Source organism: Mirounga angustirostris, unplaced genomic scaffold, assembly GCF_029215605.1.
Source record: "Mirounga angustirostris isolate CCGP_5_RB_7025 unplaced genomic scaffold, mMirAng1.0.hap1 SCAF_2, whole genome shotgun sequence".
NCBI classification, from domain to species: Eukaryota; Metazoa; Chordata; class Mammalia; order Carnivora; family Phocidae; genus Mirounga; species Mirounga angustirostris.
The window spans coordinates 43,651,694-43,714,021 of record NW_026991710.1 but is presented as its reverse complement, the minus strand read 5'-3'; the positions used below and the strand labels follow the sequence as shown (position 1 = coordinate 43,714,021).

Genomic DNA, 62,328 nt, shown 5'->3' with positions numbered 1-62,328 from the left:
CCCCTCACACAGCCTGATAACTTTGATTGCCTCAAACTGATGTCAGCCTTTTTTGTCAGATGGGGAGATGGTGGACCTCAAGGATTCCTTAATAATAGAAGCAAATGCATGAAAGATAAAGCCAATTTCCACATACTAAATAACCCTCTTTCTGTTTTCTTGTTTTTTGCTTTTTTTTCTGATGATGCACGATAGTTCTGAATTTAATTTCTGGACTCCTTTAAAGAGGTCTCTAGGAAATTGGTTAGGGGTGGGCAGTAAGAGGGGTTTTGTTGCGAGGAACATTTATATTATTTTGGATCTAAGATATTACCTGACACAAAAAATGGAGGGAAGTCAGGAATATGAGGAAAGTACTGCCTTTAGCTATGAATATATCTATCACTTTGGAAGATAAAAATTCTTAAGCAGCATACGTTAAAAAAATATGAACTTTGAATCCTTGGTAGAACAATGCATGGAATAAAGAAATAAATGATCAAATAAATTTTATAAAATTAAATATAACCCAGAAGCTTGCTTTGCTGCTGAACTCTGTGTGTACAAGTTTTATGAAGAGTGATTCTAGAACAGCATAATCATTCCTCCTTAGTTGCAGTTTTATCAGCTTCAAAGGTCATTCCACCTTCCTCTGGGGGAGAGATGAAGTCTTGTTTCCCCTGAGTGAGAGTTGACATCGTAGGAGGAAGTTAATGTCTGGTAAAATAACTCACTAAAAATCAAGTTTGACCAGTGTGCTTCTGAGTCAAGGGATTTAAAATGTTTCACAGAAGATAGCAATTTTAACCACTGTGGCCTAGAGTAATTTCAAGGAATAAAAATCAGCAATAAATGTTTCAGATTGGATTTGGCCCAATACTGAAGGTTTTTTCAGGTTTTTTTTTTTTTTTTTTTTTTTAATTTCTTGCAATGCATGAATATACAAAGAAAATAGTAATAGGGTTTTGGAAGTGATTGGATTATATATTGGAAGGACATGAAATATTTGATGTGAAACTCAATCTGCTCAGAAATAAAGACTAACATGAACTTTGCTCTTCTTTTTTGCTGTATATTTTAATAAGATGTGAGGATCAAGTATCTGACAGCTGAAGCTTTGACTATAGGATGCAAATGTTAATGTGGTCTAGTGGAGTCTTCAGCTTGGGACTCACTAAGGATGAAGAACAATGCAAGTTGGTGGAGCCAGTCAACAATATTGATATAGAGAGCTATTTCATTCCTCTTGGAGAGACAAGCTGATGGATTGTCACCAAGGAGTAGTGAGTGTATGAGAAATAGGGGCAGGTGTTGGGAGTTACTAAACTTCCATGAGCCTCAGTATCCTCACAAGAGGGTAGAGGTGATGACTGTGGGCTCTAGAGCCAAATGCTTGAGCTGAGTCCCAGTTTTGTAAGTGACTAACAGTCAGCCCTTGAGCCAGGTTACTTCCTTCTTGGCGCCTCAGTTTCCTCATCTGTAAAAGGAGATATCACATGAACCTTCTAGGGTTGTGAGGCTTAAATGAGTTAACACTTGCAAGGTGCTTAGAATGATGCCTGGGACAGACTAGACACCTAATAAATGCTTGCTACTATTACTGATAAATATCACACGTGTCTGGATTCTTCTTTAGAATCTGCTTGATTCCGGTTTTCTACCTAGAAAGTGCACAGGGTGATGAAATGTCATTTTAAACTAAAAGGTGCAGCACTTCCTGGATGTAAGGTACAAATGAAGCCAAAGACTGAGTTTATTATTAAATGACATTGTGTTACTTTGAAGAGCTCTCGTAATACCAGGGGTCTAGATATCCTAGCACTTTAATGTGACCTACCAAAACAAAAATAATAACACGCATGTCTTATAAAAATACTATACAGGAAGACCTCAGATCAAAGATACTATTTAAATATGAAGCATTAGTATTTTTATTTTGGTATTACTCAGACTTTCCTGCATAAAAAGAAAAAAAATATGATTTTGGTGAAAAATGCCCCTGCTTTTGTTTTGATATGAGCTAACTACAGAAATAAAGGAGTCAGATCAGCGTAATCAAAACCAAAATTACAATACTGTATTGTAAATATTTTGAATTTATTTGGAAAGTTTCAACCTCAGCATCTTTAGAGCTTTTTCCACCTCACATTGCTGACAAAAGTCATTAAAATTCATGATGCTGTGTATCATAACATTTTGACTTTATAAGTTTGAATTAAATTTTTTAAATTTTGGGCGCCTGGGTGGCTCAGTTGGTTGAGAGACTGCCTTCGGCTCAAGTCATGATCCTGGAGTCCCGGGATCGAGTCCCGCATCGGGCTCCCTGCTCAGCAGGGGGTCTGCTTCCCCCTCTGCCCTCTTCCCTCTTGTGCTCTCTGTCTCTCATTCTCTCTCTCTCAAATAAATAAATAAAATCTTTAAAAAAAAAAATTTTTTTTTTTAAATTTTGATTAATAATTGAAAACACTGCTAGAGATCACCTATACCACATTTCTCACTTCACAGAAGGAAACTGAGACCCAGAGAGAAACAGGACTTCACTCAGCTGGGTGATGGTGCAGCCTGGGCTAGAACCAGGGCAGGTCTCCTGATGCCTGGTCCTGGCCCTCCAGTCACTTTTCTTCTGCCTTCTAGAAAGCTGTGTATCTGTGACAGCATTCCTGCCTCCTTCATTCTTTTCCCCAACACTGCTTTCATGCCCTACTTTCATTTGCAATCTGTCTGAAATCCTCCACTCAGAAGCTTCTCTGAGCCTAAGCCTCCTCATCTGTAAAACAGGATTATAGCCGGGGCACCTGGGTGGCTCAGTTGGTTAAGCGACTGCCTTCAGCTCAGGTCATGATCCTGGAGTCCCAGGATCAAGTCCCACATCAGGCTCCCTGCTCAGCGCAGGGAGTCCTCTTCTCCCTATGATCCTCTTCCCTCTCACGCTCTCTGTCTCTCATTCTTTCTCTCTCAAATAAATAAATAAAATCTTAAAAAAAAAAAAAGACAGGATTATAGCCTAGTTTGAAGAGTTGTAAGGTCTGCCTAAAAAACATTTGGGAAGTGCCCGGCATAGGATGACTCTCAATAAATGTTGTTGAAGAAGCTATGGTCCTTAAAACACACTTTTTTGGGGGAAAATATTTATATCTTGCGACTGGCAAGAAATTGTTTAAAAACATGTTTTTGAAGTCTGGACTTGCTGCGAACATAGCAAGGCTGTCTCTCATTCAGAACTGGTGAACATTTTGTGCTTTTAGTTTATAGACTGGTCCTGCTGAGTGGTAGCTGAACCTAGACTCTGAAAGCACATTTGAATATAACCACTCATTCCTTCGTTCAGGGGTGGGAAGCATTTCTGAAGAAGGAGGAGGGGTAATAATACAGCCACCCTTCACTGGGGGCTTACTATGGGACAGGCACTTGCTAAGCTCTTCACAGAGGTTTTCCCTCTTGAATCTCGCAGCCACTTTGTGAAGCAAGTCCCCATTCTATCTCGGGAAGACTGAGGCTTAGAGTTCAGTAACCTGTACAAGGTCAATGAAGAGAGTTAAGACCCAACATACTTTTAACCCCATGCAATTCAAGTTCCTATCTCCAAGTTGTCATTGGTCAAATTCATCAAGTAACTGCTCAAATAGTTCCTCGGTTTTCTACTTTGCTGTTGTAGGGACAGTTGATTCCCATCACCTGGAAGGTTCTTGCTCTCTTCTGGTGCCACCATGGCTGTTGTTTCAACTTCCTGGCAATGCAGTAACACGGGCATTACAAACTGGATGGCTTAAAACCAGAGAAATTTATTCACTTACAGCTCTGGAGGTTAGAAGTCTGAAATCAAGGTGTTGGCAAGGTCGCTCTCCCTCTTCCCCTCTAGGGAAGAATCCGTCCTTGCCTCTCTTAGCTTCTGGTGGTTCCCAGCTTTCCTTCGTGTTCCTTGCTTTGTAGCCACATTGCTCCAATCCCTTCCTCCATCTTCACATGGCCTCCTTCCCTGTGTGTCTGTGTCTGTATCTGAATCTCCTCTCTATTTTCCTATAAAGACCCAGTCATTGGGTTTGGAACCCACCCTGATCCAGGATGACCTCATCTCAACTAATTATATCTGCAAAAACTCTATTTCCAAATAGGGTCACATTCTGAAGTTCTGGGTGCACACAAATTTTGGGGGGACACCATTCAACCCTCTATAGCTGTCTTCCCTGGGAAGAATATGACCTAGGTGAAAATCTATCCCCCAGAAATAACATATTCTTATTTTCTCTAGGACCCTGTAGCTAGACACAGGCAAAAGATAAAGTATTTTTCATTTTAAATCCCTATTATTTCTACAAACAGGTATTTTCTGTTGCACATTGCAATGGTACATAGTTAGTCTGGAATCCATTTCATAAGCCTTTTGAAATTTTAATGAGCTGCAAGCAAAATCTAATTTTTCAGAAGAAATAGTGCAGTGGCTCCTTCTGGCGCAGACTCAGAGGGCTCATGGCCATGAACCCTTCAAAGAGTCCGCCCTGAGAAATGTTCCAAGGCTCACGTCTCCTTCAAGTCTCCTTCCTTCAGAGCCCTGGGCTCTGGAAAGTGGGGCCATTTGTCAGGAAGCCATTTATCTGTCTTCATTGCTGGTGGGAGTGAAAAGTGACAAAACAGTGTTATCAGAGGCTGTGTTCACAGTTGTGACAGGCGTCAAGGAGACCCCAACTGGTCCTACATTTATTTACCAGAGCTGCCAGTAAGATTTGTACCCACACAAACATGTACAAGTATGCATCACATTTATGTTGCAATCCTGGTTGAACTGGGAAGAGAAATTGGCATACTCTTAAGCTGACTTTTTGAGCCCCCCTTTCATGTTTAAAGCAAATTATTTATTTGTTGATTATGGCTTTGTCTCTGGGCTCTAGCCCTGCTGGTCTTTTTTCCATCCCTGGAAGATGCCAAGATCATTCCTGTCCCAGGGACTTTATATCTGTTTTTTCCTCTCCTTAAACTCTTCTCCAAATCTTCCTGAGGCCAGCTCCTTCTTGTCACTCATAGCTCTCTTCAAGAGGTCTTCCCTGACTACCCTAGAGTCTGTCTATACCACCCTGTTTTATTTTTGTTATAGCACAAATCTAACCTGACTTGTAATTGTTATTATTTTGTCTACTTGTTTATATATCTGTCCTTTCCACCCTCTATTATCAACTCCATGAAATCAGAGACTTTGTTTTGTTCCCTGCTGTATCCCCAGCATCTAGAGTAATACCTGGCACGTAAGAGGTACTCAACTATTATTTGTCACTGAGTTCCTGACCCATCCTAGATTTAATCTTTATCTTAGACTAAATGGACTCCAGGAGCTCCATTCAAGAGAGAATTCAGTTTCCAGTCTCTCTTCTCAGACAAGTAAGGGGCCAGGCCATTGGACAAAGGCTACTCCTAGCTGAGCAGGAATCACTGTGGCTTGGTATGGGGAAGAGTAGGAAGGACTGGCCAAGGGCTGTAGAGCTTATTGTTAAAGGTCCAAAGTGGAGCGAAGTAAGCCAGGCAACCCAGTTATCAACCTAAAAGGAATAGGCAAAGAGGGAAAATCCAGATTCAAGGAAACAGGAAGGAACTAGGGAAACCAGACCAAAACAATAAGGTTCAAAGTAAAGAATGGGAGGTGGAACCTGGAGGAAATCCCTGAGCCATGGAATCGTAGACACAGCTGCTTATAGGGTTTTTGACCAAGTGCACAGGTGGAAAGGAAGTTATTAAGGGCATCGAGTTGTACTCATTCACTCAACATCAAATCAGACTTATATTGGACTAGTTATGATCTTGTACCCTAATCCTAATTACTAGATGTTGATCTTATTCCCCAAACCCAGCACCCTTCATATGTACCCAAGTCCTAGAATTGAACATTAATCTCATTACCAGGTGAGCAGAGGGTAGAACTACATATAGAATGACAGATGTTCTACTCTGAATATATTTGGCAAGCCTGATTTCTTAGTATTAAGTGTGAACTTTGAAATGTTAAAATACTTATGGAAAATAATTAATAAAGGAAGCACTTACTTAAAGTGGGCCTTAGGGATAAATGGACGTATGTTGCTAATTAGCTAGATATTCCTATGGATAAAGACTGTTTAATCTTTAGCCAGAGCAAAAATGAGGTGTTTATGAGCGATATATTAAAGTTTCAAGTGTGCTTCATTCACAGTGTAATCTTAAAAGTCTGAAAAATTATTGTTGGCTGGAGTTATATGGGATAGAGAGTCCTCAAGGCGCAGCAGAAATGCTGGAAGGAAAGAGGTAAGTCAGATTCCTGGGCTGGCCTTACTGCTATGAAATGGCAAGATGTTGGGTCCTCCTCACATTGCCTGACAAATGAGCCAATTTCTAACATAGTTGATTCTCTGTTCACCCATAATATGTATGAGATCAGAAGTTACATGGCAAAATATACATATAAGTAAGTATGCTTTCAAAATATACCTATAATTAGATTGATGTGAGTCTAAAAGTAAATTTGCCCGGTGATGTTCACATTCTCTGTGTACATTAAATACAGTGTCAAATGAAGCTCTTTTTTTTTTTTTGGATTAAGTTTCATACTTTGAAGCCAGAATTCCAACTTGTCTATCAGGCTTCTGTGCTTCTGCCATAAGGCTTTAGTGGACATCTCTGTTGTTTTACCATCTCAGCATCCATTTCTTGTTCTTTTGGCAGCAGGTTTATGATTTTGCTTGGGGAAAAGTTCTCCTCCACTCCCAGTCCCTGCTCAGCAAAGGCCTTGGGACCGAGGATTGGCCCCTCATAGCAGTATGTTCCTCAGGCCATGGTGAGTGGTTCGGGGATGCGCTCGTGGCCCTGTCAGAATCAACTGGACTTACTTCTTTTTTTCCTTTTTTTAAAAAACTATTGGAAAGACAGTATCTATATTTCTGCTTTGTGTTGTTGAGGACATTGGAAATAAGTCTGGATTTACTGACAGCCATCTTGACACTATCAGGAAAGCCTGGCTGAAAATGAGCAATCACAAAGAAAAGGAGGCTGCAGTTTCATGAGATACCAAGTTCTGAAGGTTCCAAATAATCTCATTATGCATGGGCTTCAGTTTTGTGAACTCCCAAATTTTCTTTTCTGCCAAAGCCTATTTGAACTGTATGTTGTTATTTGCAACCAAAGGAGTCTTGCTAGGAAGGTACTTATCTTCCCCACTTTAAATGACTGAGCAATAAAAATGAAATCTTCTAAATCACAAGTCTCATGAGAACAGGGATATTACCTGCTTTCCTATCACCTAGATCTACTGGCCCACAGTAGGTGCTCAACAAATATTTGTGACAATAATTTTAGTGCCGAGGCCCATTAACCAGTTCTGTTTTTAAAATACCTGTTTTTCTTATTATGTTAGTAAATGTTTGTTATAGAAACTTTACAAGAAAGATAAAAAAGGAATAATATCACCTATTACCTTACCCTTCAGAGATAAGCATCATTAACTTTAGCATATGGTATAGTTTTTCAATCTTATATATTTTTCAAGAATGGTGTTGTATTTTGGGGCCCCTGGGTGGCTCAGTTGGTTGAGCGTTGGACTCTTGATTTCAGCTCAGGTCATGATCTCAAAGTGATGGGATCGAGCCCGGTGTCTGGCTCTGTGCTCAGCAGGCAGTCTGCTTGTCTCTCTCCCTCTGCTCCTCTCTCTTCTCACTCTCTCTTTCTCTACCCCCAAAATACATAGATAAATAGAATCTTTTAAAAAAGGTATTGTATATCATATATTGTTTTGCTCGTATATGGTTTTTCCAATTAATATATAATGAACCAGTTTCCAAGTCACTACATAATGTTTTGCAGTATACTCTTAAATGGCTACATAGTATTTCATTGTATGGGTGAAACAAAAATTACTTAAGAAATCCCTAATTAGGGACTATTGGTTTATTTCCAATTTTCAGTAATATAAACAAACTCAATATCTGCAAGTATCAATGATGATTTTCTTAGCACCATGTCTAGAAATGGAATTATTGAGCCAAAGAGCATGAGCAAGTTTTAGACTTTTGTTATGTATTGCCAAATGGCTCTGCACTCTCCCTAACCTGAGTGTTAAAAAGTTTTAAAAATCTTTGAAAAACTGATAAGTAAGAAATGTTATCCTTTTTATTTGTTTTTTCTTTGTGGTTAGTGAGGTTTCAGTTTTTTAAAAATATTATAGTCCACTGATATTTCTCCTGTGAATTTTAGAACAGTTCTTTCGTATCATCATCTGTATCTTAATATATTTATCATATTTTATATTTGAAGTTGCTGTTCCAGACCTGTGGCTTTCAGAATGACTGTTTTCCTGGCAGCAGTGGGTCCTTGGCCCTTCCATTAATAGCCATGTCAACCTTTCAGGAAACCAATCACTGTGGACTTGGCCTTTTAGTCCCATGAGCTGCAAAAACATTTTGAGTCCCATAGCCGTATTTATTTCGGATGCTCATACTGATCATTCTGCTTGATTTAATCACCATTAAAGGCTTCTTTGCTTATTCCAGATGATCCCTGTAGGTAGTGGCATCGTCAGAGGTCTCTGTTCCTCTAGTTCAAGCCATCATTCCCTTTCACCAGATTATTGCAATAGTCTCCCAAATGGCCTTTCCTCCCACTCTCCTCCTTGGTCACATCTATCCCATGCCTTCTCACCTGAGAAATAAACAATCAACCAATCAAAAAAATCAGAGCTTGGATCACATTACTGCCCATAAACCTTCAATGGCCCCATATTGTTTACTGAGTCCAGACAGCTTTGTGCTCAAGGCCTTCAGGACTTGGTCCCAGCTCACCCTTCCATTCCAGTTTGGCCTTTCTCTGATAATGCGTGAATCTTACCCACAAACCAAACTGAATTGACTGAGTCTATTTACATTGTTCTCTTCTTCTTGAATGCCCTTCACTCTCATCTCTGCTTGTCGATATCCTTGAAGATGCAGTCCTTTTGCCCTCCCTCTCCCCCCATGAGGTCATCTCCACTCCCCCAGCCAGGAAGATCTCTCCCTCTTCTTGCATCAAACACATAGTACATATAAATCTTAGAGAACTTGCCTCCCCCTGTTGCCTCCTATGGTTATTTTTATCCATGACTTGTCTTCCTTAATTAGAGGGAGAACACTCATCTAAATATATAACTGTAGCTCTGAAAGATTCTGGAGGAAAATCAGTCAAAATATTTAAGAAGCTTATGTTTTTTACCCTTACATTGTGGGTCTTGTCCCTGGCATTTCCTGCACTTCGATGCCAGGATCCCTTAACCTAGTAACTCAATTGTTTCTATAGCTCTCATTGTCCCTGATTTTAATCCTGAATTTTGCATAAGGGTTTCTGAAATGCACTTCAGGATCCCACTTTGTTTTTCTTCTGTGTTTAGGAGGAAGAGAGGCAGGGAGTTGGTAAACACAACCTGGAGAGCTTCCCCAAACAGGCAGCCAGATACTTTGATCATTAGTTCTGTTAAGCATCTTCCTTTCTGCTACCTCATGAGGATCTATTTTCCAGGCCTGTTTTGAGAAAGCAGAAGTGGCCACTCCTTCATAATCAGGGAGCCATGAGGCTGTTCAATAAGGTGTTCATTTCTTGTTAATTCAATTACTTATAGCCAAAATTCTACAATCTAGAACAAAAGTTACTCTTTCCCTTTTACAGTCAGATTAGGTTAACTGGGCAGAAGGGCTAAGCTTTTTATCCATGGCGCCATATGGATGAGAATCCCCTGCCTATCTACATCTTAATATGGTGATGATTTCACTTGGCACTGTCCTGTTGGAAATCTTCTCTTACGTCACACCAATTTTAAGATTGCTAAACTAAAATATTGCTGAAAGTATTCACAATATGCTGGCATAACAAGGGAGGTAAAGGCATTCCATTTCTCTAGCTTTCCCTCAACCCCCTTTTTGCTCACCAACGCTCACACCACCAAGGTATGGTGGGTAGTTGAAAGCAAACTTAATTTCCCTATGGATCTGAATACTTTTGGTTCTAGCACCAGATGACTTGGCTTAAGCTAGGATTCAAGTCCTTGGCTTGCCAGGAGTCACCAGGGATCACAGGGAGTGTGCTCAGGAGCCAGGTACAGGAGTCAGTCTTTGAGTGGAATGCTTCCCAGCCCCTTAGCCCTTACAGAATAATCTCCGTTAGCCTCTACCATCTGCTGTCCGCCCACCCTGGTCTCCCTCCATGCTTTCTACCACCTTCCTGATTCCTTCATTTCTGTCCAGTATTTCTTCTGGGTCTGTTGCTGCTGCATTGGCACCTGGCACCGGGATCCTGGCCCGTTGTGGAGAACCCTGAACCCTACACACAGAAGCTCTTAGTCTGAGAGGCACTGCTGATTTGTCTTCAGGTCCAGGCAGGGGCTGGGGCACCTTGCATGTGCTGGGCACTGAGCAAACTGGGCCAAGGGCAACCACAGTACAAGGCTGGAAGCAAAAAAGGGCAAAAACAGCTTGCTTTCATTAAATATTTAATGGGCCCAGCCATCAGGATGAGCCATCCTCTTCACCAGGAGATACCGTCCCTTTATTTGGAGCAAAATGTGTATTTTCAGTTAAGTGCATCTATTTGCTGTCTTGGTTCTGAGGGGCTGAGCCAAGTGTTCCAATTCATAAACTTCAGCTGTCTCACTCCATTGATTAAGAAACTGCTGATGGTTCACTGACTACATTATGTCATGTATTCATCCATTTATTCTTTTCTTTTTCATTCCTTCATTCTTTATTTATCAGTCTCCTACTCTGTGCAAGACCCTGGGCTCACCCCCGTGAAGGAAACAAATATGAATAATAAATTTATGGGGCCTGCTTTTAGAGAACTTCTGGACAAGCAGCAAAGATACCATTATACAACCAACCATTACAGAAACATAGAATGTAAGTATTTGTTAGTAATGTGTGATAACAGTGGGAACACAGAAAAAGAATAGTTAATTCAATTTGGGGATCTCTGAGGTGGTTTTATAGAAGTGTAAAACTTAATGTGCATCTTGGAAGATGAGTTGGATTTTGGTAGATGGAAGATGGGGAGAAGGGCCATCTAGGGTGAAGAAATGGGATGAACACAATAGCAAGGCCTGAAAGTGTATGGCATATTCAGCTAATGGTCAGTTGAGCTTGGAATGTAGGTTGTGTGGATAGATTTAAGGTGTCCAGGTAAAAAAGGTAAGCTGGTGTTGAACTTGGGAAGGGCCTGGATACTCTACCAAGGATGCTGGAACTTCATTCTACAAGAGAGAGCCATTACGTTTTTCTGGGGGTGGGGGGTGTGGGGAGTGATCCGAACAAAGTTGTATTTTGAAAACATCATTCTGGCAGCAGTGGAAAAAATGAGTTGGAGGGAAGAAGCTGTGGACAGAGAAGCCAGGTAAGAAGCTTATCCAAACAAGAGATAAGGAGAGTCTAAACTAGAACATAAAAGGGACTTGAGGCTATTTTATCAACCTAATCTACTGATTCTTCGCTTTGGTTTAAATAAGGTTGATTTCCAGAAACACTTGACGAATGAGGGTGATAATTTAGTTTTTTTCAAAGACAGACTTCGAGAGGGCATTTCTAAATTCTGTGTTAGATTGTTAACATCAATGAAACATTTATTGAAAACCTAGAGTTTGAAGGTCTGTGGAGGGGGGATACATGGAAGGAAAAAGACCTAACAAGACACAGTTCATTTTGAAGAATCAGAGACTTTAGGATCACTGGAAAAAACCAAGGATACCAAGCACTACATAAGATAAGGGGTTTATATAATTAAATGCTCTGGTAGGGTTGTTTTCCTCTTTCCATTTCTTGCAAGAAGAACTCTATTAGCTTTAATAATCCCGATGGCATCAGCAACCTGTGGCAGAAAGCCAAAGGCAGGGGAGGAAGTTGAATATTTTCAGGGGTGCTCGATTGGAAGATGAGCATTTGCCTTATCCAAGGCCTTAAGCCTTTGTTCGTGGTTATAAAAAAAAATCGGACCTGAACATTCTTTAGTAATGTATCACCTCTTCAGGGAAATTCAGCTAGCTTTTGTGATATATCTATTATGGACAAGCCCCTCTTCTAGAAGACAATGATGAATAAGAAATGGTCCTTGTCTTTACCTGTGAGTGGGAGAGCGGAGGTCTTTGCTCCCACGACTGGACTTGATTAGAAACCTTCTCACTGTCATCCAGCTGATGAGATAAAGACCAGGAATGAGGGTCAAATGCAAGAATGGGAGTTAGTTAGTTCCGTGTCCTCTTTTTCCTTATGTTATCAGAGACTTGGCTGGATTTTTGTTGTAATCACCCTGTACAGTTTATTTAGTCACTGTTGATGTTCCTCACCCGCAATATAAGAGTCATGATCACAGGCCCAGCTCAGGGCCCCTCGTACCCCATGCTTTAATTTTCTTTCCCCTCCTTTCCCTGTTGGATCTGATTCCTCCGCATCAGAACTTCATCTCTTTCTTTTATGAATTTATTGTTTCTTCTGAGGCTCCATAGTGGTTTCTTGCTTCCTTTTTTCTCCTTGGCCTCTTTCTCTTCCCCCCTCCCCCAAATGGTTTCTCTTTTCCTCTCCTGCCTTCCTGTGGACTTGCTATTTGTCCTTTCCTCTGCTTCTTGATCCTAAATGTCTGTCTCTCTGGATTCTAGTAGGGACTGAAGTTTCCATTTTAAGACTCTGTTGTGTTTGTTACATAAACCCTCATGTTCCTGATACTAAACTTAAAGATAGACAAATGTAATATCTCATAAACAAAGAGGTGCCCCTTACTTTATTAACCTTGTCATCTCCCATTCTCCATGGGAAGGTGACCCAGAGTAGAAGGTCTGTGAAAGATAAGAACTGCCCTAGTAAACTTTAAAAAGGATTAATCTGTGTCTGATTATTGTTTCAGGTAATTGAAACAGGCCAGGTTTTGCCAAGGGACCTCACTGTTCATTTTTTTCACTGTGTCCAGGGCCGGCCATCATAGGCAGCCAGATTTCAGATCAGCTCTTCTGAGCAAAGCTGAGGTTTGGAATAAATTTTGGAAGGCAATTCCAATGAAGTTGCTGAGAACATGTGTTCTCTGGTTTGGAGAGGTGATTTAAAGTGAATCTCTGGAGGTGCCTGGATATCTCAGTTGGTTAAACATCAGACTCTTGATTTTGGCTCAGGTCAAGGGATTGAGGCCTGCATCTGGTTCCATGCTCAGCACAGTGTCTGCTTGAAATTCTCTCTCTCTCTCTAAAATGAATAAATAAATCTTTTTTTAAAAAGTGAATCTCTGGAAATCTATGTCAATTTCCCTTGCTGTCCACAGAGGATATTAGCATTGATTTATTCTCTCGATACGTGTGTCTACTTTGAGCCTGCTATGTGCCAGATTCTGTGCTAGGGGCTTTATGTCGAGCCCTACCTAACAGTATATCTCAATTTTACAGATGAGAAAAATGAGGTTCAGAGAGAGTAATGATGTCATGAGGAGCAATTCTCTGAGATTTAGACCCAACTCTGTATGACTTCCATGCCTCCTCCTATTTTCTCAATGTTTACTATGGGCGAGCCTCAATGCCTGATGTGTTCATGCTTAATTTATACAGAAACAGTTAGAAATAAAGATTATTAAGACATTTTACAGGTGAGGATCTTGGAATAATGGTTTGAACTTACGAGCACTGAAGGCAGTAGTTTTGAGGAGTGGAAAGTAAGATTACAAAGGCAGACCAGGGGTCAGATTATGGAAGGACTTGAATACTCAGTGAAAGAGTGTAGACTTTATCTGAGGGGTAGTTGTGAACTTTGTGGTTTTTGTTTTTCTTTTTCAGCTTTATCTCCATAAGAGAAATCATATTCTTCAGACTTCTAAAGCTTAAAGGTTATTATAAAAATAAATGAGTGTGTGAAAATGTTTTCAGTTTTTCACAGGAAAGAAATGTCTTAAATTAAAGACATCACTATATTTTATTACTTATAAAACATAGGGGAGCCTGTGTGGTTGAGTGTCCAACTCTTCGTTTCGGCTCAGGTCGTGATCTCAGGGTTGTGAGATTGATCTCTGTGTCCAGCTCTATGCTCAGCCCCACCCCCTCTAAAACAAGTAAAATAAATCTTTAAAAAACCCATGAAGTACATTATTCTTGTGGACTTTATACATGAAATAAATGAGAAGTTGGCTATATGGGTTGATGAAAATTAAAGTCACAGCAAAAAAAAAAAAAAAAAAATTAAAAGAAGTATTGACCCAAAATGAAAGGGAAATAAATCTGCTCCAAAGAAGGGCCTGACTTAGAAAGATTTCACTAGAACCATGGTCAAGGACACCTACAAAGTCAGAGTTGAGAAATGATTGGGAAACCTTGTGAAGGTTGGGAGTTTACTACAAACTGAAGACATTCTCATTGATTGGATACCATGGGTTCCAGATTCATGGAAGTTTATTTTTGATTATCAATGAAAAAAATTGCCAAATAATGTAATAGTTTAAACAAGAGGTCATGAAGATATTTAACATGCTTGAGGGAACTAATCATAATTAATCACATCCTAGTGTTTCAGAAAAACATTTTACATATAATTTACATACTACTTACAGATTATTTTTATTTTCAGCTAAAATAAATTTTTAAGGACATAAGCCTCATTTTATTAGTTTGATCTTAGTATATATTTGAAGGGAAATGGACATATGTAAGATTAAGAAAATTCTTAATTAGCAAGAAGTAGGTTTTTTGTTCTTCAAAAATATATGTGTCCTTTTAGCGTATTATACCAAATAGATCAGGTCAGCTTCAAAAACGCATGATGGTCTGTAGGAGGTAAGTACATTCATTTGAATAAATTGGCAGAGCCATTACTTAATTTTAGACTTGTAACCTACTTAATATATTTGCAATTAATATCCACTGATTAGAATTAGAAACTTTCTTTTGCTAATGGTATTCAAAATATTTTGGAAAACAAAGGGTCAGAATCTTATTTCATTAAATTCATTGCACACAATTACATATTACATATGCAAATAGTTATTTTTAATTTGACATAAGAACTAGGAGATTATGTGATCCAGGCTGAAAATATAATAAAGGAAGAGTGCAGTATTCACAGCTGACTTTGATCTTCATTTTTCTTCTCTACAGAACTTTATGTTTATATATGTAAGGTGGAAAGAGGATCTCAAGTCATTATCCTAAATAAATAGAAGAGCTACATTTTGCATTATCTTCAATTATCTTTGTATTCCAGGTAGTAGTTTTTATTTTTTGCCTATAACTTCCTGATAATAATGTGAGTTTTTGATTCACGTTTCATGGATACTTACTTCCCTTTCCGTTTTGAAGCTGTTCTCAGACTAGCTCTGGTATTCACAAGAACAAAGAACATGTGTTTTACATACTTTGTATTTCCCCCAAGTGCCTGGTACTGTGTTCCATACACACTAAAAGCTTAATGGAGGTTTTTAATGATGGTGGCTTTAGGGTTGATGGTGGTGATGATGATGACGATGATGGTGGTGGTAGGATGGTGGTAGGATTGGGCACATAGCAATCTCAAAATATCAGAAACATCATGGAATCCCATTGTAATATGAAGCCAGGCAGTGGACTATTTTAAGGTGGTTGTAGTTTAAATATATTTAGAAAGTATAGTCTTTTTTTTTAAGTGTAGCATATAGGGCGATAGTGTAGATTCTGAAGTTGGACTGCCTGAGTTAAAATCCCAGCTACTCTACTTATTAGCTTTGTAACTTTGTGCAAGTACCTTAATTGTACTGAGCCTCAGTTTCCTCATCTGCAAAATAGGCATAGTAATAGAATCTACTTTTGAGGGTTGTAATAAGGATTAAATGTTATAAGGTCGAGTATTATATGAAGCACTTAGAAGAGTTCCTGCTACATAGTAAACACTTGGTAAGTGGTAGCTATTATTATTATTAAAGTTTTAAAATAAAAAGATACATGTTCAGATTTTATTTATTTGACAGAGAGAGACACAGCGAGAGAAGGAACACAAGCAGGGGGAGTGGGAGAGGGAGAATCGGGCTTCCTGCTGAGCAGGGAGCCTGACGCGGGGCTCAGTCCCAGGACCCGGTGATCATGACCCGAGCTGAAGGCAGACGCTTAACGACTGAGCCACCCAGGTGCCCCAAGATACATGTCCATTATAGAAAATTTAGGGAGTACAAAGACAGAATAAAAATCACTCAATATCCCATGTACTAGGGCGAGTAATTATAAATAATTAGATATATTTAGTTTTATTGTGTATATCAAGTTGTGCAACTTAGGAGTGTAGTCTTAGAATTGATAGGCTATGGGTGGCTCAATCGGTTAAGCATATGCCTTTGGCTCAGGTCATGATCCCAGGGTCCTGGGTCCAGCCCCACCTAGGGCTCCCTGCTCAGCAGGGAGTCTGTTTTTCCCTCTCCCTCTCTCCTTTCCCCCCTGCCCTTGTGAATGCGTGCACGCTCTCTCTCTCAAATAAATAAATAAAATCTTTAGGAAAAAAAAAAGAATTGCTGGGCTATCCAGTTGACATTAGTGATGACAAGATTAGATGAATTTAGGTAAAAAACCTGGACAGTCATTATAAAATGAAATGTTAAGATTATGGGGGAAACATGGGAAAATGTTTAGCATAGTGTTAAATAGAAAAGCATAAAATTAACGTGTGCATGCAGTATATTCAATTACATAAAATCAAATATAAAAAATGGATATTGGTATTACTGGGGTAGGATTACATGTAATTGATTATAACTATCATTATTAGACTTAGTATTTTTATTGTTACTTTAATCTTCCTATGTCAAATTTATTTTTAAAATCATGGTGCCTAGTCAAATTGTAATTATTCCATGGCTGATGGGACGACAGTGTGAACTTGTTATCCCCTTGTACCATGGGCCTGGAAGGGACATGTAAAGAATAGTAAAGATGGTACTTGCTTGGTACTCGCAAAAGACCAATGTGTTGGGTTACTTGGAGCAATTATATATCATGAGGTTGTTCAGATCAACAATATCAGTTAGATGTGGTGTTACGGCGATGTGGGGACAAGCATGCCAAAGCAGGAAAGTGTGTGTGTGTTTGTGTGCATGTGTGTGTGTTGGGGGAAGGAGGGAGAGGAAAAGATAGAGGTGGGTACAAAAGAAAGAAGTGAGAGGAAATGAGATCTAAGATAAAAGGGATTAAAGAAGGGGAGATTCTTTGTGCTGAAAGTTGTGGGAAATATTCACATTACTACAAATTTTAAAAGATAATTAATGCATGCTGCAACCTACAAATATCTGTATTTCCTTTGCTACCACTTTTTGATATTTAAATACAAAGATGTACTTGAGTTGGAGATTATGTGCCATCTCTATTGGGAATCCTGAGGAGTGAGTGGCATAGTGACTTGGCAGGGGGAGATCGGGTGGGACATTTGTAAAGCTTATGAAAATGTCACAGGACAAATAAGTTCATTTAAACTGCCTGAGGTTTTCCTGAAGCCACAGCCAGATTATTACACTGTGCATCCATCCTATTCTGCCAATGGTAACTTGACCCCTGGCCCGGGATGAATGACAATGTTTGCCAGGTTTCAGTGAATTCCAACAGCAGTCATTTTACTAACTGTGATTATGAGAGTGGGAGGTGGGAGCTACAGGCTGGTGAAAAGCTGGAGGGTGTTCAGAAATACTTATTTTGTTGGACTCATTTCAGAAGCATCTCTTAAGATGGAAAAATGAGGTGCCTCTATTTCACAGAATGGCTGCCTACTGCCAGATCAGAATTTTCCCCATAAAACTCTCCTGTTGAATAGGGTAGCAACAGCAACCATCTGGCTCACTCAGACACGTGAGCTTCTCTCATTTGAAAGAAAAAAATCCTTACTTAAAACCAAAAGGACATTTTAACTTTACCTCTTGGAATAAAAGAAAATAATGGCAATATATATTTTCCATTTTGCATAGTTTTTTATAAAACTTTATCTCTAGGAGTTTCCTTTTACTTCTAGTTCAGGGAGGGCTAAGGTTTCAAGGTTGTGGAGAGCTTCTTTTGGATGTGGTTGCAGAAGCTGTCTAGAGCCAATGTTTTATTAAAAGCAACATGAAAAAGCAGAAAACAGTCTCTGCAAAAAGGAGCAGAAAGTGGTTTGTGCCATGGCACTCACCGAAATATAAGAGCGGTGAAAAATTTAAGACTCAGAAGCAAAAACAGGAAGAACAAGAAATTCACTTTCAGGGAGAGCTGGAGGACTTTGGAGGACTTCCTCCGTAATCCTATCTTCTCTCCATGTGTTTGTGTAACTAATACCCTCCATCTGCACAAACAGATCAAGGGACATGCATCTTTTGGGGTGTTTCTCTGGGAGGCATTTTCTATCTCCGGGTTGAGGTGGAGGGCTTCAGCACTAATTGATTCCACGTTAGAACACAGGTTGGATAGTTAATGAGCACACTTTCCTTAGCACTTTTCGTAATGAATGTGCACAAAGTTACAGGGAAAACAAGAGTTGAACTTTGGAGGTTTTCTAGCCTATTAAGGTTTCCAGCAGCTTAATAAGGGACTGAATACATACCAGCAAGTTTAAAACCCGGTAATACCAGACAGATGGATGCAACTGAGCTTTTGGCACTCAGTGGGGGACCAAGAAATGTTGGGAACTGATTTGAATATTCCACCTCTTTTTGGGTGACTGAGGTGTTGACAGGGCTAGGATAGGCATGTGTCACCTCTGGGGTGGGTCCAGAGAGAGGTAAATGTGAGATTCCTAAGCCCTTCTACCATGCCATGCTCTATCATGTATTTCATCTGTGACTTGTATGTAATATAAATATCTAACTGTGATCATAATCTATATATTGGGTATATGGGATAAGGTAACATAGGAATCTGTGTTCAAAGAGCTCAAATGTGGTCAGAGAAGAAACACATAAAAAACTAACATTAAAATAGCATAACTATTGGAATAATTCAGAGATCTAGGAAGTGGTAAATACAACTACTTTGGAAAACTGTTTAGCAGTATATGCTAAACACAAGTAAAACACACACACACACACACACACACACACTATGTGACCTAGCAATTCTACATCTGGGTATATACCAAACAGAAATGAGTGCATATGTCCACAAAAGAAGGTAGGTACAAGAATGTTCATGGCAGCTTTATTCATAATAGCTCCCAAACTGAAGCAGCCCAAATGTGTCCATTCACAGAGTAGATAAATAAGTTGTGGTATATTCATAAAGTAGAACACACACAATAAAGTACATACTGTACGATTTCATTTATATAAAGCTTGAAGACAGGTAAATTAATCTATTGTGGTAGAAGTTAGAATGGTAGTGACCTTTAGGTGGCAAAGTATTGACTGGGAGGAGCTAAGTGAAAGTTTGCTGAGCTGCTGGAGTATTTGATATGCGGATGTGGTGCTGGTTACTGGTGTACATATATGTAAAAGTTAATCACACAGATTTGTGTCCTTGATTGTATATAAGTTATATCTCAAGAAAATAATTTTACACAATGATTACATTAAAAGTAAAAGAGACGTGGTAACATTGATGAAGGAACCATGGAAATTTCCTGGGGGGGTTGAGATATACATGAGGACATTTGGCTAACTGCGTTGAAGGTGTCTGGGCCTTCAGGTCAATGCTTCAAGGATTTGGACATGAGTCAAGAGGCAGTGTTGGTAGCAGAGAGAGAGAGAGAGCGAGAGAGAGAGAGAGAGATTGAGAGAGTTGATGGGGCTCAAAAGAAGGGCTGTGGGGATTGAGGGAGGCAGAGGTGAGGGCGTTTCAGAGGTAGAATGAGTAAGGGTCTCAAGTGACTGAAACCATATGTGTATGGAGGGAGTGGGGAGGAAAAAGGAGAGGATAAAGACAAGAATGACTGTAAAGGTTTTCCTCTGGGTGAATGGACTGCTGATGCCATTGCTAAAGGAGAGGTTTGAAGGGAGAACACGTTTGGGATCATGTTAAGTCATATGATCAGTGGGCTTGACCTGGCAGCAATCAGAACCTGTATTTAAGTTAATTAACAGCACCTGATACATGACTTGAATTCTTTTTGTTCTGCAAATAATGATCTCAAAGTACAGATCCCTTATACTGTGTCTGTATAATGTAGGTCCTAGGTAGATCCTTTTTGGTGCCCCGAAGAGAAGTTTTAGAATGTTTGATTGTGATGATATTTATATATTGATATATTCTGGCACATTCAACACTTGACTCTTCTATTTCTAAGCTCAGATTCATTCCAGAGTATTGTTAAATCTTGTGAAGAACATTAACGAAAGATATGTTCCAAGCTGTGGGTACACTTTTATATCCAGGAAGCTAGGTACAGCAATAAATATGGAAGCATCTTAGTATTGTTATATTTACTAGGAGGTGCTGTACTTCATCATACTGCTTATTCTCATTTTGAGTTCTTACAGTTGAGTGCTACGGTATGGTGTGGTTTAGGATGCGGTTCACCCAGAGGAGTTTTGGGCCCAACAAAAGACTTTCGGAGACAGAGGGTAGCTTGTTTACGGCTTTTGACAAAACTGTTATCTCCCCTTCTGTTTAAAGCCTAATTAATGTGTTTTGAGTATACATTCCTTTTCATTTCCTCAGTATTCACACTGAATGGATGTTATCTGGCTGTCAGGGCGAGTTACTGGGTTATAGCAGCTGTCTGCTCTCCTACCCTCCCAGGTCTACACACTGAATAAGCCATCTTATTTCCTGGGCTGGGTCAAAGTAACTGATATGGCTCCTCCTACTGCTCTTCCTGCTCTGGGGGCAGGGTAAGAATGGCTGACAGAGAGCTTCCTGTTTCCTGTTTGCCTCCAGGAGAGCACAATTCTAAATGGCCCCATTTCTCTGCCTTGGGAAAGGCAATTGTCCTCTGCTCTTAATCAAGCCTCCTGGGAAGTCACCTGCGATTCTTCAGAAGGTCTAGGCTTCCAGAGATAACAACAGTGTTGTTAAAAATTCCTCACTGTGCTGCTTGTTCAAGGAAAAAATGAAAATGGTAAAATTGCTGATGAATTACAGCTATTGTTATGACTAATTCGAGGAAGACTTTATGAAATTAAAATATTCAGTAATCTTTTGAATATTTTCTTTATTTTGATAAAAAATTGTGTCTTTAACCTAGAAATCCTCATAATAAATTTTTGATTTGAATTTTTTAAAGTAAGAGAAATGATTTTTTCTAGGTCAGTCCGTTAAATTTGTGAGTTTGAACAGATTACTTTTATGCCTCATGACATCAATGAGCCTTTTCAGTTAAGTAATTTATTTTGTGAAATGTGTAAGAAGGCCACTCAATTCACATTTGGAGCCAGAAATTTACTTGTGCTGTGCCCCTTCACTGGAGAGTCCATGCTCTGGTTCCATCCATGTAGTCTCAGTGTTTGTATGCTCTAGGAATCCTCCACCCCTGTGAAATTCAACTGCTCCCAGCCCTCTGAACCTGTTTTGCTTTTTTCCAGACTCTAGGGCAGCAGCTCTCAGAGTGGTTTAGTGTGTATCAGAATGACCTGGAAGGCTTGGGACCATACAGGTTGCTGGGATTCACCAGAGTTTCTGATTCAGCAGGTCTGAGGTAAGGCCTGAGAATGTGTATTTCTAACAATCGTGAGGATGCTACTGCTGTTGGCTCAGGGACCACACTTTAGGGCCGCGACGTTAGACCTTTGCTTAAAACATCCGTTGTAGACAAAATACTGGCCCTCTAAACATGTCTGCATTTCCAGTCCCCAAATTCTATGACTCTGTTAATTTACATGACAAAAGGGACTTTGCAGATGTGGTTAAGTTAGGGATTTTGAGATGAGAAGATTACTCTAGATTATCTGGGTGGGCCCAGCGTAATTACAGTGACCCTTATAAGAGGGAAGCAAAGGACCAGAGGCAGAAAAGGGAGATGTGAGAGGTTCACTGATGCACCCCCCAAGATGGAGGCAGTGGCCATAAACCAGGGAATTCAGGTGGTCTTAAGAAGATAGAAAGGGCAAGGAAACAGATTCTCTCTTAGAGCCTCTAGAAAGGACAACATTCTGTTAAATTGATTTGATAAGACTCATTTCAGACTTCTGACCTCCAGAACTATAAGATAATAAATTAGTGCTGTTTTAAGTCACTGGGTTTGTGGTAATTTGTAGCAGCAATAGGAAACAAATACAATAACCCACCTCATATTGCAGTCTACCTAATCCTATCCATGTTAGCCCAAATGTTAACAGAAATCTACCTCCTCCAGCATCTTCATGATTTTTTTTTTTAAAGATTTTATTTTATTTTTTTATTTTGACAGAAAGAGACACAGCAAGAGAGGAAACACAAGCAGGGGGAGTGGGAGAGAGAGAAGCAGGCTTTCTGTGGAGCAGGGAGCCCTATTTGGGGCTTGATCCCAGGACGCCGGGATCATGACCTGAGCCGAAAGCAGAAGCTTAACGACTGAACCACCCAGGCACCCCTCTTCATGATGTTTTTACTCAATGATTTCAGTTCAGAATTTTCTAACCTCCTTTGAATTCCTAGAATATTTATTGTCTTGACCAGTTACATAGATTTGAAGAATCTCACTTATTTAACAGTTTGCTATATTGCAGACCCCAAGCTGAAGCTGACAATGAAAAGCTAGAATTCTTGCTTTTGAGGAGCTCCTAATCTATCACAGGAGGCAGACATAAGATGACCACCTTATTCATATATACCATATACGTGAATATGTTACATAAATGCATGTGATTTATGTGTGTATCATATATCATATATAGATAGAACATATACTTCCTTAGAGGATAATCATTCATTTGTATATCTTTCTACATAGAGGGGGCAATTTCATATCCTGTTAACTTCTTGAAGATAGTAGTGGGTCTTCTTTTGAGCTATGTTCATTATTTTAAAAAAATTGGTAGAAAAATTATACTTTATATAAGGATTACATGAATTGTCATTTCAGAAATACATTTTATTTAGTAAAGTTTTTCAAAAGTTTAAGTCCATAGTGGAGGAAGAAAGACAGATAAATAGAAATCACTTTTTCACCAACAACTAGCACTTCATCATGAAAAAAGCCTTGAGCAGGAGTTAAGAAGACAAAGTTTTTGTTTTATAGCAAATAATTCTTCTGTAAAATGAGTGAGTCTAATTAGATGATCTCTAAGTTTCTTTCAGATCTGAAGTTCTGTGGTTCTGTTGTCTTTTCTCACAATCCAAAGCACAATGCCTTGCATGTGAGAAGGACTAGGTAAATGAAGGAATCTGAGTACTATTTTGGAAGTACCAGACTATTTTCTATTCTACACATTGCTAAAGTATAAGTATCTCTGTTTCTGGAACAAAATGGGGTTCTTAGACTGAAAGTAAAAATAAAAGTTCAGACTCAGGAAAAACTATTTATTTGAAAATGAGTTATGTAACAACTTTTATTCCCTATTAACTAAAAAGAAAAAAAAAATCTCAATGTCCTAAATACCTTGCTGAGGAACAGGCTGTTTAAATAGCACAAAGTGAAGTGGAGATTTGGCAATTAGTGGGTAAATTTGATAAATTCAGATTATGAGAGATTATGATTCATTCTAGGGCAGTTCTTCAAAAATCATCAATCAGAACACTTCTGGCAATGCTGAACTGCAGATGAATTCTTCAACTGACAATAATTAGAAATGAATAAAACTTAAAAGTATTTTTCTTTGAAAGCATCTGAAAGATACCAAGACAGAGAGAAGTGAGAGGCCAAAATGCTAGAAAGAAGAGACACACACAGGTAAACATAACTTTTGTTGCCTTTCTCTTTCAAGGTATTGGGTGATTCACAAGTGGTAGATTAAGAAGCTGAACAGAAAATGGAGGTGGAGAGGCTGAGTTTCTATCAGTGTTATATAGGTGAAGGAACAATACTGGAATCCAGAGCCCACCAAGAAAGAAGGGCTCTAGTTAACATTTCAGTCTGTCATTTGGGATCCCCAAAAGATTGCATCCTAGGAGTAAGGAAGAAATAGAAATAGACAACTATTACAAAAAATGAAATCCTTTTTCTTACCAGCTAGCTCTTGATTGGGTTAAAGTGATCTGCTCTTACTCTGAATACTTGCCAGAAGCAAAAGTAAAAAATCTCTGGAGGACTATAATATCACACAGAGCCTTGGATTATCTCCATACCTTTTCATCTTCAATGTCTGGTGTGCAATAAAACTTTACTAGGCATACTAGCAGACAAACCAAATGATCAAAAATCAAGCAGAAAACCAGAAAATGGCTATAGAACAACAAAAATATCCAATATTTGAGGTAGCCCACACAGGCTTTAAAATAATATGTTTAAGAGATTCGATGACAGTGGAAAATTTCAGCAGAGAACTAGAAACAATGAAAGCAGTAGTTTTATAACTGAAAATTTCAATACTTGAAGTTAGGAATTCAGCAGATGGGTTTAAGAGCACATTAGACAGAGCAAAGGAAATGTTAATAAACTGGAAGATAGATCAGAAAATAATATCATGACTGAAGAATCGAGAGAATAAAGTATGGAAAATACAAAAGAGAATATAAGAGACATAGGAACATAATGAATGAAAAGATCTAAGATGTGTGTGATTGGAGAACCAGGAGAGAAAATAAAGAATAGAACAGAAACAATACTTGAATAATGGTGAGAGTTCCCTGAAACTTATAGAATGTATCAAGTCACAAATCCAAAGGGTGATATGGAACCCAAGCAGGATAAATACAAAGATTCACTCTAGGGCCTGGATTATCAGAATTAGTTACTTTGGCAGACTACTAGTTTTACCCAACTAAGCTATTACAATTTCCAAACTATTTTGCAATGAAGATTAGTCACTGAGATGTAAGCAGAATTTGTTGATTAAGATTTCCAGGAAAATCTCTTAAGAGAAATAGACACTGTCACACACCCTTTGCCCTTGCCCACTACCTCCTTCCTGCTTCTTGAAATGAAGCATGATAGCTAAGCTAGATTGCTTCATTAGGCCATGATAATTGTTAACTTTATGTGTCAATCTGGCTAAGCCTTGGTTCCCAAATATGTGGTTAAACATTAGTTTAGAATTTTTTGTGAAGGTTTTTTTTTAAAGATTTTATTTATCCATTTGACAGAGAGAGGGAGAGCACAAGCAGTGGGAGTGGCAGGCAGAGGGAGAAGCAGGCTCCCCGCTGAGCAGGGCGCCCGCGGTGGGGCTCGATCCCAGGACCCTGGGATCATGACCCGAGCCAAAGGCAGACGCCGAACTGACTGAGCCACCCAGGTGCCCCTGTTGTGAAGGTATTTTTAAAAGAAAGATGAATACTGAAGTCAGAAGACTGAATAAAGCAATTTACCCTCTATCATGTGGGTGGACCTCATAAAGTCAGTTGAAGGTCATAAGAGAAATAAAACATATATCCCTTGAGGAAAAGGAGATTCTGCCTATAGTTTGCCTTTGGACTTGAGCTGAAACATCGAATCTTTCCTGTGTCTCCAGCCTATTGGCCTACTCTACAGATTTTGGACTTGCCAGCTTCCATAGTCACATGAGTCAATTCCTTAAAATTGTCTTCTGTGTGACTATAGACAGACACATCCTATTGGTTTTGTTTCTCTGGAGAACCGTAACTAATGTATCTGTGAACGTCATGTGCAAAGAAGAGTGGAGCAGAAAGATAAAAATGAATCTGGGTCTCTGGTATCTGTGGAACTTCCAGCTCTAAACTGTTTACTTCTGGACTTCTTTTATGTTGGAGACGAGTAAATCTATACATGTTTGTGGGATTTTCACTGGATTTTAAAAACAGATAGCCCAAAATAACACTATGAGAGAAAAGTGATGTTTTACAAATCGCCTGAATCATGGTCAACTTTTCTTTTCACTCATACAATATCCACGCAGGGCAAAAGTCCAAGTTGCTTCCATTTTCTTGGCTTGTTTAATAGTCTCTACTTATTTTAAAATATGTGAAAAGACAAGGAACATGGATTCTCTATTATGGCTTATTAATAATAAATGGCCATGAATCAGGCCACCTAAATCTTCAGGCCACCTAAATCTTTATCTGATCCTATCACATGAAGAAAAATTTCTTCTGATTGATATTAAACAAGGAAAGATTGGCTAAAATTATTTGCTTCATTCAGAAGCCAAATTAAGGCTAGAAATTAAACTGTTGTACACTAGACTGTCTCATCTCTGTAGAATCAAAGTCATGACTGAATATAAATTTTCATCTTCCATTTACCTTGTTCTCCTACTGTGGCTGAGTTCTTAATTGTACCATTTGTGACAGTGATTCATTTCTTGCTTTTAAGGAAATATTTGCTTTTCCTTTAAGTATAATTTTTCATGAAGTCTGTTGGAAGGAATTTACAGATGCTCTTGTGATAGTTTTTGTCTGGATTCTGAAAGAAAATTCCACCACATGAATTGTGGTGTATGAGTGCTGCACCACCGACCTAAGAGAAATCAAGTTAAACTTTAGTAAGGTCTCAAGTAAAGGAGATGCTTTGTGACTAATGATTAATGCAGTACTTAAGCTAAGCTTTATTAGATGCATATCTATAAATGGTATGGCTGGGGAAGAGTTGTTGATATTTTTTTTTACAGACTAATCATAATAATTTTTTTCTTATGTTAACTATAAAATTTTAAAAACTACTTTTTGATAGCAACACATTTTCTGAGCCCGGGGACCTATTTTACTTTTGTCTGCCATAATCTTGAGAATTAACTGGGATGTTCAAATTGCAAAACTACAATGGTCAAAAAGCGTGAAGGCTAAGAATAGAAAGGACTTTGAAAATCAAATACCAATTTGAAATTGGGCTTCTCTACTTTCTCTCCATTTAAATCTATTTACCTAAAATATTTGTTTTCTCTTCTTTTGTCTGTGATGACTCTTTCAGGCCTTGTAGGCTCACAGGCCATATAGAACAGGTTGAGTGAGATTTTTCCACTTCCACTGGCTCCACAGTGTATTTCCTCACGTTTTTGTGCACCCTACTTTACTATAACTTTCAACTCTTTTCATGTTACAATTAACCAACTGGTATGCAATCCCCTTCAAAAATTTTTCTCTTACTTTGTCTTGTTTTATCCTGAAAAAAAGGGGGGTTTCGATAGTTTGAAAATAAAACTGGATGTAGAAACTATATATTATAGTTAGCAGATTACATTTAATCTATTATGTTAACTTCATCTGTGTTTCCCTTCAACATGGTATCTTTTATTTATTTTATTAAAAAAATTTTAACTAAACTTTTTAGTTTGAGATAACTATGGATTCACATGCAGTTGTAAGAAATAATACAGAGAAATGCTGTATATTTCTTACACAGTTTTCCCCAATGGTAACATCTTGCAAAACTATAGTGCAGTACCGTAATCAAGATATTGACATTGATGGAGTCAAGACACAAGACACAGAAAATTCCTATCATGGTAAGAATCCCTCATGTTAGCCTTTTATAGCCACACTGCTTCCCTCCTCCCCCCGTTCCCTGTGTACCCCCTGGCAATCACTAATCATTCTACATTTCCACATAATTTTGTGACTTCCGGAATGTTATGTAAATGGAAACACATAGTAGTAATGATTTGTGTTTGGTTTTTTTCACTCAGCGTAATTCTCTGGAGTTGAGCATCATTTCATGTTCTTAATTTGCCATTTGTACATCTTCTTCAGTGAAATATCTCTCCAAGTGTTTTACCTATTTTCTAATTTCTAATTTACCCATTTTTTTTTCTCTTGAGTTTTGAGAGTTCTTTATATAGTTAAGATACCAGTCTTTTTTTTTTTTTTTTAATTTGTGGCTTGCAAACAGTTTTTTCTAGTCAGTAGCTTGTCTTTCCATCCTTTTAACAGGGTCTTTCACAAAGCAGAAGTTTTAAATTTTAATGAACTCTGATTTATCAATTTTTCTTTTTATGGGTTGTGTTTTTGGCATTAAGTCTACAAACCTTTTGTAGTCCTAGATTCCACAGATTTCCCTTTTATTTCCCTAAGTTATATGTTTTACATTAAATTTGTGATTCATTTTAAGTTAATTTTTATATAAGGTATGAGACTTAGGTCAAGGTTTTTTTCTTTTTTTTTTTCTTCTTTTTTTGCTTATGACTGTTCAATTTCTGCAGCATCATTTCTTTTTTTTCCTTTTTTTTTTTTTAAGATTTTATTTATTTATTTGAGAGAGAGAGAGAGAGAGAAACAGCATGAGAGGGGATAGGGTCAGAGGGAGAAGCAGGCTCCCCGCTGAGCCGGGAGCCCGATGTGGGACTCAATCCCAGGACTCCGGGATCATGACCTGAGCCGAAGGCAGTCGCTTAACCAACTGAGCCACCCAGGCGCCCTGCAGCATCATTTCTTGAAAAGGCTTTCCTCCATTGAATTTTTTTCCATCTTTATCAAAAACCAATTGGGCATATTTGTGTGACTCTATTTGTGGGGACTTTGTTCTGTTTCATTGATCTGTATGTCTATCCCTCCACCAATACTTCACAGTCTTTATTACTGTAGCTATAACACTTTCTGAAATTAAGGAGACTTAACCTTCCATTTTATTTTTCTTTTCCAAAATTGTTTTAGCTATTCTAGTTCCTTGGCCTTTCCATATAAATTTAAAAATAATCTTGTACCTACAAGACAATCTTGCTGGGGGTTTGCTAGGAATTTTAGTAAGCCAGTAAATCAATATGGGGAAAACTGATTTCTTGACTATATTGGGTCTTTCAATCCATGGGCATGGTATCCCTTTCTATTCATTTATATCTTCTTTGATTTCTTTCATCATTGTTCTGTGGTTTTCATCATATAAGTTCTGTACATGTTCTGTTAGATTTATACCTAAGCATTTCATTTTATTTGAGTGATTGTAAATGGAATGGAAATTTTTAATTTAAATGTTCATGTGTTCATTGCTAGTATATAGAAATATGATTAAGTTTAGTTTGCTTAATTGTATTCTGTGACCTTGCTGAACTCAACTATTAGGTCTGGATTTTTTTTTTTTTTTTGTAGACTCCTTGGGATTTTTCTCTGTTGATAATTATGACATTTGAAAATGAGGACAGTTTTGGGGCGCCTGGGTGGCTCAGTTGGTTAAGCGACTGCCTTCAGCTCAGGTCATGATCCTGGAGTCCCTGAATCGAGTCCCGCATCGGGCTCCCTGCTCGGCAGGGAGCCTGCTTCTCCCTCTGACCCTTCCCCCCTCATGTACTCACTCTCTCTCATTCTCTCTCTCTCAAATAAATAAATAAAATCTTTAAAAAAAAAAAAAAGAAAATGAGGACAGTTTTATTTTCTCCTTTATGACCTATATGCCTTCTATTTCCTTTTCTTGGGTTATTGCCCTGGGTAGAACTTCCCAAACTATGTTGAATAACAGTGGTAAGAGTAGACATCCCACTTTATTCCTGATCTTAGAGGGAAAACACTTTCTTCACTGTTAAGTAAAATGTTAGTTGCAAGTTTTTGGTAGACACTCTTTATCAAGCTGAGGAAGTTCCTTTCTGTTACTATTTTTCTGGGAGTGGTTAACATGCGTGTGTTGAATTTGTCAATGCCTTTTCTGCATTGATTGATATATTATTATATGGCTATTCATAATATCTCTTTCATATTGTGTGAATTGTGGTAGTTTGTGTTTTTTGAGGAGTTGGTCTATTTTGTCTCAATTGTTAAACATGTGTGCAGTATTTCCCTAGTCTCCTTTTGATGTCTGCAGGGTCTATAGAGATATCCCTTTATTTTTTCTGATCCTTACATTGGCAATTGGTGTCTTCTCTCTTTTTCCTTTCAATTTTGCTAGAGGTTTGTCAGTTTTATTGATCTTTTCAAGGCACCAGCTCTTTGTTATGTTAATTTTCTGTTTTTAATATTTTCATTTTCATCGATTTTTACTCTATCTTTATTATTCCTTCCTTCTTTTTGATCTGCCTTCTTCTCTCCACCTTTCAGAGCCTTTTTTTTTTTTTTAAAGATTTTATTTATTTATTTGAGACAGAGAGAATGAGAGAGAGAGAACACATGAGAGGGGGGAGGGTCAGAGGGAGAAGCAGACCCCCCCGCTGGGCAGGGAGCCCGATGTGGGACTCGATCCAGGGACTCCAGGATCATGACCTGAGCCGAAAGCAGTCGCTTAACCAACTGAGCCACCCAGGAGCCCCACCTTTCAGAGTCTTTTAATGTTTGTTTTACATATCATGGGTTTTTTGTTCTTGTCACAATGTTCAGCAAGTAATTATTGAAAGTGGACAAGCAATAGTACTTAGGGTAGGGGTGCTTAATTTAGTGAATATTTACAGTAGATCTAGAACCCCCCCGCACTTCTGTTAGATGGCCACTGTCACCAGGACTGCCTCTGATTAGCTGATTTCTTGGTGGGGAGAGAAAAGAGCAGTAGGCTCAGAAAACTTGTCAACTTCCCTTCTCCCTTTTTATTCTTCTCTCTTCTTTTGCTTCAAAACGATCTCAAATCTGGAAAGAGGAAAAGTAGCACCCTTTCATCATAGAGATAACAAAAATCAATCTTTACCTTTATTTACCATATATATATGCATCAACAAACAGTTCAATTGTACTCATTTAAGGTTTTACACTAATGATGGGTCAGTTTGGTGCCGCAATGGTTCTTATTTTTCTGTTACCCTTTATCATTCTGACGTGAAAATCATGTTGAAGGGGAAATTGTTTGAGCATATAATGAGTATAACTTGCATCCTAGGGGCCTTGAAATGCAGTTTACTAAACCAAATACAAAAGACAACAGTCTAAACATAGATTTCTCCATAGTCAAGCTCTTCCTGAGAAGGTTTAAAAAAAAAAACAAAAACAAAAAACTAGGGAATTGTCACACTTCCCATTGTTATTCACACGCTTGTTTGGGATCTGACTGGTAGCGGCCAGAGGCTTGACATTTTAGCAGGGGCGAGAAGCAGGGCAGGAGGTGGAAGTCTCTGGATCGGAATAGCACCTTCAAATTCACTGTCCTCTTTGGGCTTTCTTGAAAATATAACGGTTGTAGAATTTGGAGAGATGATTCCGGTAGAAAAACAAATTCAATTAGCTAAGAACATGTAGGAACAATTACAGAATACAGAATTAAAATACTACCAAACCTATAAGTTGCTTTAAACTCTGTTTTTAAGTGGCTTGACATTCAAGTTAACAAATGTTTATCAAGAAACAACCATGTAGTAGGCACTACACCAAGAGCTGTTGGGGATACAAAGATGAACAAGTCCCAGTCCCCGAATTAAAGGAATAAACAATCTAGAGGGAAAATAAAAATGCATACAAAGAATTCCTGTACAATGTGCTTGAAATTTGGCTTTATGAAGGAGTTGTCACTTGAACTCAATCTTGAAGGATGATTTAGTGACTGCAGATAGCAGAAATGGACTCTTGGCTAACTGAAGGCAGGGAGAAAAAGGAAAATGGGGGAATCTATTGGGTATTGTGGGAATCACTTCTGAATTGAAATAAAAGGGAATAGGCAGGGACACCTGGGTAGCTCATTCGTTAAGTGTCTGCCTTCGGTTCAGGTCATGACCCCAGGGTCCTGGGATCAAGCCCCACATCGGGCTCCCTGCTTGGCAGGAAGCCTGCTTCTCCCTCTCCCACTCCCCTGGCTTTTGTTCCTGCTCTTGCTCTCTCTCTCTCTGTCAAATAAATAAATAAAATTAAAAAAAGGGAATAGACATTGTGAATTGATGTATCAGGATTGGTTTCAGATTTTTTTTTTCAGAGTATGGTCTATAAGGATGGGTCAACTCCAATACTGTTGGGTCAGGTCACCTCTCTCAAGGTACAAATTTCAAGGTGAGAAGGCCTGACTTGGATCATGTGCCCACCTGTTGGCCAGTACAATGCCAGGGGAGTCATTCTTGAAAGGAAGATCAGGGGCTCTAATCAAAGGTCAATGGCTCGGAATGTTGGGCACCATGAACCACAGACAGGTGGAGGGAATGACTGAATAGAGACACAGAGGTGGGGAAATAAGGAAACTGTCTGAGCATAGCAAATAATCTAGTGTAGCTAGGGCATAAGGTGAAGGAGGGGACTGAGTTGGGAGAGATGAGGAAGAAGAGGCATATTGAAAGTGGGCAATGTGAGGCCTTCACCACCATGTTTAGAATTGGTGATAGAGTCAATGGCTGGGAGTGAGAGCAGATATGGTAAGATTTATGCTTTAAGAACAGTTTTCTGGAAACAGACTTAGGTTGTAAAAAGGAAAGGCGGGGGGCAGGGAGGTCAAAGAGGAGATTGCTTAGGTGAAAAGGGGAAAAGAAGGTTTATATGATATATGCTTTACTTATCATTAAACAATAACAGTGAACACTTGGACATGTTTTATTTTTACCCCATAAAGAGGACAGGGCATAAATTATTTACCCCTTTAAACAGATACAATACGAGAAGCTCGAGAATTTAAGGACCTGCTCTAGACCCCCTGATGGGTATGGAGGACTCAGGGCACCCCCCGCCCCCAGGTCATCTGCTGGGGGCTCTCTCTAGCATGTGAGACATGGCAGCCAGAGCCAGCCAACTTAGCTTCCCTGCACCACAGGCTGTGACCCATTTTTTCACCACCAGGATGGTGTTCTTTTGAGGTTGTGCCCTTGAGTAAATAGCTTCAGTAAACCTAAGTCTTGGCTTGTGCCTGACATGTTTATGTGGCCTGAATGGGGTTTTTCTTTCTCCCCCTTGAGAGAAGATTTTGCAAAAGGAGTTACTGAGCCTGTGCCCAGCAGCTAAGCGCAAAGATGAAGAAAGCATAGGAGGAAACACAACAGTGGAGTGGCTAAGAACTAGGTTGGGGAGCGCCAGCTTAGCTAGGTTAAAATCCTTGCTCTGCCTCTTCCCAAGTCGGGTTTCCTTGGCCATGATTCTCACCTCCCTCTGGCTCAGCTTCTTTATCTGTAAAATGGAGATAGTGAGACATCTGCTCTGTAGAGTTGTTGTGAGGGTTAGATGAGATGATGCTTGCAGAGACCCTGGGCGAGTACCTGGCACCCAGGAAGTGCTTAATAATGCCGCCACTGTTGTACTGATGTTATGATCTAAATGAAAACATGGCGGGAGCAATGTTCTGGACTTGGGACATTTGAGCTTCGGTGCCATCTAGTGGCCAGGACGTTTCAGAATGTGCTGTCCGCCCAGGTGTTACCCCCACAGGTGATAAAAGGGCCCGTTATTTTGTAGCTGAATGAATTTCCACGGACTTCAACGGTGAGTCTTCCATGCAGGCCAGGGCCAGGAATGTTGCGTGACCTCATTCCTGGCTTGAGTTGCATGGAGAGCATAACTTTGTCTCTATAGACAGAAAGGGAAACCAGACTATGGAGCTTCTAGTGCCTTCTCTTTCCTGAGCTGGCCACACAAGGGAACAACTCCTCTTGTTTGTAGTAGGTGTGGCAGCTTCCCAGAGCAATGCAGACTATAGACTGACTTGCTATTGTAATGGGTAGGAACGTGATGATGGTGGTCATGTGGTTTGTGACTCAACCCGCAGGATAACCTTGGAAAGTTACTTAACCTCTTTGAGCCTCTGGGGCCATGGAGGGTCATGGTAACTACTTCATAGGGTTCTCATGAGAATGCGCATATGTGCCTAGAATAGGACCTGATGCACAGAAGGTGCTCGGTAAACATTAGCCATGCTTTCCCCCCCCACTTTTGCAGTAGATGCTTGTGTTAAAGGAGGGCCATTCACTCATTCATTCATTTAATCATTCAGCCATTCCACTGATATCTATTGAGAACATACTCTGTTCCAGGAACTGAGCTGAAGCCAGGTGTAAAGCAGACACAACTGCTCATGGTCAGTGTGATGGGCATGAAACAAGTCATTCCCAGGGGAGCTGTGCATCATTGAGCTCGAGTTGTAGACTAAACAAGGGACCTTCTATGGAGCATCATTCATATCCTAGATGTCCTGGCTTTGTACAAATTTACATGATACTTTTAAAGCACAGGGGAGTTAAGTTTCTTGTTCTTAAAAAAAGTCAGTATATTACAGTGACTTTTAGAAGATGAAAGTAAAGTGCCTTGAAGGGGTGTCCTTTTTGAATTTGTCTAAAAGCACCATGTGGGCTGGTGGTGGACCTAGTGATTGTATTTGAGTGCGTGTATTTGGATTCCCTGGGTGTTACAAGTCTGGTGGCGCAGGGCAGGGCTTTCAGTCTGTGGATGGGCTAAAGAGCATCCTATGTATTTTTCACCAGTATAATCAATCTATTCCTCTTCCTCTTTTAGTTTTTCTCCGTAGTGACTGTATGTTCCTGAATGCTTTCTTGTTTCAGTTCATGGGAATTCAGCGAGCTCCTGATGTCCCGCTTCTTTCGAAGACCACCCTTCAACCTGCATCGGAGATGGAATACTTCCCCTAAACTAAGTCCTAAAACAGTGATTTTCATGAATGGCTCAGTGAGGGGTGTTGGGGAGAGGAGAAAGTGGCTTATGTATGCTTGGGGAAAGAATATTGAATCTGATACTATATGAAATAATGTAATAAGGCAATATACTACTATATACATGAAACATTCTGTATTATACTGAACAATTGAAAATATGGACTCCTTTCATATTATAATCAACAAAAGTGAAGCACAACAAATTCTTCCTGACTGGAGAGCCTACATAAAAAGACAGATTCTTTAGGGATTCCCAGGGATATTCCCACACAGGGAACATACTGTGCTCTAATTGAGACAGCAGAGTAAGACTTTTCCACTTAGCAAAATGGGACATAGCCTAAAACAAAATTGACCGAGAAACCTAAAGGCTGAAAGATGTCTGTTTATCTGTTTCAAATACCCTAAATGGACACCGCCTGGGAACTCCCAAATAATAGCAACAATGATGATTGCAATGACGTTGACTTTGTGCCGGGTTCTGTGCCTGAAACATACCACGTGGTACCTCCTTTACTCTTCACTGTATTAAGGATGTCACGAAGAGAAGTTTTGGGGGTGCGGCTGCTGCGGTTGCTGCTTCAGCAAAGCTCGGTGACTTTCTTGGGGTTGGATGACTTTTCTTCCTGGGCCCTACATTCTTGCTTTGGAGCTGTTTCTTCCCGAACAGCAAGCACCTTCCTGATCCCGCTTGGTAGCCTGATTCATAAATTAGTTTCCTTCCATTTAGATGTGTTCTGCAGCCCCTGGAGGATAATCAAAAAGTTAATTTTATAATAATATTCACGTAGGGCTTCAGGGTCAGGGTCTTTTACCAAAATCCTGTCTTTTGTATTTCCTTTTCAGCCTCTGTTGTGGAGAGGCTCTGCAAAAGAGATTTCTGTTTACATACTGCTGGTAGGAAGAGAACAGAATCTTTGCTACATAGCTGTTTTTTGACTTTAAAAGAATCTGGCTTAAAAATGTGTCTTTGGTTAATAGCTTAAATTGGTTAAAATAGGATTGGTTTATTGCTACTGAGCAAGTTTTGCCTAAAAGTTACTATTATTGAATACATTTCCAGGAGATCCTAGACTGAAATGGCTTAAACTTAAAAAAATACGTATCTTTTCAGGCAGTTACATTGGGGGAAGAAATATCTCTGTGATGAGAATAAAACTGTTTAAATCTTAGCCCTTAGTTTGTGTTCCCAGAAGCATAGAAACTGTCTAAAATCTCACTCCTTTTATGGTCTAAATGGGCACCTTTCCTGCATCATATGCTAGGGTGTATCTATCCCTCTTGAACTACAACTCTTGTTTGTTGCTTCTGTGATCTATCTTTGTTCTGTGAAGCCTGGCATTTTAAAGGATTGTATTTGGATCTATTTTTTGGTGGTGGTGGTGGTGGTGGTGGTGGAGAGTTAATGTCCCCACTTTCCCTGATGGCTTACACAGGAAGCTTAAGGCGTAATCAGACTATAAAATCCTGACCAGAGAGGCGATCGTAATTTCAGCTACAGACTAAGCAGATAACAGACGACCGGTTATTCACTAGGCAGAAAGATAAGGGAATGAGTTTGATTCCTCATTAAAAGCTTCATGGTTTAAGTCTTTAAAAAAAAAAATGTGCTGGGTCTTTGCTTATTAAGTTACATAAACAGACTGAAGTGCCACGGGGGAGAATGGAAACTCTTGGTGTGACCTATAATTAGAAAATTTCCACACAGAGAATAAAAACAGAGTGTGTGTGCCACTTCCTGACCCCACTCACCCACAGAGGCTAAGCCATTGGTGAGACGCAGATAAGAAAACACCAAGGAAAAGAAACCCGAGCCAGGCGGCCTGTTTGCTCGGACGGGATCCAGCCTGAGAGCGATGGATGGATGGAACGTGCCCTTGTAGTTTAAATCACCTCCGAGGCACCGGTGAGAAGGAAAGGCATCACTTTCCCAAATGGCAGTTACCCAGATAACATGAGAGTGTTCCATGCTGGCTAATGAAATAGACAGGGATCGCCTACTGATTCACGTAGAATGAAAGGTCCCGGGTTGGTATACGGGCTCTCGCCCACCACTTCTGGCATTTTCGGCGAGCTGCTCCCCGCCCCGCACCTCCCCAGTCTGTCTGTAGGATTAGGGTCACGAAGCCTGCCGTCCTCCCTCCTCGTAAGGTTCTTGTGAGGATTCAGTGTGAGGATGTACACCAGAGCACTTAGAAAGCTGCAGAGACCCTCTCAAATGCTGGTTGTTGTTGTGTTAACTGCGTCTCTCTACAGCATGTTATAAAAAATTGTATCTGGAGTCTAAAGTAGACTTTAAAAAAATATAAATTCTGATTTTTCTCACCATTAGACAAGCCCTGGGTAAGGAGTGTCGTCAGTGGTATCGAGTCTGACAGAGGTCACCCCTACCTCTGCTGTGGATCACAGACACTGTGCACTGATCAGGGTCAATCCTGAGCCTTCTCTGCCCCCTGGCCCCAGGCCTCCCGATGCCAGACTCTATGCCAGGGTTTGAGGAGGCTGTGGTGTGAGTCCTGGGTGGAAGGCGGGGGGTCAGAATCTTGCTCTCCCGCTTATTCAGTATGTGACTTTGGGAAAATATATTCACTTTTCTGGGCCTCCATGTCTTCCCACATACGTGTCACTCTCCTATGTATCTTCACATATCCTAAAATGGGATAAGAATACGGACTCTGGTGGTTTGTTGGTAGGTGTCATGAGTCAATAGATGCGTAAACTGTTTGAGGACAGGGAAGGCATCCCAAGCACATAAAACAGTGGCTGGCATGTAGTAGATGCTCAATTAATATTAACTGAATAAAAATATATTTAAAAAATCCTAGCATGGTGACTGATCCATAATAGGCACTGGTTAGAATTTTTATTCCTTTTTCCCAAAAAAGGAATTCCCAAAAGGAAATCCCTTTTTCCTTAAAAAAGATGTTACCAATTAACTGAATAATAAACTTAATAAATCCCTTAGCTCCTCTGGGCTTCATTCTTCATCTATAAAAGAAATTAGAATAGTTTATTTCTTATGTCTGCTCTATCTGACAAAGATTTGCTTTTTTCAAAAACCAAATCTACCCCCAATGGAGACAAGTTTGTCTGCAATGCATGTCCTATAGCTTCGGCACTTGGCTTAAAGTCAGTTGGTATAAAAAAGGGAAAGCCTTACAATTTTAACCGATTTCAACTTTCACACGAAAAGCTCTCGATTTTGCTTTAGACCGTTCTGGTTTTTCCACATCCCATCCAGTTGGTGTATTTTCCACTCTCAAAAGTGTTTGGGTTTAGAAGATAAATTGTGTTGTCGCGAACTGTGAATGATGAGGGAAACTGGCTGCCTGGCCAATGAGCGGCCTCCCAAGCTCTCCAGCAGGAAGGCAGGCCTGGCCTCCTGAGCTTGGTACCGATGGGGCAGCTGTCCTGGCTGTGCTGTTGAGTTCTAGGGACCCAGAGAAGCTCTGGCACATTTGGGGGAACCTAGAACTATGTCATATGAGGAACAACATTAGGAAGGAGGGATGTTCAGCTTAGAGAAAGCTCCCACATGGTAGCTAGCAGGCTGATTGGAAATGTTTTAAAACCATCAAGACTCTTTCAAGTGGCAGCAAAAGGCCAAATGAGGGCCCGTGAGAGGCCCGCCAAGGAGAAACATGTTACATTCATCATGGACCGGCCTGGCAGTGATATCAGTCCTTGTGTCAGGATATGGGACTAAGTCCATGATGCACTATTTGATTTTTAAAAAGCTGGTAGCAGAAGTGTACATAGAGTCTGGTCCCATTTATGTAAAAATGCACGTGTCCATAACTTTGTGTATAAACAGAAAATGTTTGAATAAATAGGATGGGAACACGACCACTGAGAGGAGTTTTCTCTGGAGAGTAGAATTTTGTTGAGCACGGTAGGCAAACTTTAATGTTTCACTTTGCAAACTTTTATAATAGTTCACCTTACAAACTGCTGTGTTGTTTGAATTATTATGGATTTTTAAAGATAGTAAATAAGAAAAAGTTGTAAAGACAGAAAGTAATACATAAGGTGAAGGAGAGAATTAGAACCATCAGAACTCAGAAAAAAAGAAGAAAAAAGAAAAGAAAACCCAGTTGCCTTTGGAAGCAGAGTCCCCCTCCTGTGGAGACATCCAAGGATGGAACAAGTGTCTCCCTGGTGTCAGAGATCCTAATGTCTGAGGGGGTGTTGAGCCTGTGGTCTGTAAGGATCTGACATCCCTGGGATTCTACTACAGTTGGAGATTCTATGAGATAAACTCATGTAATGGTTATACTTGTAGCCATTTTAAACCATAATCCTGGGCTGAAAAGCAAGAGTAGGCTATTACTATTATTCTCTGCTCTAAGATTTCTCTGTTTAATGTTGTTACTCTTTTCAGTCATCACATTGTCATGGGACGTTTCCCAAGTGGCTACTGTGTTGCAGACTTTGTGCTTTACATTCTCAATTTCATTTCTTTTTTTTTTTTTTTTTGAGAGAGAGAGAATGAGAGACAGAGAGCATGAGAGGGAGGAGGGTCAGAGGGAGAAGCAGACTCCCTGCCGAGCAGGGAGCCCGATGCGGGACTCGATCCCGGGACTACAGGATCATGACCTGAGCCGAAGGCAGTCGCCCAACCAACTGAGCCACCCAGGCGCCCTTCATTTCATTTTCTTGATAGTGCATGATAGCATCATTATTATTTCCATTTTATGGATGAGGAAACAGGTGAAGGGTGGTAAAGCCATTTGCTCAGTGTCACAGAGCTAGTGGTGTGGTGACTCTGGATGTCAGTCTTTAACATCCATCTGATGCCGGCCCAATTACAGATAAAAAGGTGACCTTGGCAATTACCTCCTCTCTAAAGATAGTTTCTGATTAGTTTAACCCAACCATTATAACGAAAAAAAAAATTAATTTTTGTCCTCCTTATTGTAACTGGTAGGATGATTTGGAACTCGCTCGTGTGCTTTTTGGGGTTAATTTTCTGAGGAAATGACCTAAGCCCTGGTGGGACCAGGGCATCCATCTGCCTGAGTGGGTGGCGTGGGAAAACATAAGGGAGCAGTTTGGACATTGGAAATCTTACATATAGAATGCAAAGACAAACGTGCAAGTAATAATCCCTCCCTAATGTTGAAAATGAAATTGCATTCTGCCGGAAGACAGTTATTGTTTTGAGGAGGGATTTTCTGAATTCCTTAATTTCCCCTTAAAACACACAGAGGAAAAGACCTTGCTTTTTCAACTAGAGATGAGATAGCTTGATTACTAAGCTTGTTGCTTTGCCATAGAACACTGGGTAGTAAACGAATATCCCACCCATTTCCAGCCCCAAGACTCAATGGAAAGAAGAGAAGTGGGCAGGAGAGGGAAGGAGAGAAGGGAGAGGTGAGAAGCAGGCACCTGGGCCTGTCCCCCTCTGGGCTGGAACTTCTCAGGGAGGATTTCTGTTAAAAGCAGTCAGAGACGTTTCGGGGAGTCTGAGGGCTGGAGCCTTGTCGCAACTTCTTGGGTACAGCCTGGGATAGTTGTAGCCTCTCTGGAGAGGTCGTTGATATATCAGACTCTAGGAAACTGGGTGGCCTGCAGACTTAATCAGACACGGCTGAGGGAGGCTTCTGTTGGAAGAGTTTCCAATTTCCCAAGGGGCTGGGGCCAGAGGGACAGGCAGTTCAGGGAATCCCGTGGGCCCACCCTGCAGAATGGGTCACAGAAAGTGGTCCAGTGAGGAAGCTGGCTGGCTTGCCCCTGACCCCACTCAGGCCTGCTTGTGGACTGGGGGACCATGTGAGGAGACAGAGCCTGGGCCTCGGTAAAAACCCTGAAGTCAGGAAGTTGAATGAGGGATGTTTGTATGGGTACCTAAAAACTGCTCAAGGGCCCCCCAGGGTTGAAGCAGCCTGAGCTCACAAAGACCAGCACTAAGCCAAAGGGCTCCTGTCCACCAAGCTTCACTATTTTCTCACACATCCAGACCCCTCCAGGCCTCACCCAGACGCAGCAGCCAGGGAGGGGCCAGATGGCCCAGAAATCCGAGATGGCGCTTTATTTGGAATGGCACTCTCTGAGAGAACATTCTGCGACGAGGCAGACATTCTAAATGTCCAGTAGGGTAGCCAGGAGCCACCTGTGGTTGTTAAACACTGGCACTGTGGCTAGTACCTTGAGGAATTGAATTTCTTTTCAATTTTAACTTTTTTTGTTGTTGTAAAAAAGAAGTAACAACATTGAGAGAGAATTTAAAATAGAAAACAGTAGCACTCATAATCTTTGCACTATAACATAAAGTTTTTTGTTTATTCTCTCTTAGTCTTTATTCTCTTAGAGATCTATTTTTCCATTCTGAAATCATAGAACACGTACAAGATGAAAATTAGCTTTTAATTTCTTTACCTCTAAGGATAACTAGGAAGAGAGCTAAAATATTTCTGAGTAAAGGGCAGGGAAAGTAAAGATTTGTTTTGTATTTTTTTTTTGAAAATAATTTGAAAGAATCAAAAGGAAAATCAAATAGATGCGTGTGGAATTGAAATTTAAATGTTAATTAATTAACATACCGGACAATGCATATTTAGAGGGACCATTTAATGCACTAGATTGAACCAGGTTAAGGAGATAGGATGAAAAGTTAAGGTTTCCCTTTTAACAAATGGGTATTGTAAAGAAGAATGAGTTAGTTACAGATCCAATAAGGAAACTACCTTTTCTCTGTATATCCGAGATATACACCCCCATATTATTGCTGATGAATATGTGCTCACTGTCCAAAAAGCTGGAAAATACAAGTGAGCAAAAGGAAAGATTGACAAACATCTATAGTCCCACCACTTCCCTTTTTATTTTAATAAATGTCTGCCCAGTCATGTGTGTGGGTGTGTATGTGTGTGCATGTGATTACTTTTAGGAGTGGAGTGATCATGTCCTATTATTTTATAATTTGCTTTTTCCTCTGAATTATATCACAGATAACCCCCTACTGAAGACACTGGGGCTGTCTTCAGTGTTTCCAGGTTATGAACGATGCCTTGCACCATATCCCGGTGGCTAAATCTTTGTGCACAGCCACACCACTCTTCTTGGCTACTACTCTTCACCACCCTGCGTCTCTCTGACTTCTGTGACGTCTCCCTGGAACATTCGGTGTCGCCTTCCCTTCAAGCAACCAATCTACTCTGCCTCTTCTCTCCCCACAAGAAGCCCACCTTGCCCCACAGTGAAGGAATTAGAGGAAGATACATTGACCTCACCTGAGTTGAATATCTGCCAGGATTAAGCCGGAAGGATGGGAGAAGGTAGGTCCTCTCTCCTGGTTGGGAGTGGGGTTCTCTGCTTGTCTCCACATAAGATTTAAGAGGTAAAGAAGCCATACGGTTGTTTCCTGTTTATGGAAATCTCATCTTTCTTCACCTGTCCTTCCTGTTCCTGTCTTCCTGTCCTTGCCTTCATGTGCCCCCCACAATTTCCTGCTCTGTTGATCTGCCATGAGTTTATGGTGGGAATGTTTGAGAAGATTCCCCACCAGGTAGGATCATTGTATATTCCACTCCCTTGGCTATAAACGGGTTACAAAACCCCATTTCTAATTTGACTGATTTCCACAGTTCAGGAATATTCCCCTCGCCTGACTATTCTCTCAGAGCAAATCATTGCTCTACCGTCACTTCTCTGAGACAGATTCTTTAAATTACTAAACAATGACAAGAGTAAGAGGAATAGGAAAGAGTTATTCATTGCTGATAATTGTCTTCATGCTGCATGAATCATCAGTCCCTATTTCTATCTAGAGTGAATAAGAAGTTACCATAAAGAAGTGCTGTAAAAATTACTCATTTTATTCTGAAAAGGCAAGACATGCACAGGCATAAAATTAAGAGAGCACAAAAAGGTAGAGAGTCAAAAGTAATTCTCCCTTCTACCTCCATCCCCAGAGAGGTTCTTCACTAGGCAACCGTTATGAACAGTTTCTTGTGGAGCTAACTATACCCACCACATGTCCAGTAAGGTGACTGCCTCCCACATGTGCCGGTGTGTGTCCAGTTGCACCGAGCACTCAAAGAGTGGCCAGTCCAGACTGAGGTGTGCTGTAAGTGTAAAATACACACCATATTTCAAAGACTTATGAAAGAAAGCACGTAAATATCTCATAAATAATTTTTGTATTGATTGTATATTGATCATATTTTGGATAGTCGTAAATGAATTTTATCTATTTCTTTTTTAAAAGATAATATTTATTAATTGTCAGAGAGAGAGAGAGAGCACAAGCAGGGGGAGTGGGAGAGAGAGAAGCAGGCTTCCCACAGAGCAGGGAGCCCGATGCGGGGCTTGATCCCAGGAGCCTGAGACCATGACCTGAGCCGAAGGCAGACGCTGAACCGACTGCGCCATCCAGGTGCTCCTACCTATTTCTTTCTACTTTCTTTGTAGCTACTAGAAAATTTAAAGTTACCTATGTGGCTCATGTCTGCGGCTTGCATTGTATTTCTACGGGATGGTGCCGGTCTATATAGAACTGAGTATGCATATATACATATTTGTATGTCATGGTCATATAGGCTTATTTAAAATGTATCTGAGAATAATAATAATAAATTTTATGTCACAAACTATGGTTTCCAAAGCTCGTTCATTGTTTTCTCATTCGATTCTTACAATAACCCAGTGACATAAGCATTTTACCTAGAAGCAAACCAAAGCTGAGGAAAGGAGGAGAAAATGAACCTTTGTGTGGGGTACTTTATATGCATAAATTCATTTAATTCTCAACACAATATGGAGACAGGTTTTATAGGTTTTTTTATTTTTATTTTTTAATTTTTTTAAGAGAGAGAGTGTACATGCACAAGAGTGTTGGGGAGGGGGAAGGGCAGAGTGTGAGGGAGAGGCAGAGAGAGAATCTTAAGCAGTCTCCATGCTCAGCATGGAGCCCAACTTGGGGCTCGATCTCACGACCCTGAGATCATGACCTGAGCCAAAATCAAGAGTCATATGCTTAGCTGATTAAGCCACCCAGGCGCCCCTTCTAGGTTTTACTATTCCCATTTTACAAATGAGGACAATGAGGTTCAGCATGATTAAGTGACTCACAGGAATCCCATAGTCAATGGAGGGTTAAGCGTCAGTGAGCTGTGGCTCAGCCACTTTACTAGCTGTGTGAACTTGGACAGGTTAATTTAATATGAAAAATGGCGAGAATAAAAGAAACTGTGTCATGGGGTTGTCAAAATTAATGGAGATAGCATATATAAATGCTTAGCCCAGTGCTGAGCACAAAGCAAGCCCTTAAAACACTCGCTCGTGTGTGTGTGTGGTGGGGGGGGAGGTGGTGCTTGCGTGCATGTGTGTGCCAAGAGTCAAACCCAGATTCCTTGTTTCCTGAGCTCCAACCTCTTCATTTTCCCCCTCCTGCTGACTCAGTCCCTTCTGGACAGCAAGACTTAGTTTGTCTGGCCCAGTTATGATCATTCCCCTTAGTCAGCTGTAAACTGGGGGGAAAGGCAGGAACAGAGAGGAGCCATTTCCAGGTCGTCCCGTGCCTGCCACCTCCTCTCCAGTTAAGGAAGATGTTGACCCTCACTGTATCTGAGCATCTTCTTCATCAAATGTGTCATGGGTAGTATGGATGGGCTTTCTTTGATGTCTTGGAGCAAAATAAGTTGCAAGCCACGGGAACTTGTGAATGAAAACGAGGGGACCCTCATACTGGGGGTGGATGTGGAATCTGCCCACAGCTTTGGGACACTGGTGACTAGGTTAGGCAAGTGGTGGTGTCTTTAGATGGCCCCCAAATCAAGCAAATAATTATAATACAATAAACTACAGTTGTGACATTGAGCAGAACCCTTTGTGATTTTCAAACGGTCTTTATTCTTTCCCTTTTGAAAAAAAATGACAGGAAGTAAGTGATCAGGAAATGCAGGAACAATGGCCTTTTCCTGGAAGAGTGGCTCCGAAGGATGACTAAACGGTCAGCCACGCCGCCGGGCTCCGCTGGGGAGGATGAGGCCAGGGGTCCGCGCAGAGAGAGGGGCCAGAGGTGACCTACAGCGGTGGGCAGAGCCACCCATGTAGCTGGTATATTATTTACGACTCCCTATCTCGTGAAAAGAAGTGAGAGACTGTGGCAAGGTCAGGTCGGACCTGGAGACCATCAAGTTGTTAATTGGCAAAAACTGCCACCTGACTTGAGGCCTTTAAAAAGTTCTTCGTATCAGGCAGGAACAGCCAAGAGAGACTGCTTTCACTTATGAAGCCCAGTGTTGTTTTCTCTGTGTGAAAACAATCAATCATAATTTGTAAAAAATAAAACTACCCCTCGGAATGTCTCCCCGGCCTGAGGTAATCAGCGTTATACTGAATTAATGTAACTCTAGCGCTGGTCCGGACATGGGTTCTTCAGCTATGCTAAGCAGCCGTATTACCAGCGAATGCACCATTTCTCCTAGGCTTCGAGAGATGTTCCAAAGCCCCTCTGGAGTCCCCCTTTGTTTCTCCTCAGATCCTTTAAAGGACCAGGAGCCTCAGTGTCTGTGTTGCAGGGATTCCTAGGAAAGGAGGAGGTCCCTTTCCAGTGGAGCATCGGATAAAGGTAACATTAATGTTTTGATTTCTTTGAAAAAAGTTTGAAGTTGAGAAGGAAAAAATTGTAAATAATCCCATCACTTGGACTAATTATATAAGTAGAGGGTCGTTAGTCCTCTCATTCCATGCCTCAGAGGTAACACTGTAAAAAAAAAAAGCTTCCTCCCATTTCTTTTCTGAACTGTGCAATGATATATATATAAAATAGGCAATTTTAATACATACACAAATACATACATTTGTAATATAAATATAAAATATTATACATGTAAGTATACAATATAATATATTATGATGTAAATATATTATACATACATTTATAAATATATTATTTATATAAGTAAAATACTTATTCATTTAGAAATACATGTATTTATATAAATATAACAAAATTATATAATAATTACATATATATACCTACTTTCTTAAAGCGGGATGCAATTTGCTACTTTTTACTCAGATTTTCCACATGAACACCTAAGATTTTTCCTTTTTAAAAATGGTTACAAAATAGTTGACATTTAGCAAAGTTTATGATGTGCTCCATATTCTTCTGAGCACTTTACAAGTATTAACTCACTTTAGTCTCACAACGACCTATGAGGCAACCACTCTTGTCATGCCCATTTTACAGAGGAAAGAGAGGGATACCTCGCGAGGCTAAGTCATTTGCCCAGGATCATACAACATTAACGCACCCAAGGTCCCAGCTCAGGCAGCTTGGCTCTAGACCCACATACCTCTGCTCTGTCACCTGCATTCAAAGCCGCTGGGCCATGGATGGGCCAGTTTCGTTGCCATCCTAATTTCTTTCTTCTTTGCTATTTCCATGCTTAATGAACATCTCTGTACATACATCTTCGTGTCCTTTTGTTTTTCTTTCTGACGTATAGTTATGTCCTAGAGGTGTTAACATCCCAGTGGGGGCCACTGATTCAAAGAAGTGTTACTTAAAATTTCAATTTCAATGGGTGATTTAAATTTCCTTTTTAAGCACGTGCTAGGTACCAAACATATTTTGCCGTTCACTATCATGGCAATCTTGTGCATATGTATTATGATCGTTCTCATAACCTGTAGAAGTTAAGAGATTTGTCCTTTATCCCATAGCTAATCAGTACCTGAAATTCCAACCCCAGACTCCTGGCTCTACATTTTAGTGTGAATTCCACCGTATGCTGGCATTTAATGCTGTAATTGCAATGGGGGGTTTTTAGGATTTATTCTTGGGAGCCAGAATTTAAGCCCAAACCACCAAGCCTGTCAATGCCATAGGATCTCAGTTCTTTCCCAGTTAAGGGAGGGACTTAAGCTCCTAGAAAAAAACCTCGAATATTTCTTTGGAGCTCATTGTTACTAGAATATGTTGATCCTGAAAAATGATTATTATTTTTTAATTCTTCCTAATGTCTTAACATGATTTATATGAAAGGAGAGTCTCTGCATTTATCAAGTGTTTGTTTACCGGAAATTCAAAAGAAGAATTGTAGCTTTACTTAAAAAATATAAACAGAGTCTGGTCATGGAACAACTGATCAGGCCCCAGGTGGATTTTGTCCACTTCTTCTTTCTCCTCTCCATTTTTGTGTCATTTCACTGTTCCGCTACTTACAAATGGGTTCACCTTGGGCAAGTTACTTTATCATTTTTAAACCTAATTTGCTCATCTGAAAATGGGGATAATAAAAGTATTCCATTTTGTGGAATTCTTGGGAGGAGAGAGCCCAATAATCCATGCCCAGGGTTTGGCACTGTGCCTGACACACAGGAGGCCTGAAGAAATGTCCGCAGGTTGTCACATCAGCAGCACAAACCTCCCTCCAGAATGGACAGTTGGGGAGGGGTGGGGGGATGGGCAAATTGGTGAAGGGGAGCGGGGGTACAGGCTTCCAGTGGTGGAGTGAATAAGTCATGGGAAGAAGAGGCACGGACTCAGGAATACAGTCAATGCTATTGTAATAGCACTGTGTGGTGACAGATGGGAGCTACATTTGTGGTGAGCAGGGTGTAACTTACAGACTTGTCGCATCACCATGTTGTACACCTGAAACTAATGGAACACCGTGTGTCAACTCTAATTCAAAAAAAAAAAAAAAAGACTGGACAGTTAGCCATCAGACTGGGTACAATATGCAGTCCATATGACAATTTCCAAATGAGAGGATGGAGAAGGCTTCTAGTGAATAGGACGAGATTACTTGGCAGTTGGAGTAAATGAGGTGAGGGCGTCTACCATGAAATAGAACTGCCAGCTAGTAGAACTTCAACCTTTTTGGTTTCTCATCTACAGTCTCTCCCTGGTGATCTGTTTATGCTTAGGTAGCAATAATTAAGGGTAGATGAGAAAGAAGTCATTTTATACGATGGGGATGGTAGGAAAGATGGTTGGGAGTGTTGGCTAAGCCGGAGATAGGGGGTAGGGCAGGAAGGAATTCAGTTTAAAATATCAGGTTTTGTACTTGCTTTTCACCATTGGCTTTTTGAGTTCTCGGTTAATTGAGTCTTATTGCCAAAATGATAAAATGCTCCCCTTTTGCATTTGGGGTAAGTTGATATGAATTAATCAGGCTCTGTGAAGTGTGTTGAGGAGTTATGATCTATCTAGGTATGTGTGGGAGCAGTTCTACCAGATGTGAAAGTCAAATTAGTCAGTGTGGCTCCTCCCTGCAGCTGGGGTGAAGGTTTATCTGGGAAAGAGGCTGAATCTGTTGGCTAAAAACAAGACTTTGGGTTTTATCCCTGGTTGTCCATATTCTACGTTCTTCAATAATTAAAAGTTGGCTCTATGCCAGTATTGTGGGAGCCTTAGAAGATGTAGGAGTTTGGATGAATAACGTTTTGATGCTTAATATTACCTGGAGGTAACTATTGGGTCTGTAGGACTAGCCAGGAAATCTCATGAAAAGAGTTCCTTTGTTGATGTATTGGCTCCTGTTTTATTGTATTTGATACAGTGATCCAATGAAAATAATAATTTTTACTTTTCTGGTTTATTTGTGGGTTAGAGCGAGAAGCTAAGGAACTCAGTACTGAAAAAGGACCAGGAGAAAAATGAATTAATCGAAGCCTCCCAAACTCTGAGTGAAGAATGCTGTAGTGACCATCTTGTGGTTGGCCAGTGCAGTGCCCTTCTTCCGCACACAGAATCCCTCTCTTTCTTTTGGAAATTCACACCTCCCTGATACTGATCTTATGCTTTGGATAGGGATGGCACTACCCCCTAACTCTAGTGGGGACTCAGCTCCAACCCATGAAAATACCACATCCCTCTGGCTACAGTAACTAACTCTGGGGTGGGCCTTTGACCAACGCCAGGTCAAACAGAGGCAATCCTGATCCTCTTGCTCAAATTTTTGGGAGAGAGAGAATTTCTTTCTGCTGGGATTGCCACGCTGGCAGAATGAGCACCTAGATCTGCTGGAGGCCATCTTGCCACCACAGAAGGGGAGTCTTCCAGAGAAGGAAGCCAACATAGAGGAAAGCAGAGCCAGGGATGGATACCAATTCCTGATAACACCATATGAGTATCTGGATCCAGACATACTTGAAGCCAGAACCGCTTGGATACTTGTTATATAAATAAATAAAAGGAATTTTTTTTGTTCAAGTTGATTTGAGACTTTTAAAAAAAATCTCCAATACTTAGTAATCTAAATATTCTATACTCAGTAAGGAAGAATCTATCAACATACAAATTTACAGCCTCAAGAAATTAACTGTCAGAATATTGTTAATTTTCATGGTGTTAAAAAAAAGAAAAATATCTCAATGATGAGACTGTATTCCTGTTGGCTGCCTTCCAAAATATGTTAGGATGAACAGCCATATTATTCTTTTTCTTGCCCCAGATGTGTTTCTGACAACCACATGGTATTCAGATAGCCATCGTTCTGTACAAATGCCCTCCCTGTCCGTCCAACCTTATTGTGTTCATTTGTATCTGTTTTGTAAAGACTAGGGGTCCCTTCTCCCTCTTTTGTCTTTGCTCTTCACATCCAGATTCTTATCTGGAGCTCTGTGGAAGCCAAGTTTCTCTCTTCAGAGGAGCATCTCGCCACATTAACGCATGAATCACACTGATATTACAGATTGTCATTACCCTCCAGGTCCCGAGGAAAAGAGGAGGCTCAGAAGGCTAAAGCAGACGTGTGGTGGCAATCTACAGAGAGAGAAATGAGACTGCTGAGACCACAAATGGCAAACGGAGGTTGACGTTAGCCCGATGCCAGAGGGGTTGTGTTCCCCAGAGAGCAGACTTAGCACCACTCATCCCTCACCAGCAGCCATATCTTAGACCCTTGATGTGGGATTGTAAAATTGAGTTGGCTTAATACCAAGAGGGCATTGAGACTGGAACTTTCCAACTCTAAATGTCTAGCTTTACACTGTAGGAAAACCATACTCAATTGGCAAGAATTTATTTCATATTCTGCACCAGTTTACAATGGTTAGATGAAACCCAGCACTGGCCAGAGCATCCCTAGGTTGGAATTAAAAATGCAAATGCCCGAGGCAGGCCAGGCAGCTAGCAGAGTTAGGTGATGTGGACTGGGGGGAGGTGTTGAGCACCTGCATGATTAAGGGAAGCTGTCACAGTTCAATCCTATCCAAGGGGCATGTGCACGTGCAGCGTGAGCCCTGAGCTGCCAGATCTTCAGTGCTTCACAGAGGGGCTGGAAACCCAGACGTCATCAGTTTGTAATCTCTGACTTGATAATAACATCAGTGATTATGCCAGGTGGCTGGATGTTGGGTTGGGTTTAAACCTAACTTAGTTCACTTTAAACAGAACCCAAAGTGGCATGGTTTAGACCACAGACTCTGGTATCAAGCTGACCTGGTTTTATGGCCTGGCTTTGCCACTCGCTAATGTCATGACCTTGGCCGAGAAACTTGTCTTGGAGATGCTTTCACATCTGCTTTGTGGGAGGGGTTTTGGGGGGTGGCAGAAGTTGAGGTTAAAAGGCACGATGCTCTTAAAGTTCTCACAGAGTGGTCATGTTAAAGTGTAAAGCTTTAATTAATTCCAGGCAATTCTAGAGCTGACAGAAATCCATGTAAGGTATTGTTTTTGTAGTCTCCAGAAACATAAAGTCCGAGAGGAAATATTGTGAGGTGGTTAAAAGTATTACAAACCCTGGAGTCAAATTCTGCTCCTTTTGGCCTCAGTTTTCTCTTCTGTGAAATGGGAATTTCAGGTTGCCTATTCCAAAAGATTCTGAGGAGGATGAAATGAGTTAACACATATAACATTTCTAAAACTTTTAGAACAGAGCCTGACACATTAAGAACTATGGGAGTGAAAGGTTATAATTCTATTATTGAAATAAAGTTTTAATAGGTCTCATAACTTTGTCACTTGAGTAAGGCTGTATACACACCCTGGAACTTGTGGTTTACATTATACTAACTTTAATAACACCTGCTGCAATTATTTTTTCCCTTAAAAAGTTGGAAAGGTTTACTTACTATTATAAGAGCCACTTCAAATCCACAGTGAGGAGTATAAAAATGAATGCAATTACATCAAGTTCTTTAAAAGTGGCTTTTACAAAACTGCCCCAGAAGAGGGTCAGGTAGATTAGGAAACAAGAATTTTGCCGAGAGCCTGTTTTGTGCAATGCACATTGCTGCACCTAGAAACAAAGCTAAAATAAATCGGGAAGGGAAGCACCGCTCCACCAAGGCGACGTTCACGCGCACAGACGCCAGCTTGTGGTTGGCGTGGGGGCGTTTCCTGAGATCTTTTGCTTTTCTCAGAGGTTACCTGGTGGTGCTGGCGTACAGGGGTAAAGATCGGCACTGAACTCGGAAGTAATGCAGAAGTGAATTGCCTCCAGGGCGGGCTGGCGGCACAGGGACCAGGGCCGGTGCGGGGAGAGCAGCCAGGACGCGTCCCGGGTCCGGCGCGCGGTGGCCCGGGGGCCTCGGCTAGGGAGCGGCGCGTTCGCTACTTCCTCTTCCCAAAGCTTAGGGAGTGAGAGCGAGTCTCCAAAAGATTTCGATCTGAACTTCGTGGGTGTCCGAAAGGAGGCAAGACTGACATCTTCTGCCCCGGCTGATAGCCCGCGTAGACGCGCAGCTCCGCGAGCGCCGGCAAGAGCCCAGGGAGAAGCGGCGTGAAGGGGCGGCCGGGGGAGAGGCTGGGCAGAAGCGCCCGTCCCCGGCCCGGGGCCGCAGAGCCGGGCGCTGGGACGCGGAGGAGCCGGGGCTGCGGCTTGCTGGGCATTGCAGGAGCCCGGCGGAGAGGCGCGCCTCCCGGCCCGCAGTGGCACTCTCCGCCGAGGCCAGACGAGGCCCCGGGGACACCCGTCCACGGACGCTCGGGCGCGGCGTGTGGCGGCCTCCACAGTCCCAGCACCCCGCAGCCCCGGTGGTCCCGGAGAGGGGACCGCCTCCTCACCTTGCGGGGCAGACATGCCCACCTCGCCCCCACTCTGCGCCCCAACTCTAAGCCCAGGGCCGCCCTCGACTGCGCGCTCCGGGAAGGGCGCTGCCTGAAATGAGTCTGCTTCCTTAACCAAGAAGTGATGGGAAGTTATGAAATCAGGCTGAGAGGTCATTCAGGGAGGTGCTTTCCAGCTGGAAAAGGGGGAGGAAGGTTGTCCTCCGTTAGTAGCATTTATTTGAAAGAGTAAAAACATTTTATGTATATGCGCCTCTGATGACTTGAGAGGCTTCCCTCAACAATTTCGCACATGTACAAGTTGTGAAACTGGGGGCTGTTTTCGCAACTCGGCCAGAGTGAGTGGTAGCGTCAGAGAGCGGGGTTCACTTGTAGAGGTGACCTCTGGTGAGTATGGTCATTTAACCTGAGACTCCGTTCTTTAACGTGAGGATGACAGTGACCCCTTAGCTACCTCCCAGGATCCTGGTTAGGGGCAAACGAGGCAGTTTCTGTGAGTTGGAAGTTCTTTATGAACGAGCAAGTAGTGTATAAACATTGGCTATTATTACATGAGTTTCAAATTCATTGCTCCATCTGCTGCCTGATTCATCTAATCATTTAGGGTACAACTGCTCCAAGTGGGGATATTTAGCTCAATATGATAAGCATTTTTTGAGGGACTCCTGTTGTAAGTAGCTGTCTATATGATCTGATCAGTGTGGACAGGGGGTCTGAGGCACATGAGCCTCCTACGTCATGTTGTCAGTGGTTTTGCGGAGTTTTTGGGCTGAGTTATTTGCACCATCGTCTGCAACCGTTCATTTTCTCTGTGATTGCTTGTTGAACTTCCATTTTTTATTATGGAAAATGTCTATGTTATGAGTAATAATTGGCTTTGTTTCCATGTTATTTCCTATACCTACTTCATTCTTTTTTAAGAATTTCATTCATTCTTATTTAGAATTGTAATTAAATACTCTTAAGTGGTTTAATGTGAGATTTCATAGTTGAAGCTAAGACTAGATTTATTCAGGGAGGAAAATACAAGGTTATTATTTACTTTATTTCAGGTCAAATATATTAAATACGTATATAAACTTGAGAACTCTAATGAGAGAAAAATCCTCTCTACACAACTACATACTAGAATTTAGAGGAGGAAAAAGCCCGAAGTTGTCTTTCAAGAAAAAGAAGTATACTTTAACTAGAAAAAAATTGTGTATTTAAAGAACTGAGCCTGTAGCTTGAGTCCTACATTATCATCTCATTATAATTAAGTCAAAAGGACTATTTTCTCCCTTATTAGAAGTTTAAATGCATGTATGGTCTCTGCACAGTTTAAAAAGTGTAATCATATACTGCCCCACATTACTGAAATTCATTGCCTAGGTATTATTCTCATAAGAAAGAGGGTCGTTGGAGGGGTGAGGTTGTGTGGCTCATTCTTATGCCTCTCCAGCCAGCCTCTTTCACAGAACTGGCTCACAGTCATTGCATAATATATATTATTGACTTGATTAATTGTCCAGATGCTTTTGCTGTACTGTAGTTTGTTTCTACTGAGCCAGATACTGTTATCCCTAATTTAATAAATATCTCATTGTCAACTTTAACTTTCTGCAAATTTAAGCCTCTTATAAATTACCTTGGGCTGTCAGGCTTCTGTAACAGTTTCCAGGGGGTTGTCACTTCCCTTCTTTAATCTATATAAGATTAAAAGAATAAAGTCTTTAGGAGATAGTGCAGAATGACACTCAGCATGAGTGACTTTGAAGAAAGAAAGCTGGAGAAACGCCTTGCAGCTAGTCCAGCCAACACATCCACTATGATGTGCTGTGGGTTTTGGTTTGAGGCCCGTGGAAAGCCATCTCCTTAAACAGGGCCATCTTGGATGATATTTCGCCTCTAATTTCAATCTATGGAAGGGGAGGGGGGAGGAAGAATTATGCTTCTTTCATCACTGATCACTTTGGTGACATCAAAGGATTAAGGGAAGTGTTTTGCGTTTTTTTTTTTTTTTGTCCCCCCCCCCCCCCCGGGGGGGGCCTCTCACCTATGTCCCTTCCTCTTCACTCTCCATAAAGCTTATCTTGGAAGCCAGGCACCATTTGCCAGGTGACAGTAAGGTGTGTGTAAGGCGCGCTCCGGTAGGTTCGTGTTTGTAACACAAATACATGGTGTGGTCACTGAGGCAGCAACTGCTTGCTGTCTAGAGGCACATCCTGAATGGGGATTACCGAGCCTGGCCTGTGGTCAGAATGTCTTCTTGACATAGCTTTCTCTCCCCCTTAATATCTGTATCTTCACTTGGGAGATTCTCGCTTTGTTTGTTACTGTTGTTCATTTTCTTTTCTAATCTCAACCTATGTGTGCATAAACTTTTGTTTCATCTCTCCCCACCCCCCCAATACTCTTCCAGTTTCAAGGGTAGAGAGGTGAAAACAAAATAAAACGGAAAGCTGTTCAGATAACCCAGGAGAATTTTAAGACCCTTTTGTTATAACAATCCTTTTATGTTTGAAATATTTATTGGGCCTCTTCCTGGTCATGATCAGAAGGGAAACCTGAATTGGTGCCCTCTAAGTGGCGTGGGCAGACAGAAGAGTACATGTTTACAGTCAGGACGGTGCTTGATCTTAGAACGACAGGAAATGATTTTGCAAATCCTGATAAACCATTTTATCCTAGAAAGCATACATGCAAACACAGTTTAAAGTAAATACACAAGAATCTTTATGTTGTGCTCCATGGGCAGAGTGTTGGGAGAAGCTAACACTTCTCCAAATTAAGGACAATTTGGTGAAATAGTTGCCTCTAAGTGACTTGTAATGCCTGTGTGTCCTCTTGTCTTGCAGGTGTAGGCTTTTAGCTTTTAGATTTCCATTCTGGAATTTGTTTAAACAAATGAATGAAGGAGTGAGTGAATGAATGGGAGAGAATAAATATGGGATAAATATTCCCCCAGATAAATACTACGGGAAATCACCAAGAAAGTATGAAAAAGATTAGGGAGAGGAACTTTCTTCATCAGATCTTAAAATTTGCTCTAAAGCTAATAATAAAACAATATATTATTCATATATAGATCAATGGAACATAAGAGTGTCTGAAACAGATTCAAATATACATATGCTATCTTTATATTGCTAAAAGGGGCATTTTTTAAATTGAAAATGTGTTTAATAAATGGTGGCAGGACTTTTCAGCTGGGTCAGTTAACAGCTAGCATTTAGTGAGCATTTACTATGTGCCAGATATTATTCTAAGAGCTTTTCATGTATTAGCTCAATCCTCATAACAACCTTTTGAGATAGAAACTCTTTTTAAAAATATTTTATTTATTTATTTTAGAGAGTGGGAGAGAGAGAGGGAGAGAGTATGATTGGGGAGGTGGGGAGGGGCAAAGGGAGAGGGAGAATCAGGCTCTCTGCTGAGCGGGGAGCCCAATGTGGGGCTCAATCCCAGGACTCGGGGATCATGACCTGAGCTGAAGACAGATGCTTAACCAACTGAGCCACCCAGGAGCCCCAAGATAGAAACTCTTATTATCCCCAACTGAAGGAGAAAAAATGGAAACACGGGGAGGTTTAGTAACTGATTCAAAGTCACACAGCTAATAAGTTGAGGAGTCAGGATTTGAACCCGGGCAGTAAAATTAGATCAGTACTTGGTTTATTCCATATAAAGACTCAATTTCAGGGGTTCCTGGGTGGCTTAGTCAGTTAAGTGTCTGACTTGATCTCAGCTCAGGTCTTGATCTCAGGGTTGTGAGTTCAAGCCCCGAGTTGGGTTCCGTGCAGGGCGTGGAGCCAACTTAAAAAAAACCTCAAAACCAAAAACAACTCAATTTCAGATGTATTAAAAATCTAAATGTATAAAATAACACCTTTATAACACTAATACACTGTAAAATGATAATCCAAAGGAACAGTTACATAATCTTGCAATTAAAGAAACTTTCTTCAGCAAGACAAATTCCAGCAGAAATAAAGAAAAAACATTGGTCTGACATTAAACAAAAACTTGTTGATAAGATACCCATAAGCAAAATCAAAAGTCCAGTGATCAAGCAAGAGGAAATATATTTGCAACCCATTTGACAGAAGAAGAGTTTGTGTCTGTAATCTACAAAGAACTTTTATAAAACTGAAATTAAAAAAAAAAGTCCAATTAAAAAATGGGCAATAGATATGAACTGGCAACTCACAGGAGATAAAAGGGCAAATGGTCGATAAATCGTTAACAGTGGCAATGTGTGGGGTGCTAATAGGCTTTTAGGGAACCTCCCAGCTTTTCTGTTTGGTCTCACTTTGGTCAGTAATTAGGTTTTTCTTTAAGTTCTTCTCCCTCCTGCTTTCTGACAACACCCCACTTTCCATCCTTATTATCTTTCAAGATGTGTAAATTCCTTTTCCTCTGTTTGGAGAGTCCAGGACGTTAGGGTGGTTGGTGGTTAGTGGTTGGGGAGTGAGCTGTTGAAAGTACACTCTTGAGAACTACCTGGAAGTGATTTCCTGCTGCTCTGTTTCCTGGTTCTCTTGGTGGAAGATATTTCTCCTTTCCACTCTGTGATCTGGAATCCCAGTCTTTCCATCCCTTTCTCTGCTTCTACTTAGGATGGACTCTCTGTTCCACATTTCCGCTTCTTCTTTGTTCTAGCCACAGTACTATCTAATCTTGGGGAAAGGAAAAGCAGGCATTAAAGCCTCCCTACTCTGCCTCTAGGCCTGAGGTTTCTTTGAGTCTTTGTTTCAGCTTAGAGTGGGGGTGGGAGTGGGTGATAGAAAAATAGCCATCAGAGTCCAAAGGTACCAGTAAGAGAACACAGAAAACACGTACATTAACTTAACGCTGAGATATTATCTGGCTGCAGATCTATGTTTTTTTCTCCAGTACTCAGAAAATGCAAATAACAATGAAATGACTTTTTCCCCCCACCTTAAATTGTTCAAAGTTTAAAATATTGATAACATATATAATATAGGCCAGAGCTGGGGGGAAAGACGCTCTTTCTATATTGCTGGGAGATGAAGTGCTAAAACTTTTTAGGAATTGCTAAAACATGTCTATACCCATTAAAATTTAAATTGACATAGATTTTTGACCTAGAAGTACACACCTAAGGATTTAGCTTGAAGAAACAAAAGCACCAGATACATGGGCTCTCTTATAAGATTTATTGTAGAATTATTTACCAGAGGGCTGTAGACAACCCAAATACCTATCAAGGAATAATTGAATAAATTATAACACATTCATATAATAGAATATCATGCAACTACTAAAAAAGACATTAACCATTAATCTACTTTCTGTCTCTATAGATTTTGGCTATTCTGAATATTTCATTTAAATGGACTCATACAATATGTGGTCTGTTGTGACTGGCTTTGTTTACTTAGCATACTGTATTAAAGGTTTACAGTAGCACATATCAGTTCTTCATTCTTTCTTATTGTCTGATGATATTCCATTGTATGGATATAGCACTTTTTATTTATGTATTCATCAGTCGATGGACATTTGGAATGTTTCAACTTTTTGGCTATTATGACTAATGCTGCTATTGACATTCTTGTACAAGTTTCTGTGGGGACATATTTTCATTTTTCTTGGGTATATACCTGGGAGTGAAACTGCTGGGCCATGTGCTTGGCCTTTTGAGGAGCTACCAGGCTGTTTGCCAAAGCGACTGTGGTCATAGAGTTTTAGGACTTAGATGGGACCACAGAAATTATTAGAGATATTTAAAGTATCTCTAAGTGTTCCAGGGAAGTGACCTAACCAAAGTTAAAAAACTAATTTTGGGAGATAAGAATGTAGATTTCGATTTTTTGGTTTACTTTTATCGTGCTTATGTTTTATTCTTTTAACTTTTTTTTTAATCTGAAACATTCAGAATAGAAAAATATTTATGCATGTATTCACATATATACATTAATTTCCATTAATATGATTACAAACATGCTATTTTTGGTATAATATTTTGGATTCTCCCCTTTTTTAATGCTTATCGTCTTACCCCCTCCCACATTACCTTTGTCCCCTCTACAAGGTAATTAATACTAAAACCCTAAAAAGGGGCACCTGGATGACTCAGTTGGTTAAGCATCTGCCTTCAGCTCAGGCCATGATCTCAGGGTCCTGGGATCAAGCCCCACTTTGGGCTCCCTGCTTAGCGGGGAGTCTGCTCCCTCTGCCCGCACCCCCACCTTCCACCCACTGGTGCATTCTCTCTCTCTCAAATAAATTAATAAAATCTTAAAAAAAAACCCTAAAAAATATTCTGTTGTATTTTATCTATGATAATAAAATCCTACACATACGCACATACACAAATGGAATTTTTGTCACTGTTTTACAAGAATAAGATCATATTATACTATTTTTCATACTATACTATTTTTCTTCCCTATGGAATTCCCTCCAAATCAATATTTATTTCAATATTTTAAATGCCTGCATAATACTCAATAATGTGGGTATTTTATAATGTATTGAGCCTATAGTAGCCTCCTTGCTACTCAGGTGTGGTCCATGGATTAGCAGCATTGACATCACCTGGGAGTTTTATAGATCCTCAGAATCTCAGGTTCCAGCCCCAACCTACTGAATTTGCATCTGCGTTTTTTTCTATTTAAAGAATTTATTTATTTTTATTTATTTGACACAGAGAGAGAGATAGTGAGAGAGAGAGAGCACAAGCAGGGGGAGCGGCAGGCAGAGGGAGAGGGAGAAGCAGGCTCTCTGCTGAGCAAGGAGCCCGATGCAGGGCTTGATCCCAGGGACCCGGGATCATGACCTGAGCCGAAGGCAGCCGCTTAACAGACTGAGCCACCCAGGCGCCCCTGCATCTGTGTTTTAACCAGATCCCCAAAGAGTCATATCCCATTGCAGACTGAGCACTGATCTAGTGTATATGACCTTTCATACTAGTGCTCACATTTCTGTAGTTAGATTCCAAGGAGTGAATTCTGGAGCCAAAAGGTATTCATACTTTTAATTATAATAATTCCTGGAGGTTATGTTTACTATGTAAATTAGCTCATGAGTTTTAAGAGACTCACTCCAACGTTTCCATTTCCAAGGTTGCTGTGGCTATTAAACAAGAAAACCAACTCGGTGGCATGGTTAGGCAATGGTGTGGTCGCACAGTGGCTGGACATGCAGCGAATCATCTGCAGAAGATGTGGGCAGATTGATGAAGTACAACGATGGGTCCAGGACATGGCGATGGGCAGGATGTCATTGTCAGCTAAGCTCATGTGCAGGTGACTGCCCTTGGACAGAAAAAAAATGTCAAGGGTCAGGAAACATGTGGACCCCGAGGAGAGCAGAGAAAGTACTGAGTTTAAACCACTTTTCCTGATTTGATTCAAGCCAAGAGGAAAGCAAAGGGCTGTGTCAACTAACTTTCTCTGAACTGGTGCATCAGCAGAACGGGCTGAGCCTCTCTCACTTACCTTTAGATCCCAAACACAGAGTTTGTGCCCATCCGGCTACCCTGCTCAGAGCTTCAGCACACGAAGGAGAAGAAGAACCACTTGGACATCTAGCACTCCTCAATCTTGCTCAAGGCTGGCAACTGTCACAGAATATCGTCAGCCAACGGAGCATCCTATCAACATGTTTCCCGCTTCTTAAGCCAGTAGCCTCTCAATTTGTGATCAGTTCCATGAGCCATGTGTTTCAGCTTTGATATTCACGCTTCTGAGGTCTTGAATTATTTATTATCACCAAGAATTAAAAAATATTCATTCATCTGTTGCTTGAAGAAAATCTGTGGGGCAATGACCAATACCTGTAAACTAAAAAATCTGTGTGTAATGACGATTCCTCATGCATAATGGCTTATTTTTATGGCCCTTTTGTTACTATTCTGCCTCACTCTAAGTGGGCAGTTCTAGGTCATTTGTTAGTAAAGCAGAGTATCTGAAAAGCAAAAATGTAAATATTATAGATATACATACATGTGTATTAATAACTATTTTTTAAAAGTATAAATGTAATATAGTTTTTAAAATCTCCATCAGCACAGACAATAATAAAAAATAGAAGTCATCTTTCAAATTCACAGATATCAACATTGTTAACAATTTCTTATATTGCCTCCTGGACTTGGTGTGTACATGAGGTGCATTCATGAGGTACAGATGTCTTTTTTTGTTTCAACTAAATGGGATCACATGAGAACACACCTGCTTGGCAGTTTGCTTTTTCCATCAGCAATATATTTAACTCCTCCCTATCGATAGATATTGAGGTTGTTTCCACTTTTTAAGCCTTCAAATAATTTAATACTGTAATGAATATCCTTGTTATGGGAACTTTGTAGGCTTGTACATGTACATCTTTTTTTAGAAAATATTTTATTTATTTATTTTTGCGAGAGAGAGAGTGAGAGAGAGAGCAAGCACGCACGAGCGGGGGAAGAGAAGGGCAGAGGGAGAAGCAGACTCACGGCCAAGCAGGGAGCCCAATGCAGGGCTCGATCCCAGGTCCCCGGGATCATGACCTGAGCTGAAGGCAGTCGCCTAACCAACTGAGCCACCCAGGCACCCCACATGTACATCTTTACATCACTACATTCTGGTGTTTATTATGCAACCCTGGTGATAGTTTTAAAAACTGGAAACAGAGCCTGAAGGCAAAAACAAAGGGTATGACATATCTCTAGAATTATCCTCTTTAGTCTCTCTCCTTAACTGCTACAGGTAATTAAAAGCCAACTATAGGAAAAGAAGAGAAGCAGAAAAGAAATATATTTAGGGAATATGAACAGAGAGATTTTCTTGGATGCCATGAGGATCAGCTCTTAGGAGATATGTGACTTAGTTCTGGTAAACTAAAAGAAATGATTTCATTTGTCACAAAATAAGTTATTATTATTTTTTCTTCTTCAAGTATCGCCACTGAAGGTTTACCTGTCATCCCAACCCTGGATTTTTGCTCCTAAGGAATGCCAATGATACTTACTACTTGTCCTACAAATTTGACATGCTGTGTGTTTAGCCTTACGTATTTATTTTCTGATGTTAGGTATTCTGCCTTGCTTATCTTAGAAACCTCTTCATGGCAAGCTTTCTATCTCTCTAAATACTTTGTAGCGCCTCTGTAGCAACATTCAGTGCTTTGGAAAGGATAGTGACTACTTAGTCACTTTACCAATTGATTTATCTGGACTCCAGTTCTACCTTCTTTTCTTTTTTTTTCTTTTTTCTTTTTTAAAGATTTTATTTATTTGACAGAGAGAGATACAGCGAGAGAGGGAACACAAGCAGCGGGAGTGGGAGAGGGAGAAGCAGGCTTCCCACGGAGCAGGGAGCCCGATGCGGGGCTTGATCCCAGGACCCTGGGACCATGACCTGAGCCGAAGGCAGACGCTTAACGACTGAGCCACCCAGGCGCCCCTCTACCTTATTTTCTATTCAATACCAACAGATGAATAAGGGAAGTTTTTTTTTTTTTCTCTCCCATAATCCCTTCTTAAGGAAGACCAATGCTTGACGCCCCATTTGAGACTCTCAACCTGTGTTTCCAGGGTCTGGGTAGACCAAAACATGACATTTTGGTAGACAATGACCACGAAACTTTGTTTGGTTTCCTTTCCCAGGTCAGGCGGCCTTAGCTGGCATGCAAGTAGAAACAGATGTTGCGAAGGGTAAGGAGGTATGTGGTGCCAATATCTCCGTTCTGGGAAAAGGAAGCACTTCACAGAGAGTAGGTGCCCCCCACGGGGGCTGTCGTCTGCCAAGTGAAACCAGTTTGGCTGAGAGAGCTAAAAATACTTCCCAAGGGTATAGGGTAATATTTGTTTACCCATGAAACTGAATGAGGGGGTGTGTGTGTGTACGGGTCTCTTTCTGTGTCTGTACCTGGTGCAGGCTCCACTCCAGTGAAACCTATTGACCTATTTATGAATCCCAAGTGCAGAAGAACTTTTAAAATGTAGTATGTGTTCTGTTCAGAAGAACAGAGTTGTTATGTTTGTTATAGCCTAGAAGAAAGTCCTAGAAGGAAGAATTTGAAATTTCCTTTGGTTTTCAGCTATCTCACCGAGAGTCGCCAAGCTTTCCAAAAAGGACTTGGGGCTTTGAAGAACTATGCAACTCTACAGAGTGATGAACTATTACTTATTTCTTTCCCCTAGCAGAATTAGGTTACATTTGGGGAGATTAATTATACCCAAGACCATTAGATGGAGTTTAGTGCAAAAGCCATGTCTCTCTGGATAAGTTACTAAACTTCTTTGTGCCTCAATTTCCCCATTTGTAAAATGGGTATAATAATTGTACATGACTCATAGGGTTACTGAGAAGAGTGAAGGTTCCAAGAAAGGCATGGCGCGTAGCACATGGGAGGTTATCTGTTCCTGCTACTAGTTTACTAGTACTACTCTCATTGCCATCACCACCACCACCACTCCATCTCTTTGTCTTTTTCTCTGTACCTCTTCTCCTTTAATTCACAAAGATCTTCAATAATTTAATTTAATTTTGATATTCCACTGAAATTCGGGAAATATTTCCCAAGTACAGGAATCCATAATTCTTTTTGATGTTGGAATTTAAATCATGAGCCCAGAGATCATGGAAAGATCACTCTTTTAGGAGTCCAATGAATTATGGATTTAGTTCTAGCCCTGCTACTTACTAGCTGAGTCACCCTGGGAAAGTTGCCTCATCTTTCTAGGCTTCTGCTCCCTCAATTGTAAAATGGGGGTGGGTGAACAAATGAGATGATCTCTAAGGTCCCTTCTGAAAGAAACCAGGTGGGCTTGGACTATGTTATAAGACCAAGATGTAGAAAAACATTGTGATATCTAATACTACAAGCTGAACTCAACTGTTAATTTTTTTTGCAGAAGGAAAGTTAAAAATAATCTATTACGGGCGCCTGGGTGGCTCAGTTGGTTAAGCGACTGCTTTCGGCTCAGGTCATGATCCTGGAGTCCCTGGATCGAGTCCCGCATCGGGCTCCCTGCTCGGCAGGGAGCCTACTTCTCCCTCTGACCCTCCCCCCTCTCATGTGCTCTCTCTCTC

General features: G+C 40.6%; 3 long non-coding RNA genes across 5 annotated transcripts; 2 read left to right on the top strand and 1 right to left on the bottom strand.

Moving 5' to 3' along the window:
* The first annotated feature begins 20,765 nt into the window (after nt 1–20,765).
* On the top strand, nt 20,766–24,261 carry LOC135362944 (uncharacterized). The gene is made up of 3 exons (XR_010408439.1): nt 20,766–20,945; nt 21,409–21,521; nt 22,233–24,261. It is a non-coding gene; the product is annotated as an uncharacterized LOC135362944 (long non-coding RNA).
* Nucleotides 24,262–30,219: 5,958 nt separating this feature from the next.
* On the bottom strand, nt 30,220–42,003 carry LOC123847633 (uncharacterized). 2 transcript variants are annotated; one of them, XR_006791580.2, is made up of 3 exons: nt 41,565–42,000; nt 34,831–35,078; nt 30,220–30,394 (listed from the first exon to the last, which is right to left on the bottom strand). It is a non-coding gene; the product is annotated as an uncharacterized LOC123847633 (long non-coding RNA). The 2 variants fall into 2 exon arrangements; XR_010409405.1 differs by lacking the exon at nt 30,220–30,394 and adding an exon at nt 30,416–30,983 and having other exon boundaries at nt 41,565–42,003.
* A 2,275-nt stretch (nt 42,004–44,278) lies between these two features.
* On the top strand, nt 44,279–59,360 carry LOC135363593 (uncharacterized). 2 transcript variants are annotated; one of them, XR_010409407.1, is made up of 2 exons: nt 44,279–44,905; nt 58,375–59,360. It is a non-coding gene; the product is annotated as an uncharacterized LOC135363593 (long non-coding RNA). The 2 variants fall into 2 exon arrangements; XR_010409406.1 differs by lacking the exon at nt 44,279–44,905 and adding an exon at nt 50,335–51,691.
* The last annotated feature ends 2,968 nt before the right edge of the window (nt 59,361–62,328 follow it).